Genomic DNA, 72,089 nt, shown 5'->3' with positions numbered 1-72,089 from the left:
GGTTGCTCGATATCAAGTGGTGATGCCAGGAAAGAACCTTCATCTCCTTGAATACCTCTATTGAAGCAAGGAATGAAATCCTATTGTTCCTTAATTGGTTGTGACAAGAAAACTTCTTATCACCTGGAGTGTCTTTTGGTGAAATTTTTGTTTTCACCTAAGGGTGGATTTTAATCTTGTTAAAATTCCCCAAACTAGTGTTTGGGTTGCGCTTGCTCCATAAAATTCTCTTGTCTAACGACATGGTTGAGCTAACTTTAAAAGGCTCCGAGCCTAGTGGCCGGATTGCGTTTGATCAAATCTTTAACTTAACAACAGAATTGATTTGATTGGGATATGATCCCTTTTCTATGAACAATGATGATTGTGCAAGAAAAATGTGTATCTCAAAAGCAATTTTGAAATGTCTCGAAATATAAAAAAAATGCCCCAGTAATAGTAATTTCCATGAGTGGTAAAAGATAGGATCTGATTCAGAATGTTAGATAGAAGATATATGGTTGATGTCTTAAGAAAGTAATGGAAATTGCCTCAATCAAATAAGATATGAGCAAAATTATATAAAGGGGATATATGTTCCACTAATAGGAAAATAAGGGTGCAAGGTAATGATATATGAATGAACTTTGATATGCAAGAATTTCTGTTGTCTTTAAAGAGAAGAAATTGAGAGAAAGTTGGTAGAAAAGAAATTTGTTATAAAAATATGATCGGTAGATGGTTATTCTCATGGTGAGATATCAAGATAATGTAGGAAAACAGAGAATCTTAGATTTGAAATGATTAAATCTCAAGTAGAGTATAAATATATGACGTTCGATTCGTGAAGATATAGATTCAACAAGGGTGAATGAATAAGTCAAAAATCAAATGTCTGATGATTGAAAATAGAATATAATCGGAGCGTTAGCAAAAATTTTGGAATAAACGATGACCCAATAAAATCATGGAAGAAGTAAAATGGGAAGAAAGACACTCCATATGCATTGAAGGTAAAAAAAATTTGGGCTAAATATAAGTGAGAAAACAATGAATGTATGACCCGAGTCAAGCACGTATTGATCACAAACTCAGCTTGAGGCGGAAAAAAGAACGGAAATTACCTCAAATGTATAAAAATTAATATGTAAGGGTGAAAGGTAATATCACGTGTCTGCACTTGGATATAAAAAAATTTTGACACGCAATTGAAACAAAGCTTGAATGAAAGAAATTTATTGTAGAAATATGATCAGTAACTAGTGATTCTCATAGCAAGATATCATGTTGATAATATAGGATGATAAAGTGACTTATGAGCAATTTATCAATACATGATGTTTGATTCATGCACGTCTGATGATTGAAAATAGAGTATACTTGAATACGGCAAAGATTTGCATTCAATTTGGAATAAATGATAGCCCAATAAAATCATGAAAGTAATAAAATAGGAAGAAAGATATACCAGGGGTGTTGACGCTAGAAAATTGTCAAGCAAAGTCACGTTCGAGAATATGATTCCGGACAAATAAATGATGGATTGACAAAGAGCAATCGATGTTCCAAATTATGGAAGTAGTAAAATACAAAGAAATATACCCTATGAGTATTGAGGATAGAGAATTATGAAGAAAAATAATGTATGACCTAAGTCAAGCAAAGTTGGTAATTAAGCCAATAACTGGCTATCATGTTTAATAATATGAGGTTGGACCAATGAATAGATGAGAGGTTGACATAGTATGATAAAATGTTGACCTTGAAGTAATTCTGAAAATGGATTTGCTGAATGAAAGTATTTGAAAAATCAATGTCATTTAGATAGTAGGGTTAAATCATGAGCTTATGGTGTGATCATGTTGAAGATTATATAGAGATGATCGAAGAAGACATTGATTTAAATGAAGAAGATGAAATGTAAAATTATCAAATTGATCAAATGTTGTATGGAAGACACACATGCAATCATCACACGATGATAAACATCTAGTCATTTCTAAGGCCACCTCTGTCATGCGTATATTAGAAAATGAGCATAGGACCCTAATTGAATTTGGTTTGATTGAGTGTAATTATTTCATATAAGATATGCCAATATACCTTAGCCAAGAGGCTTAGTACAAGCATAGACTCCTTCATTTGGCAACGGAGGGTAAGATTTATCAACTTCTTCTTGGACACTCGTCGATATACCACAAGTTACCACTCATGGTACTAACGAGGGGGCTGTCCCACCCAAGGTGTAGTCTAATTATAAGGCTTAGTCTCATGCTACCGCCTAAGACCAAGCCCGACAACATGATGACCGAGACAAATAGGTATTGGGGATTTTTAAAATATGAGCAACCATGTAAAGTCGGTTATCTCTAATGCAATGTTGCTTAACATGACGATTGAAATAAATAGAAGAGCAAACATTGTTTTCAAACAACTCTTAAATTGAAGAAGGTTGTATTTGATACTAGATCTAAGTGAACATGAATGATCCTCCTCAATTAGTCTTATGTGTAAGAAATCAAACACAATCACAAAGCAAAAGTGCCAATTGGGTCAAGAACAAAATAGGGACATGCTTTATCATTGGCAATATATGAGATGTTCAAGTTTGTGGAAATGTATCAATTACAATCATAGCCAAACGATGACTGGTCCCATCACGGTCGCCATCTATTCACATTCCCAAAATTTTTGGTATTTGGAGTGCTCCAGAAAAAATGAGATTTTTGTTTTGAAATAGGAAAGAAAGGGACTCGCCCGTCGGAACGAGGATTGACCGTTCCTGGAGCCTTTACCGGGGGTAATCAACCCAAGGGCTATGCTTATTATTGATGCATTTCATTTTGGCTTAAACATCTTTTCTATATGCAGTGTAGAAGAATATTGAAAGTTTGATGTTTCAAATTTTTGAAGAATTACTTCAGAATGTGAAACATTTTGAGGAAAACTAGAATTGAGAAATCTTTATGAATATCATTTGGAAAGCTTGGAGAATCATTTTGGGAATCACTTTGGTGTTCTCCTAAGACTTTAAGTAGGTTTGATGTTTTGTTCTAATTCAGTTACCACCCACTTATAGCTCCATCTCATCTCGCTTAAGTTCTTTTAGAGATGTGCTTGTGATCATAAGTGAAATTAAGTGGGTGAGAATCCATGAATACATTGATCCTATATGATTGAAAAGAAAAATCATTCATTTCTACCATAACATTTATCTAAGAGCATTCATACCATAACATACATCTAAGGTTTTTGTTTTGACAAATATCATATATCTGAAGGAAAAGTTTTTGAAAATAGATTGGGGTTGTAGACCATCAAGCATGAATCTAATATTGGGTCATTACTTGATTTTTGGTCTTAGTAAAGTCGGTAGATTTTAAAAATCATGAGAGAAAAATGCTAAAAAGGATGGAAGAGGTCAAATACTCTCATAAAAATAACGAGAGAAAGAGAAAGGGACTTCAAAGATCACTAGATAGAAGATTTTGAAATAGGAGAAGATATATATTCTCTATATTGATGTATACATATTTGTATAAGCTTTTGAAGATGAAGTCTTAAACTTAAATAAAAAGAGAAAGAACAAGAGGAATACATACACACACACATATAGGTTGGCCCAACCCAGTCCTCTCGTACTAGGGTTGGCTCCTCGCAGTTCTCCCTTTAGCACCAATGGTAGATAGGAACCGAACTGTCTCACGACGTTCTTGCACATGACGTGACGTGACATGACAGCGACCTCCCCTTCCCCCACCGGGATTTCACTTTCCTTATCTACGCGCACACTGAGTCAGCACTGGCGCCTACCCAGGTGCTACTTGTCAAGGCGACCCAATCGGCTAGACAGATCGGCTCGTGCTCCCCCGTCCCTCAATCGAATGGCTCTCCACACACACAGATATATATATATATATATATATATATATATATATATATATATATATATATATATATATATATATATATATATATATATATATATATATATATATATATGTTTATATATAATTGAACACATGTATATATGCATTCATATGTATATGAAAATTTATAAAATAAAATGTGGAAACATGAAAAGAGAGAAGGGAAAATCATCATGTGTAAATATATGCATATAACATGTATATATACATATCTTCATGAGATTAATAGTCAAGAAATGAAAAATAATAGACTTCAAGTTTGATGTAGGCCAAAGGAGAGCTTGGACTCATGCAAGAGCCTAAGCTAAGTCTCCATAGCTACATTAGAGAGAGTATTTGCTTTTGAAAATCTTTTGTAAAATATGATTTATATATAAATGTAGAATATTATCATTTTGTTTGTTACAAGAGAATATGCTACTTCGACCGTTGGGTATGGAAGAAGATCAAACCATACGACCGTAGGGTTCGTAATGGGATGGTCAAAAGGAAACTAACACAAAATGACTTGCAAATGCATATTAATATGTACATTTTCGTGAGGGTTTTACCCGGGTTGAACAAGTCTCAACCTCAAAAATTAGCACAAGAATAAAGAGTCCCAAACCACACTCTCATTCTCACCATGCATTCACGTATAGATAGAAAAAATCAAATAACTATGCATGGACAATATCTTAAAATAAAACAATATTCAAAGAAAGAAAGAGAGTTTAATTCAATAATAAAATAAAATATCATCTCATCTTATCATGATCCCGGTGCACTCGAGTATAACCTCGTGACTCTAAAATAGAGATTGAGAGCTATCTCATATGGCAATGAGAAGATGAAGATGAGAGAAAACAAAAGAAACCGAAACAAGGCTACATCCAAGAAAAGAAAGTGCATGATTTAATCATGAAATGAAAGATTGTTTTACCTTCTCATGCCCTTAGTGCCCTTAAGAATAACCTCTTGACTCTAAAATATAGATTTTATGGCTATCTTGTGGCTATGAGGAGATGAAGAAGGGAGAAAATGAAGGAAAGAAATGAAAAAGATGTTGATTACATACCTCTAATGAGAATAATTTTGGAGAAAAATGATCACAATTTGCTTGTAATGATCTTAGACTCAACTTGAATGAAGCTCCAAGATGATGAAGAGGAGACCTCCAAGACATCTTCATGCTCCTTTGAAGAGTTGTAGCTTGATGAAGCTTTCTCCCAAAGTTGGAGAAAAAGAAGAAGAATGAGAAGGAAGAAATGGAAAGAGATGCAAATCTTCAAATGAAGAGTCATTAGAAATTTCCCAAGGGTTAGACCATGCTCAAGAGGGAGGATTGTGGGGGTATTTATAGGGAGTTTGGCACCAAAATTTGAAATTCAAATTCAAGATTTGAATTCATGAGGGAAAAGTTTTAGAGCCAAAATTCAAAATTTGAATTTAAGATTTGAATTTAAGAGGGAAGAGTTTTGGAATTCTCGATTTGGATCTAAAGTTGGATTTTGGATCTAATTAGGATTTGATAATTGGATTTGAGTTTGAAATGCTAGATTTGGACCGAAACTTAGGTTTAGAAATTCATTTTGAATCGAATAGTTGCAAATTTGTTTTAAATCCACATAATCAATTAATGGCCTTTTTTTTTTGAAAAAATTGGGGTGATAACACTCTTCTAGCGACAATCTTGGAGCTGGTTGTGTTGTTGCCGAGTGCATCATGATGTGGTTTACTACCCCCCTGCAAGATGAATGCTCGGGAAAGAGCGTTAAGCTTGAATCTAAGATTATCAAAAGTAGTTTGAGCAAGAGGCTTGGTGAGAATGTCAGCCAGCTGATCAACACTAGGAGTGAATTCGAAGATTATTCTTTGCGGTGTGATTTCGAACAAAATGGACGTCGATCTCAATATGCTTGCTTCGATTATGAAATACATGATTGGTAGAGAGAGAGGCAGCATTGATGTTATCACACCAGAAACGAAGGACATGCAGCATAGTGATATTTAATTCCTGAAGTTAAAATGTGAGCCATAAAACCTTAGAGGAACAGGACACTAGAGCATGATATTCAGCTTTGGTGCTTGATCGAGCAACAGTAGGCTGTTCGCAAGCAGACCAAAAGATTTTTCCCAAAAGGAAGGAATTGATTATTCAGAGACCTATTCGCCGGTTGCAAAGTTTGCTTCAATCAGAATAATTTTGGCTATTGCGGCATTCTATGACTTAGATATTTGTCAGATGGATGTAAAGACTGCTTTTCTGAATGGTGAGTTGAAAGAAACTATATATATGACTCAACCATCAGGATATGTCATCAAGGAAAAAGAAGACAAAGTATACAAGTTGAATAAATCGTTGTATGGACTGAAACAGTCTCCTAGACAATGGTATTTTGTTTTTCACAAAGCAATTACAAAACTTGGGTTCGTTGCAAACCAACTGGATCACTGTGTGTATGTTTGAAAAAGTAGGAGCCTTTTCTGTATTCTATCATTATATGTTGATGACATATTACTAACTGGAAATGATAACGACATGATTGTCAAAACGAAGACTTGGCTGAACAAAAACTTCAAAATGAAGGACTTGGGTGAAGCTTCATACATATTAGGAATAAAGATCACTCGAGATAGAGACTCAAGAATTCTAAGTTTGAGCCAAGAACGATATATTGATTATATCTTAAAGAAGTTTCGAATGCAAGATTGCAAACCAATCGGAACCCCTATAGCTAAAGGAGCAAATCTAAGCAGGAACGATTGTCCTGGAGAAGAACAACAGAAATTACATGTTCCTTATGCACAGGCTGTTGGTAGTCTAATGTATCTAATGTTGTGTACCAGACCTGACGTAAGTTTTCCTATCGGTCTGGTAAGTCGTTATCAAAGTAATCCTGGATGGCCACATTGGCAAGCAGTCAAAAGGATTTTTCGGTATATTAAATGAACAAAGGGACTAAAATTGTCTTACCAAGCTGATGAGCTTACCTTAGTTGGCTATTCAGATGCGGATTTTGCAGGATGCAAAGATGATAGTAAGTCTACATCTGGTTATGTATTCCTCTTTGGAGGTGGAGCGATAGCCTGGTCCTGTAAGAAATAGGGATGTGTTGCTCAACATACACAAGAAGCAGAATATGTAGCATGTAATGTTGCTACCACATTTGCTGTCTAGATAAATCGGTTCTTGAAAGACTTGAAATTAGATCTTGATCATGAACCAGTTCAACTATATTGTGATAATCAAGCAGCAATATCACTTATGAAAAATGGAGCTCTGAGCTCGAAGAGTAAACATATAATGGTGAAATACCATTATGTTCATGAAATGATTGAGAAAAATGAAATCTCAGTTGAATACATGCCTACCAATGACATGGTAGCAGATCCCCTTACCAAGGGAATATCCGAAGACTTGATTACCAAGCATATAGCCCATATGAGGTTGAGATATATTTGAAAAGTTACGATGGACAAACCAATGATGGAAAACCTCGTAACTTAGAAACAGAAAACCCACATAAAGTGAAAGCAAACTGTCGGTCTCATGGCCAAGTGGGAGATGTTGGGTAGTGGCCTTGAGCCCGATCCCTTTCCCTCTATAACTGCAAAGGAGATCCTGCAGTTATGGAATTAAAACAGGAAATAAATCAAATATTAAAGTTTTCGTTTTAATTCTTACCATAAATCTTCATGCCATAACCGTAGCTGGGATTTGGGGAAATCCTGAGAGGCGGTCTATAAAGCCCAGCCTCTATTCATCTAACTATAATGTTGAGAAATCAACTGTGCGTCTCTCAGAAGCAAACCCCCAAAATCAATTTCTCTCTTGTTTCTTTCTTCCTCTCTTGCTCACAGGTCTTGCATTTGACACGCTGCTGGTGGTGGACCTACTTCACAGACGCCGTTCCACTGCTTAAGATTCAACAAGGTAGACCCTGCCACCTGTGAGGTCTTTGCCTTCCGTTACGGCCCGATCCCTCCGTTTCTCACCTACTTCAGAATAGGAGTCGACGGGAAGAAACAACTGGACGTCCCTATCTTCTCCCTCCGGCAGCCTTCTTTTGTACACGACTTGGCCATCACCGAGCGGTACGCTATCTTCTCCGACACACAGATTGTCATGAAACCACTGGCAATATTTACAGGATTGGGAGTGCCGTTGAAATATGATGTCGCAAAAGTCACACGCGTGGGGATAATCTCACGCTACGCCACCTACGAGTCGGAGATGAAGTGGGTTGAGGTGCCGGGATTCAACTTCGTTCACTCGGTGAACGCGTGGGACGAGAAGGGAGGGGAGGAGGTGGTGTTGGTGGCTGCGAACATCGTGCCGGTGGATTACCTGCTTGAGATGAGGAGGGATCTGCTGCATTGCTGCGTGGAGATGGTGCGGATCAATGTCAGGGAAGGGAAGTTGGTGGGGAGGAAGCCACTAACGGCGAGGAGCTTGGAGTTCGAGGTGATCAACCCCAAGTTCCTGGGCAGAAAGAACCGCTACACATTCATGGCGAAGGGAGACTCTAACGGCAAATTCTCAGGCATCGTCAAACTGGACTTCGTTCAGGCTGGTGGGAATGATTGTGCGGTAGCGGCTAGGTACATCAGATCTTCAATCTTTTCTTTTAAAAACACAATGAAAACTGAAAAGGTAATTATAAAAAATACATTGAAAAGTCGAGTTCATCCAATTTGATTTCTTTTTTTAGAATGTGAAATTGTCACCTTAAGTTGTTATTTTTTGGATGTGAATCAACTAAATAACAATATTAATAATAATACTACTAATTTAGATATTTCCTTCACAAGTCCTGTATTCAACTTTTGAAATAGATGTTCTACATAGGACACAAAATAGTCCGACAAAATAAATCTTTAAATAACCATGTTTAATCGATTCCATGGGCACCGGTGCCATCTTATAAAATATCATACCGACTGCAATTATTAATTTAATACTGTATATGGTCCCTACAACGAAATTGGTGGATCAAAAGATAGAATAATTTTGTTCGAAGCTTTTACGCGTTGACTAGATAGATCTGGCATTGTTAAAAGTAACAAATTTGGTGGTGTGCAGGAGTTTCGGAGAAAGATGCTTTGCAGGGGAGCCATTTTTTGTGGGGAAAGAGGAAGACGGCGACGAAGATGACAGCTATGTGTTAACTTATACACATGATGAAGGAAGCGGGGAGTCGAGGTTTGTGGTGATGGATGCCAAGTCCCCCACTCTCGACATTGTGGCATCCGTTAAGCTTCCACAGAGAGTGCCTTACGGCTTTCATGGCCTCTTTGTCAGTGAAAAGGATCTGAGAAAGCAGAAGAATTGGAAATGACGATATTAAAATTGGGCTTTCATGGCCTCTTTGTCAGTGAAAAGGATCTGAGAAAGCAGAAGAACTGGAAATGACGATAATAAAATTTGGAAGTGGTATTTTATACATACACTGATAAGTTAGTTCGTGTGGTTATGTATCTATTATATCACACAAAAGAACACAAAGAATAATTGCACAGGAATATTAATGTGCGTGGCTTGTAATACTAAAGGTTGGTCACTTGTTGTTGGCGTGTTTGATTGCCAAGATAATTTTTACTTATTTGCCTTATACAAATGAAACCCACTGAACTATCATCAACAAATAATCAAAATGCAAGTTTTCTTTTAAGTGATTAAGGGAAAGGCACACCAGCCTCATTCCAAAGTACAGTTTCGATAACAAATACATTTAAAATTTAAAATTGTCAGTGGTAATTTTGAGGTACTAACTCTATTTTCAATTCAATTGATGTTGGATGAGCAGAAAGAATATTTCATCCTACCGTCTAACAAAAAGGCTGAAGCTTATACATTTTCCCTGTCTCCCATCCATCATAGTATCAGGTCAGTGCTTTAGAGTGGCTCCTTTATGTTTCAACTTTCATATTAGTGTCTCTTCTTTGTAATATAGGACATTCTTATAGATCAAAACATAGATCAAAACAAAGATGGATTGTTCACCATCCCGACACCATCCACAATCCCCTCGGGAATAACTCATAGTATTGATAAATCAAGGAACAAGTAATTGTAAGAAGACTGATAAAGAAACAGAATCCTTAAAAGATATGGCATTTAACCATTGAAGCTATACATTGTACATTCGTGCAGGTAACTCTCTTACATTCTCTTTCCCCATGGCACTTGCCAAGGACAACCCATGACACTTGTCAAGGGCAATAGGTAGAGGGAAGGAAAAGCTGGTTATGTCTACGTCTCTGTATGCAATGACCAAAATACTCTCGTTAAAATAAAAAAAAAAGACTTTTTAAAATGATAAAAGGTTTAAAACGTCTATTACTTTTTTAAAAAATTCAAAAATTCCCTCATTCAGCTTCAATACATGTTGACTGCATAGAAGCATGCAAACAAATCGATCTCCAGGAAATGGACGTTCCGTCTTATTTTCTTTGAAGAGTTGGTGATCAATTTAAGATGTCAAACGTAGCGCATTTTTCACCATTTTTTTCAGTATTACCGAAGGAAAAATCTTGCAGGACAACAAAGGAAGCTTAGAAAAACCCAAAAAGAAAAATTGGTACACTTTAAAGAGAATAAACAGCACGTTTCTGGATCAATAAATTCCTGATGTCGGTGCCATCATTACTGCTGAACGGGCTTGAATTATTGTCACAGATGAGACGTCTTGTCAATGAAAGTCCTTTGATATATAAGATCTCATGACAAGGCCAAATGTTTACCAACGATTTTGTTTTGTTTTTTTTTTTCATTAGAGAACATTTTAATCCTAAAGGGAACATTATACAACAAAAGTTAAATTATTAAATTATCAGATCAAACATAGCAAATGCATGGTAGAACAATATCTCCGACAAAGTTTTGCACTTGCGTTGATTGTGCTTAAAATCCCGTAGGAGAGAGTGCCCCGAGGAACATAATATAGCTAGCATGTTGAAAATCCAGTTGTTATTATTAAATTCATGGGTTTTATTTATTTGAACTACAAATGGTTGATGCATGACATTGTAGTTAATAGGTGTATTGCTTTCTACCGAGATTTCAAAGCAGCCCATGACAATATGAGGGGGAAAAAGAAAGGGAAATTAGATCATTACAAGTAAAATAAAACTAACAAAGTATGTCAATTAAGATCCAAAGAATATCAATTTTCACAAATCCAATATTATTGTAATCATCAGGATTTGATGGAGAACTAAGTTATGTTCTTTTGATGAAAGCGTGGCTAATTTTCTGATATAAAATATTTGTGAAATTTTCGGTGATGTTCAAGTCTTTTAAAAACCAAGATGTAATCGATGGTAACTATAGGTATCTTGTTTGTTAAAAAATTAATCCCGTAAAACGTATCATTTATCGTAACTTTGCATAAAATAAACAAATGGCATAATTTATCAGCTACAACATAGGGGTCGTATTGGGATAGTCACGTGAAGGTTTTTTAGAAATAAAATACAAAATTTGTCATAAATATATGATAATGATCCTTACAAAAGTAGACGGTCCAAGTAATAGAAGACACCGCTGTTATTAGCATCGGTCTATATAGCAGATCCTAGCCAATGGATCATATTTTTAAAATATTATTTATTAAAAAATCGATTTAAATGAATTTTAATACTTAAAAACTATTTAAAAAATAACATGATACAAGCCGATGTGCTAGATACTATTTAGTCATGTCAATATATCCAATTTCGATTAGATTGACATCAGATTGGGTACAGATTCTGATTGTGTATGGATTCCGACTGAATTTAGTTTCAAATAAATATCTTAATATTGAAATCTCTTAGATTTTGAAAATCAGCAAGGTTTGGTTCAAAATTCATATTTCAGATTTAGATATGAATATAAAAATAGGATTCAGATTGTGAAATCAGATTTCATATTTGGATTCAGTATGACCTTTAATTTCTTTGTTTGTAATCCAATCCAAATTTGAATCAGAACTTTCAAATATTTGAAAACAAATGGATATGATTAAAAGTATATCTAATTTAAATCTGATCTGTTGACATCTATACGTATCATATGTGCCATATCAACAATCAAAACAGACCAAACCAATATACAACCATTAATTTACTGTACAATTGTTAGAAACAATTTAATGTAGACAATTTGTATACAATTCTTTGCTTGTGAATATGAAAGTGAGGAAAACGGATCCACCAAGTTCCGTATAAGACCGGTGTGTTTGTTATGTATGAAAGTCTGTATAAAAACAGATCGACCCGCTTGGAAATTTATTCAATATGCCTTTTTTCCAGAATTTCATGTCTTAATGCATAATCCTTTCTAATTTACTATTAAAGTTTTAAGAATTAGGTAAATATCACTTGAATTTATGACATTTGAACTCTAACACATTTTGTTGAAGATATATATATATATATATATATATATATATATATATATATATATATATATATATATATATATATATATTCGAAAAGAAAGAAGGATGAAGATGATGAACAAAGAAATTAATGTGGTTCGGAAGAAAAATTTCTACTCCACGACTCAGTCATCAATTTCATGATGATCTGGTTCCCTTAGCACAGTATTTGTACATTGCCTATGTCTGATTCAAATTTGAATCAGTTTCTATGGGCCTACAATCTGTTTACTTGAATTTCTCCTTTGGTTTTGAATAGGAGAAACTGACATTCTCCTGAAATCTTTCAGCATTGTGAAGAGGCATTTTTGTTGCTCGTCCGATTGGCTTTGTTTCCATATTTGTTGCTCTAAATTCTCTGGAATTCTGATTCTTGCAGGAGCCTTATCAAGATGCGTTTTGGTCTCTTGGCTCTCGTGGCTGATTTTATTTCCTGCCATATTAGTTATGTCTGATTTCCTAGAGTTATAATCCACGTCTGATTTCCTGGAGTTATGATTCGTTGAAGCTGCATCTGATTTTCTGGAGTGAGTGGGAGCATTATCATCCCCCCTCAATCGAAGGGAAGGTAGCATACATAAGCCAAGATGCTGAATGAGAAAGGTGAGTCATTGCTGAGACAATGGCTTGGTAAAAAGATCTGCAAGCTGACCTTCGGTTGTGACGAATTGAGTATTCATATTTTCGACTGCAACTTGTTCACGAACAAAATGATAACCGAGTTCCAAATGTTTTATACGTGAATGAAAGGCTGGCTTGATAGTGGTATGTAGTGCCAAAATGTTGTCACTCAATAGAATAGGAGCTTTGGAGAGGTAGATGCCGAGATCTTGTAAAATAAAGGTAAGCCATTTAATTTCAGCAGCAACTTCGGCAAGGGCCCGGTATTCAGCTTTATGGGACGAGTGAGCAACAGTTGTTTTTGGACCAAGAAATGTGTAGTACCCTGAAGTTGATCGGCGTGTATCAGGACAGCCCGCCCAGTCTGCATCAGAGTACGCTCAGAGAGTCAAATCTTGGGATTTATAGAATTGGATACCATATTGAGACGTGCCTCGAACATATCGTATAATGTGTTTCAAGATTTGAAAATGCTTCATCGTTGGGGCATGCATGAATTGACATGTAAAATTTACTGCATGTGATAGATCTGGCCGTGTAAGGGTCAAGTATTGAAGTGCCCCCGCAAGACTTTGATATGCGGTAGCATTGGAATAAGGAGGATCAATTTTGTTAGGAGATTTGGAACCGGCAGTAATAGGTGTGCTCACTATTTTACATTGCTGCATTTGTGCTCTAGAGATAATGTCTTGAGCATATTTAGACTGATGCGTAAACAGGCCATTGGAAGTCCCTGCAACTTGAATTCCCAAGAAATAATTCAGATCACCCTGATCATTCATAGCGAATTGTTGTCTAACACTGACGAGGAAGGACATTATAAATGAATGTGAATTTCCTATAAGAATGATATCATCAACACAAAGTAATCGAATAGTGACAGATTTTTCTTGTCTGCGAACAAAGAGAGACAAATCGATGACACTGGCAATGAAGTCCATAGAGAATAGGAATTGAGCAAATCTGTCATACCATGCCCGATGTGCTTGTTTCAATCCACAAAGAGCTTAATTTAATCTGCAAACATGATCTGGTTTGGACAGATCTTTAAATCCAGGAGGTTGCTCAATATAAATTAGCTCACGAAGATGCCTATTAAGAAACACATTTTTGACATCTAATTGTTTTAGAGGCCAATTAAATGCGAGGGCAAGACTAAGAACAATTCTTATAGTAGCAAATTTTACCACTAGTGAGAAAGTTTTCATGAAGTCTAGACCTTGAACTTGGTAATATCCTTGCGCTACAAGACACGCTTTGTGCCTTTCAAGCTGCCCATCTCCTCTGAGTTTAGTTTTGAAGACCTAGCAGCTCCCGATCACATGCGTGTTTGGTGTATGAGGCACAAGATCCCAAGTATGATTTTCCTGTAAAGCAACCATTTCTTCTTTCATAGCCTGATACCAGCCTGGGTGTTTGAGGGCAAGGGTGTAATGTGATGGTTCAATTGGAATGGATGAAGTGGTAAAGACATACTTGGGATTAGGTTTTATGATGCCGGATTTGGATCGAGTAGTCATAGAATGAGTTGAGGAGGAGGTAGTCGATGGGACTAATGATGAACTTGGTGCCTCGAGTTGGAGAGGTGATGTAGGGCTGTTATGGGTGTAGGTGGCAAAGGAGAAGGTTCTTCGGTATTATGCATTTGGGCTAGACGTTGAGATATAAGATCAGGTTCATTGGACGAATATGAAAAGAATACAAAGTCAGCATTAGATCCAAAAGGGCGAAGACAAGAATAATCAGGCCGTTTCTTGAAAAGCAACTCATATGGACTTTGCATGTGTAAAACTTGTGATGGAAGTCGGTTGATAAGACAAACTGCAGGGGAAAAAGGCTCGACCCAATATTGAGCTGGAAGATGGCTATGAAATAACATAGTAAGACCCAATTCTGTAACCGATCTATGTCTTCTTTCCACCATACCATTTTGCTCTAGAGTCTTAGGACAGGATTTTTTATGTTTGATGCTGTTCTCCTTTAAATAATATGTAAGAACCAAACTGTTAAACTCATCCCCTTCATCACTTTGAAAAACTCTGAGCTTTGCATCAAATTGTGTTCGAATCGTTTTGTGAAATTCAAGAAATTTGGCAAAAACTTCGGATTTCCATTTTAGAGGATAAATCCATGAATATTTAGAGAATTGATTGGCAAACAAAGCATAATATATTAGACTCTGGCAAGATGTAATAGGAGGCGGTCCCCATAAGTCACAATGCACTTACTAAATAAAGAATCACACTCATCATCAATAGGAAGAAATGGAAGTCTGCACGCCTTCTCTATCTAACAACTTGCACAAGAAAAAGATTTAGACAAATTTTCTGTCATCGTAATCAAGTTATTTGCTGTCATAAATTTTAACACTTTATGATGTGGATGACCAAGTCGTCCATGCCACACTTCAAAGGGAGCTGGTCGAAATCGTGTTGAAAAGAGCACATTCTTCGTTTTTGGCGTGAGAGCATACAGATCGCCTTCTCTAGACCCCGTTGCAATCACTTCCTTGGTCTCCTTGTCCTTAATAGCGAAGAAATTTGAAGAGAATTCAAACACATAAGGCATAGTAGAAGTGACTTGACTAATTGAAATAAGATTTTTCTTAATATCGGGCACAACAAGAACGTTGTCGAGAGGAATTGTGCGATTCCTCACATGGATATCGACAACTCCAATATGTGTAATATCAAGATGTTGGCCATTTCCTACCATGATGTTTTCTGTTTTTGTACATGGAATGCAACTTTTGAGTTTACCTGGATCATCGGTCACATGAGAACTTGCTCCGATGTCAGGAAACCAGTCTTGATTAGTAGGATCAGTGATTTTCATAGCATCAAATGCCCATGGCATATCACACGTTTGATAAGCATGAACAAACTTGTGATAACATTTAAAGGCACTATGATTATTTAGGCCACAAATCTGACATGGTACCTTGGATTTGTTCGTCTCTTCATTGGCCGATCCTTGCTGATTTTGAGTTTGAGTTGCTGGATTGAACCCACGTCCCTTGGAGCTGAACCGACTATTGTTGCTATTAATATTGCGCCAACTATTGTTGTATCATTTTCTATTGGTTTGATTGCTGGATTGTTGTGTGAAGAAGGCCATTTGGCTGTTCAACCTAGCCTCTCCCACATGAAAGTCTTTCATTGTTTCATGCCCTTGATGTGGTGACACTGCATCAAGATATGAGGGAACCGGCGGCTTGAGGATAGAAGTCATGAATGACTCATATCCTAGTCTGAGACCATTAACAAGCCAAAATACTTTGTCCTCATCCTCAAGAGGCTTTCCAATCGCTACAAGTTCATCACATATAGCCTTGAAACCAGTAACATATTCAGTCACAGGTTTATCTTGTTTGCGGTGGAGTTGTAGTTTTCTTGTCAAGGTTTTCCATACTTGTTCAGAGGTTTCAAGTCCCATGACAAGTCCAAGGACTTATTTAGTGAGAGACCCAGAGAGCCATCCTCTTAGAAGACAGTCTGATTTTTTCCAAGCAGAATAATCACTGTTTGGTCGTCCCACGGTTTCACCACATAAACCTCTGTTGCTTTTTAAGCAGAATAATCAAATTTGAATCAGACATAGTAATGTATAAATACTGTGCTAAGGGAACCAGATCATCATGAAATTGATGACTGAGTCGTGGAGTAGAAATTTTTCTTCCGAACCACGTTAATTTCTTTGTTCATCATCTTCATCCTTCTTTCTTTTTCATATATATATATAAGCACATTAGATGTGGATGGCTGAAAACCGATGGTGCTAGATATATATAAGCACATTATATTCTCTCTTTCTCTTCTCGTTTGTGTATGTGCTTTTGAGGCAGTAGAAAGGAATGTCGGTTGAGAGTCGGTCATTAAAAAAACAGTTTTGTATGGCCCAATGAACCAGAGGTGAATAATGAAATGGCAGTGTGAGGTCTTCTCATTGTGGATGTAGACTCCAACGCCGAAACACGTAAACCTCTGTTGCTTTTGTGGTTGCGTGAGTGAGTATCATTGTGTTTTCTACTAAGCATCTATTATTCATGACATGATATCAGAGTAAGGCTAGCTCTGGTGAAAGTTGTTTTGTGTTCTGCATTACCCATGGCTGAATCAGAGAATGTAGCGATGCCAGAGACTGGCAGCACTCCTACGCATGGAGCAAGGCATGAAGGTTCAGATCATAATCACAATTCTAATTAGAATCACATACTGTGGATCACTACTAAGCCTTTTACGGGTACGGATTATCTAAGCTGGTCCAAATCTGTGAAGTTATTTTTAAGTGGGAAGTCAAAATTTGGGTATAATACTGGAAAATACAAACAGCCCCACCCATCAGATCCTGCGTTTTAGAAATGGGAATCAGAAAATGACACTGTTATTGGCTGGTTGTTAAATTCCATGGTGTCTAAGATCTCCGTGGGTCATATGTATCAGAACACCACAAAAGAAATTTGGGATGCAGTGAAGTGTATGGAAATTAATACAACCTTGCTAGAGTATATGAACTAGAGCAAGAAATTTAGACTTTTAATCGTGAAGATAAGTCGTTCAACATGTATGTTGGGACGTTGCATGGGATGTTCGACAAACTGCAGCAATATCGCCAACCTAGTGATGATATCTCCCAAGTGTGCTTTGAAGAAGATAAAGTATTTAAGCTTCTTGCTAGTTTAGGGCCTGATTATGAACAATTTAGGAATCAAATTATACTGACATCACCATTGCCCTCCTTCAACACCATTTGTTCCTTGATTCAATGGGAGGAAACATGAAGAAAAGTGATGAATCATGTGTCAAAACCGGGCTATAGAGCATGTATAGCAAGTGCATGTGCTGATGGTGTATGATCATCATGTAAGAAAGCATGCAGAGATTCTAAGTGGCAAGCCGATGTGAATGAGAAGTTGAAAGCATTAGAAAAAAATAAATCTTGGACCATGATGCAGCTACTCCCTGAAAAGTGTGTAGTTGGATGTCGTTAGATATATAAAATGAAATTTAACAGTGATGGATCAGTCGAACGATACAAGGAAAGACTCATTGCAAAAGGGAATACATAGAATAAATGAATCGACTTCACTAAGACCTTTGCTCTGGTTGCCAAACTGAGTTCCTTATACGGATTTTACTATTTGTGGCTGCAAAAAAAAAATTTGGTGTGTACAACAACTAGATGTAAAAAATGTATTTCTTCATGGAGAATTAGAAGAGGAAGTCTATATGAATCCTCCTCCATGTTTCACTCATGGCACTGGAAAGGTGTGTAAGCTTAAAAAGTCAATATATAACTTAAAACAATCTAATCGCACATGATTTTCTAAGTTAAGTAGTGTCCTTATTGAAATGGGATTCAAATGCAGCACAACTGACTACACGATGCTCCTATGTTGTATTAATAGGGGCACTATGTCATTATTGGTCAACGCTGATGATATCATAGTGATAGGAGATGACATACAATTGATTCAAGTGGTAAAAAAGTACACTTCATGCAAAGTTTGAGATCAATGATCCAGGAAAGTTGAGGTATTTTTTGGGTATTGAGATAGCACACTCATATAAAGGTATGTTTTTATGTCAAAGAAAATATGGATTGAATCTCTTAAAAGACACAGGGATGTTGGGATCCAAAAGTGTAGACACTCCTACTAGTAAACAAAGACAAAACGATGAAGAGTTGATTGAAGAGGTTGATAGGTTTCACCGTACAAAACCACACACCAAGGATAAGAAAAGGGTAAAATAGTAGATGACAATGTTTTAATGTGGTTCAACTTTTAGTCTACATCCATGATAGGAAATATCTTTTTCTTGTTATTTTTCACAAGACAAGAGATTTCATTTATATTCAATTTGCATGTCTATCAATCACACATTTCTTGGGGTTTGATTGATTTACAAGATCATACGTTTCCCTTTTTTCTAAGATTGTTGCCATACTGAGATCATAGTTATCTTTGGCATGGGCGTGATCTCTGTTTGCTATAATTTTGAATCTATTATTGTTGGCATAAGCATGATCTCTTCCAGCTGCAATTTTGGTGGCCTGGGCGTTATCTCTTCCAGCGACAATCTTGGAGCTGGTTGTGCTATTGCCGAGTGCATCATGATGTGGTTTATTGTCCCCCCACAAGATGAATGCTCGGGAAAGAGCGTTAAGCTTGAATCTAAATTGTCAAAAGTAGTTTGAGAGAGAGGCTTGGTGAGAATGTCAGCCAGCTGATCAGCACTAGGAATATAGTGAACTTGAAGATGATTCTTTGCGATGTGATCTCGAACAAAATGGACGTCGATCTCAATATGCTTGCTTCTATTATGAAATACAAAATTGGCAGAGAGAGAGGCAGCATTGATGTTATCACACCACAAACGAAGGACATGCGACATAGTGATATTTAATTCCTGAAGTAAAAACGTTAGCCATAAAACCTTAGAGGAACATGATGCCAGAGCACGATATTCAGCTTCTTGATGTTATCACACCACAAACGAAGGACATGCGACATAGTGATATTTAATTCCTGAAGTAAAAACGTTAGCCATAAAACCTTAGAGGAACATGATGCCAGAGCACGATATTCAGCTTCGGTGCTTGATCGAGCAAAAGTAGGCTATTCGCAAGCAGACCAAGAGACAAGGGATGAACCCATGAACATGGCAAATCCTCCAGTAGACTTTCGATCGTCAATATTTCCAGCCCAGTCTGCATCTGTGTAAGCATCAATTTGAAAATTGTGGGCTGTTTTAAAAGGGAACTGCAAGATAGTGTTGCCTTAACATAATGTAAAATATGTTTGACTGCAGTCATGTATATAGTGGTAGGATGCTGCATGTACTGACAAACTTTGTTAACAACAAAAGAGAGATCGGGCCTTGTAAGTGTAAGACATTGTAGTGTGCCAACAAGTTGCCGATAAGGAGTGGGATCTGAGAAGGGCTCCCCATCATGTTTAGACAACTTAAAAGTGGTCGACATAGGAGTCGAGTGGGATTTTGCATCAACCATATTTGCTTTCTGGAGAAGATCAAGCATGTATTTTTCTTGAGAGAGAAATAGACCTTTGGATGAGAACGTTGCTTGTATGCCAAAAAAATAGTGCAGAAGGCCAAGGTCTATGATGTCAAATTCTTGATCTAGAGTGTAGATAATAGATTGAATCATAGTATCATTACTGTCGGTAATAATGATGTCATCAACATCGATTAAGATAAATAAGTTTGAATCATGCCACAACTGCGTAAAAAGAGAGAGATCCACTTTAGAGCCAACAAAATCCAATGAAACCAAGAAGGTCATGAGCCGATGGAACCAGGCATGAGGAGACTGTTTTAAACCATAGATGACCTTATGCAACTGATAAACATGATGAGGAAATCAGTCTTCACAAAAACCCAGGGCTGAGCCATATATACCTTCTCAATGAGAACGCCATGAAGGAAAGCATTGTGAACATCAAGTTGTCGAACAGTCCAACCATAGGTGATGGCAATCGTGAGAAGAACTCGTATAGATGTATGTTTGACTACTAGACTGAAGGTTTCAAAGTAGTTGATACCATGTTCTTGCGTATAGCCCTTGACGACTAAGCGAGCCTTATACCATTCAAGCGTGCCATCAGCTTTTCTTTTGATGTGAAAAACCCATTTCGATCCAATAATATTAACAGAGGGAGGCGGCGGGACAAGGGTCCATGTGTAATTGTTGTGCAGAGCTGCAAGTTCATTTTTAGGGCGTGAACCCATTGAACATGTTTCAAGGCTTGGGACACAGTATGAGGTTTGGTTTCAAGGTTTAGATGGGTGAGATGAATTTCAAGGAGAGGATATTTGGAGATGGTATAGATTTTGGGCTTTAGAGAACCAGTTTGTGACCGAGTGAGCATGGCATGGGATCAGAGTGGTTTGGGGAATGTTGGAGGTGCCGGAGGGTTCGATGGTGGTGTGGGTTCAAGTTGCGTATCCTGGGCAGGGGAGATGGTGGTAGAAGGGGAATGAATGGGAGAAGCTGGTTGAGTTGAGGGATCAGATGCTAGAGATGGTATAAGGTTTGGTGGATGGTATAAAGTTTGTATTGGGGCACGGTTTGGTTGGTGGGTTATGGTTTGGGATGGCATGGTTATGACTAAGGGGAGTGTATGTGTAGGATTATTTTGTGTGGGTTTGGCTGTTGACACCGAGGTTTTGAAGGGATGTACACTTTCATCAAATACCACATGTGTACTGATAAGTTTGCTTGTTTCTTGATCAAAGCAAATGTTCCCTTTGTACATGCCGCTGTAACCAAAAAAGACATGTTTGCTGCGAAGCTGCAATTTGTGAGAGTTGAAATCATGTAGACATGGATAGCAAGCACATCCAAAAACCTTGAACAATTTATAATTTGGAGAGTTTTTGAACAAAACTTGATATGTGACTTCATTTTGAGAACCCGAGTTGGCGTTCTATTGATAAAAAATCAATAGTTCTAAATGCAAAAGTCCCAATATTTGTAGGGCAAGTTGGCATGTGCGAGAAGTGTCAATCCGATGTTTATATGCCTGTGTTTGCTTTCTATGGTGCCATTTTGTTAGTGAGCATGTGGACAAGCAACTCGATGAACAATACCAATCTGTTTGAGGTAGGTGGAAACAATACGATATTCTCCTCCCCAATCGCTTTGAACAGCCTTGATTTTTTTATCAAATTGACCTTCTACCATAACTTGGAAGGTTTTAAAAACGGAGAGAACATGTGATCTATTTTTAATATATATCCAAAAGAAATGAAAGAATGCATTCATAAAGTTAACATAGTAACTATAACCATGCAAAGATGGGGTAGCTGATGGTCCCCAAACATTAGAGAAAATCAAATCAAGTGGAGCATGAATCTTATGTTGTGTTTGTGCAAATGGAAGAGCACGACTTTTTCTTGTTTGACATGCATCACATATCTTATTAAAAGAGTTGCTGTCAATAGGTAAATCAAATTTATGCAAAACATGCATTAAAATCAGGATGTCCCATTCCACTGTGTCAACCATCAATTGAGACTCATTCTCCTACAAGTGTTGTTTTCTGGATAGTTACATATTGTTGTAACTTTAGCTGATACAGGCCTCCTTTATTTGCTTCCTCCAGAAGTTTCTCCCCTGTTGTCTGATTCTTAACATATCAGCAATTTGCATCAAATTCAAAAACAACATCATTGTCATAGGCAAATTTATGCACAGATAGTAGATTCTTAGAAATAGTAGGAACACGCAACACATTATTTATAAAGAATTTTGAGTCTGAGCTATAGAGAGAAACATTACCAACATTCTTGATTTGAAGACCAGCAGTGTTTCCAACTCTCAACTAATCTTTCCCATGGTATTTTGATTGAACAGACAACTTGTTAAGATTAGCAGTCACGTGATGGGTAGCACCAGTGTCTAGATACCAAAATCCGTCATCGGTTTGAGGTATAGTCTCCATATGATAGGCTTCTGGGGACGATGATTCCTTTTGGAATTTACATAATTTACAGTTTAATGCACCATGTCTTGGTTTCCTGCAGGCTTGACATACAGTTCGGCATGAAGAAGCAAAATGTCCACGGTTTCCACAAGCATGACAATTGAGAGATTTATCCTGAGGATGGTTTCCTGGACGCCCTCTTTGCTGGTCAATCTTGCCACGATAGTTGTGATTCTTCAAGTGTTGTCGATGCACTATATAGGCTAAAGGGTCTTCAAAATTTCCAAACTTCAAGATTTCAGATTCTTGAATAAGAAGCAAAAAATATAACTCCTCCAGATTTAGAGGATCGACGCATTTTCAAAGTGCCATATTTTTCAGTGGGAAGGTCAGAGAGAATGTTCATAACAAGATCCTCTTCGTCGACTGGTTTGGAGGCCATAGCTAACTGGTGAGCTATGTCTTTGGCTTTGTGAAAATATGCTGTTATGAATTCAGTTCCCTTTTTCAGGTTTTGTAGGGCAGATTTTAATTGCTGCACCTTTGCTCTAGACTGAGCAGCGTAGATATGCATTATGGTGATCCACGCTTTGTACGACGAATCAAGACCTACGACTTGACTATGTACGACTTCACTTAACGATGAGATGATCCAACTTAGCAAAAGTTGATCACCCTGATGTCATTCCAGAAAGGCTAGATTTAAAATAGTTCTTTTGCCATCTTCACTAGGCTAGAACTGGTATGGACACTTGAACGACCCATCAATATATCCCATCATATTATAACTCTTAAGCATAGGAATGAACTGAGAATCCCAAAGTAAATAGTTGTCGGAAGACAATTTTATGGTGTCGGATCCAGATTTTGGTGAAGACTAGTTGGAGCAGGTATGATGGAGGAGGTTAGACATAAAAACGGCAAATTCATGGTGTTAGATCCAGATTTTGGTGATGCCGCAGCCATGCTGTAGGAGTTTTCGTCTTGTGTCAGTGGTTGAGACGCCATTTGTGAATAACCAGGCTCTGATACCATACAAAACCACACACCAAGGAGAATAAAAAGGTAAAATAGTAGACGACAATGTTTTAACATGGTTCGACTTTTAGTCTACATCCACAATAGGAAATATCTCTTTCTTGTTATTTTTCACAAGACAAGAGATTTCATTTATATTCAATTTGCATGCTTATCAGTTCCACATTTCTTGGAGTTTGATTGATTTACAAGATCATACATTTCCCCCTTTTTCTAAGATCGTTGCCATACTGAGATCACCGCTTTCTTTGGCATGGGTGTGATCTCTGTTAGCTATAATTTTGGATTTAATATTGTTGGCTTGAGTGTGATCTCCTCCAGCTGCAATTTTGGTGGCCTGGGCGTTATCTCTTCCAGCGACAGTCTTGAAGCTGGTTGTGTTGTTGCCGAATGCATCATGATGTGGTTTATTACAGCATCTAGTAGGAAAGCTTATCTACTTAACTATCACTCGTCTTCATATCTCCTATTTAGTCAGTGCTATCAGTCATTTCATGCATATGCCTAGAACATTGTATATGGAACCAATCTAAAGGATTCTACGATATGGGTAATCCAGTCAAACGTATCCTTATGAAAAGAAATGGCAAACTTGACATCATTGAATTCATTGAACCTGATTGGGTCGGCAATCCCAATGATAGAAGGTCAACTACAAGTTTTTTGTACATTCGTGGGAGGAAATCTTGTTACTTGGAAAAGTAGCAAAACAATCCGTGGTTGCTCGATCCAGTGAAGAGTCAAAGTATAGGGCCATGGCATCAAGTGCTTGTGAGTTGATTTGGATTAAGTTCCTTTTAACAGATATGGGTGTTGTCATAAACCAACCTATGGAACTTAAATGTGACAATAAGGCTGCTATACACATCAGTGCCAACCCACTTTTCATGAGAGGACCAAACATATAGATGTAGTTTGTCATTTTATTCGTGAAAGAATTTCAAAAAAAAAAAAGAAATTGCTACATCATATATCAGTAGTCAAGACTAGGGGCAGATGTGTTCACAAAACCTCTTCATCCAAACAGCACATCAGGATCGTTGACAAGTTGGGGCAGATCAGCATCCGTGCACCAACTCGAGGGGGAGCATGTCATCTTTCCCCCTTTAGCTGTTACCTTATCACCATTCTCTCTTTCCCTTCTCGTTTGTGTATGTAGTTTTGGTGACCCCTCTCGTTTGTGTATGTAGTTTTGGTATCTCTGTTGCTTTCGTGATTGCGTGAGTGACTATCATTGTTTTTTCTGCTGAGAATCTATTACTCGTGACATGGTATCAGAGCAAGGTTAGCTCTGGTGAACGCTGTTCTGCGTTCTGCACTACCCATGGCTGAATCAGAGAATGTAGCGATGCCAGAGACTGGCAGCACGGCTACGCATGGAGGAAGTCATGAAGGCACATTTGTTGTGTGCACTGAGCAGCGTACAGAAGGCATTCTCCTTGGAGTTTAGCTACTGATTTTGTGCGGCTGAATTGGACGATCTACCAGATATCAGTTTTCCCTCATCTCATGAACCTTTGGTGTTAGGCTTTCACCTATGCATGCATGTCCGGTTTTTCAGCATGATTATGTTCTTGGTTCATTTTAGAAGAGCAGTCATTTTAGTTCTAGAACCTTCTTCCATCTTTAATATCCTTTTTGTGTAGACAGGATTAAAGTGTCTCATTGTTCTCTATTATGTTGGCAAACAGGGTTGACTATCTTCTTTTAGGATCGATCGAGGGCTTCTTTATCTTCACGGAGATTCTAGTTTGAGAATAATCCACTCGGATTTGAAGGTTTTGGCATGTTCATAACAGACAATGTGCACCCGGTATGTATCCTTTATTTTGCTTTAACTGAACAGAAGACAAATATTACCTGCCGTTGCTGTAACAACGTCAGAATGTAGAGCACATGTACTAAGCTGTAATTCATTTCAATGTAATGGATGCAAGGAAAAAGAAAAAATAAAGTCAGATTCAACAAGGCAACTATTGCGCTGCTGATAGAGAAACAGTTAGTAGCATTACATTTCATCACTATCTTGACCATTCAATTCGTAAATTTTGTTTAACGTTTATCTACACTCGGTAACATGATTGAGCCTTTAGAGAAGTACCATTAATAATCCCAGGAAAGGTATTGGATAATTAATTATTCGATCGAAAATTCCTTTTTGACGGTGAATGAACTTTTCCAATTTGTTAGAAATTGAAATTTTTTTTAGCACTCGTATACAATGCAACCTCTTAATTTGCTGCGGACTACCCATCCAAAAATATTATAAAAATTATATATTACAGCATTAACTTTTATTTTGGGGTGTCCCTAAACATTTTTCTCACCTGTGGCCGACTTCATTCCAAATTTAATTTACATATCCTCAGATCCTTTGTATAAAACGGCACAGAATTGACTATCTGTCTTTATAGACCTATTAGGAATATAATGTTCACCGAAATCTAAACGAAGACACATTCTGACAACTCATTGCTCCAACCAGCTTAAGCTCTGCAGCTTGGTAGTTCCCTAAATAAATTTATGCATATAAAATTAAGTTATTATAACTACTACCTCCACTTTCAGACGATTAAATACCATTGTCTTTGCCAAAAATCTCCCCCTCCCTCACCAACATGTTTCATAATGTAAAATGGAAAGGAACAAATCTATAACTCATTACGTGCTTTTCCTAAGAGTATGTGTAGCAGGTTGGTAGAGCTAGTGGCCACCCGCACCCGTAAGACTGGGCATCAGGCCAGGTACCCGACAGGTACCTGACCAGATGGGGTTCGATATATTTTTAACGATATCCAGCCTCCCGACTTGTCAAAGGAGAAGCTCTTCCATGCAAGCAACTCTCATTCTCTCCTTATATATATATATATATATATATATATATATATTGGATGGAGACAGAAACCAAACCTCTTAAATTTTTAAGAAAAATGATTTTAGACAAGTTAAACATTCTACTATGTTTATAAATACTAATCCAATAGACAACATGTCTTGTTGAAGTTGTCTCTAAGAAAAATATTTATTTTTCCACCACCAAATATTTGATATCATAAGGACTGTTTATTTTCTGATCAATATAAAAACGTCTTGAAATTTAAAAAAGAAATGATCAGCTTAGCGTATGATTTTCATTAAACAATATTAAGATCATATCTACATAGTTGGATTATGCAAAAAAGCTGCTTTAACAATTGATTTTGGGTGTTCTTATTTTGGTCCCAGACATGGTCCATCCGGGATATATATATATATACAGCTGATGGTACTATTAACTAATTAATCCAATGAGAAATATTATGATGTGGTGACTCATTGTTCATCAATGAATGGGCCTAAAAGGATGGATTTACTTTGTGTATTGTTTGACATAGTTTGTTGCTTTGTTTGTGGAGATTTCATATTCTTTGTTACATCTGCAGCCACGGGCTGAATTGACATTTCAAAATATTTTGTGTTGACAGCCCTCAAGCACAAAGTCTTGGACATTATTTCTGTGCCATGTGCTAGTAATAAGACCTTTATTTGCTTTGTGTTCTTTGCAATTTGGACTTTTAATTTTAATTGTACTATTTTCACATATCGTTTTAGAATGCATGAGATATAGATGCATAATAAGTTATAGTGTTAAAGGTATTATTGTAAACTAACTCTAATTCTCTCCTTTCCTTTCTTTTATATAGTCTAAACAAACATTCTATCCAAACAAGCTTTTATAACCATCCCTTTCCTTTCTTTCATTTTCTTTTCCTTTCCCTCTCATTTTCCTTTCTTTTTCTTTCCATTCCATCCACTCATTTTCCTCTTTTTCCCTCCATTCAAATAATAAGTTAGAGATAGACACAAAAAAGAAGTCTTTGACAATACTCAAGATAAAGGTAAACTAGATATGTGACGTATTAACTTATCCACAAGTTATATATAAGGATCCCGTTATAATAATGCCATATACGCTTTTTCCTAAATTGAAAGCATGTCGTCGCTGGCAAAGAAATGGTAAGAAAAGAGATATTAGGGACATATGAAAGAAATATTTAACATTACTTAGAATAGAGATGAGTTAGAGATGCAATATGTTAACTTATTCAATGACCACATATTGTTCCTACATATATATGCTGCTTACGCTTTTTTCTTTAATTCAAAATCAAGGGGTCATCTGCAACGATGTGGCGCTTTCAATGGGCTTTCAATTGTCGGGCCCCAGGCATCACTCTGGTCTCATGACTGGGTGATTTTTATGAATCAAAGGTTCTTTAGCCAATAGTTATGGTGACTTTCACTTGAACTGAAACTTACTTGCCACAAAATTTATTCGATTACTTATTTTCGAGTGTTGATCTTCTTATAAATGCTGGTTCAGTAGAGCAGGTGATTTTTATTCCTACAGGATGGGTGCAAAAGTTAGGGTGGAGGCTAATAGACAGCTAATCTTCATTTAAAATTCTTCTGGCGTTAACCTTCTGCTTTTAAAACCTATTGTGTTTTAAATGAAACATTAATATGTAACATGTAAACTGAAGCATAAAGGAGTGTCACCTAAACCTCTAAAGCCATTCACAACTCTGAGTAGAGTCACTTCAAGCGGTAGATGTAGCTGCCCGGATAGTACCAGCGATTTTCATCGAAACAAAGCTCATTATGACAAAAAAGACAGCTCGATGGATAGACAGAGATGAAAGATTTTTTCTGCTACCATCTACTTTAAGGATCACAAAAAGAATGTGTGTATCAATATTCATTTTTCAGTTGCTTCAAATGACGGCTCAACGGATAGACAAAGATGAAAGATCTTTTCTGCTTCCATCTACCTCGAGGATCACAGAAAGAATGTGTATATCAACGTCCAATTTTCAGTTGCTTCAAATGATCTGGTTAGATCCCTCGTTCTTCTCTCATTCACGATACATTCTACCTAGGGCGGACGGGGGGGGGGGGGGGGGGGTGTGGGGCATCGTCCCAACCCAGCTAATTTTAAAAAAAAAAATTACATTAAAAAAAGTGAAATCTTTTAGTTGCATAATGTATTTTTTGGATTTTAGTTTGACCTACCGGATAAGTACGTTGGACCGTTTGGTCCGCTCCTGAAAAAAAATACTAATTCATTCTAACTGTTGCCGGCGGCCCGGCCAAGCCAGTAAAAGGTGATGCTGCTTGGCCAGCTTAGGCATAGTTGGAAGGCATGTGGGATCAATCGGTCGCCGAGTCAAGCAGAAAGCAATGCACGTGGAATGTGCAGCGCGGTGGTGCAGTGACAAGGCGTATAAATGCATCAAGATCAGCAGTCCTTTTGGAAGTGCAAGTCCGTCGTTGGGGAATCCAGTGGGTTCCCCACGCGTAGTGTTTGGATACACAAGGGGGTGCGCGTGGGTTAGGGGCAATTCTCCCAGTGGGCGCATATGTTGCGTTACACAACTGCATAGAGTCACACGGGGGTGAGCAAGTGAATGCTCATCGTCGATTAGGGCAGTGGTCGGCCGCCTTACTTAATGACATATAGTCGTCAACTGGCTTCGGCTGGGGACTTCCTCCCAAGGGAAGTCTACCCCCACCTAGATTTCGTTTGGATGTAGATAGGCACTTGGAGGAATGGCGAAGTTCTGACAGGGCCTCATGGCGACGGCTTGCCGATGGCCGACAATGGGATAAACCTGGGTGATGGTGTGCTGAGTGCTTAGCACTCCTCGTCTAGTCCATAGTCCCGAAGAAAAGATGAATGCTTCTGCTAGCTTAAGAGAGAGACAGCTGGCTGAAGGCTTTGGGGAACACCTTCGGCGCCGCGCGGGCTGCAGAAACTCGGCCCGTGACAAGTGGTATCAGAGCAGACGATTTCTCGAAGGGAACTTGAAAGATGAGAACGCTGCGATGATAACAAACAGGTGGTTCAAAGAAAAATGTTGGCTTGTTTGGTGCTCTAAGGGTTCAGGCATGTTCGTCGGACACTGGTTAAGGTGACCGCGTTGGTGTTGGCAAGATGGAGATCACACGTTCCGAAGATGGTGTTTGGGCGTCAGGAGCAGAAGGGCCAAGAGAGCCGCTCGTAGAGATAGATAGGGTGAGACCCGACGTTGAAAAGGATTGTCCAGGAGGGCAAGTGCCCTTAGTGTTGACATGTCTCGAGGAAGGAGCATGTGCACGGGTTGGCAACATAGCTTGGAAATTTGAGACTTAGTGGTTGTCGGAGATGTTCTGGACTTTACTAAGGAAAAAGTGCAAACAGTGATAGAAAAGTGGGATGATGCTAAGTAATGGACTAGAGGCAAAACACCCGATAAGGCAGCTAGCCACGACGTGACGGGTGCGTCAACCAGACGAACGAATGAAGGCTGAGTTGAAAAGAAATCAAGGGAATGGTAGATGAACTTCTATCGCTCGGGGCAGAGTCACTGAGGACAGTGACGATTTCGGCGGTGGGAGAATGTTGCCGGCCGACTGTGTCTGGCCCAGCCAAGCCAGTAAAAGCTGATGCTGCTTGGCCAGCTTAGGCATAATTGGAAGGCATGTGGGATCAATCGGTCGCCGAGTCAAGCAGAAAGCAATGCACGTGGAATGTGCAGCGCGGTGGTGCAGTGACAAGGCGTATAAATGCATCAAGATCAGCAGTCCCTTTGGAAGTGCAAGTCCGTCGTTGGGGAATCCAGTGGGTTCCCCACGTGTAGTGTTTGGATACACAAGGGGGTGCGCGTGGGTTAGGGGCAATTCCCCCAGTGGGTGCATACGCTGCATTCTACAACCGCGTAGAGTCACGCGGGGGTGAGCAAGTGAATGCTCATCATCGAGTAGGGCGATGGTCGGCCGCCTTACTTAATGACATATAGTCGTCAACTGGCTTCGGCTGGGGACTTCCTCCCAAGGGAAGTCTACCCCCACCCAGATTTCGTTTGGATGTACATAGGCACTTGGAGGAATGGCGAAGTTCTGACACGGCCTCATGGCCACGGCTTGCCGATGGCCGACAATGGGATAAACCTGGGTGATGGTGTGTCGAGTGCTAAGCACTCCTCGTCTAGTCCACAGTCCTGAAGAAAAGATGAATGCTTCCGCTAGCTTAAGAGAGAGACGGCTGGCTGAAGGCTTTGGGGAACGCCTTCGTCGCCGCGCGGGCTGGAGAAACTCAACCCGTGACACTAACACTCATTTCAAATAATTCGTATCTCCTAGCTCAACTAACACTGGTTGTCAACATCAGCTTATCCTTTTAAGAAATCAACAACCCTGATCCCTTCTTCCATGCCACTCCAAGCTTGGCCCATCTGCAACTCTACCCACCAACAATGGACGCCATCTCCTCTCCTTTTCCTGCTCCATTTCCCCAACTGAGCCTCAGTTCCGTTTCTCCTAAAACAACTCCATCCCGCATCACCTTTCCAACCATTACCAACGTCAGAATAGAAGAGAGATGCCAAACTCAACTCAAACCTCAGTCTCTACCTTGTGTTCATGGACAACAAGCTTATGGCATTGGGAGAGTCGGATCTCCCCTATGAGGTGTGGGTCACGCCGGATGGCGATGTCGAAACGATCGGCCAGTGGAACTTCGGCGGGAAGCTCATGATGGGCATGACTGCTCACCAAAAGATAGACCCTGTGACTGGCGAGGTCTTCTCCTTCCGATACGGTCCCATCCCCCCCGTTTCTCAATTACTTTCGAATCGGCAGGGATGGTTCGAAGCAACCACACGTCCCCTTCTTCTCCTTCTAGCAGCCTTCCTTCGTGCACGACTTCGCCATCACCCAGTGCTATGCCATCTTCCCCGACATGCAGATCGTCATGAAACCGCTGCACAAGCTCACCAGAGAGGGGCCGCCAGTGGGCTATGATGCCGGGAAGGTAGCATGTACCAGGGTGATCCCACGCTACACGACCGACGATTCAGAGATGAAGTGGATTGAGGTGCCGGGATTCAACTTCGTGCACACGGTGAATGCGTGGGACGAGAAGGGAGGGGAGGAGGTGGTGCTGGTGGCAGTGAACACCATACTGGTGGAGCACATGCTAGAGAGGATGGATCAGCTCCACTGCTGCGTAGAGATGGTGTGGATCAACCTCAAGGAAGGGAAGGTGGTGGGGAGGAAGCCACTGTCGACCAGAAATCTGGAGTGGGGGGTCATCAACCCCAAGTTTCTGGGAAGGAAGAATCGCATTGCGTTCATGGCGATTGGAGATCCGACTCCCAAGGTCAAAGGCTTTGTCAAACTGGACTTCGTTCAGGCGGGTGAGGATGACTGTGTGGTAGCTGCCAGGTAAACCAGATTTTCCTTTTCTTTTTCGAAAAATAAGAACTCAAGGCAAATTCATATGTATATATATATATATTATGGTTTGGAAAATAATCGAAGGAGTTATCGGTTGTCGGTTGGGTAAATATGTTCTTTTCTTCGGCTTTAGTTTTTTTTTTAGTAATTTAAATAGATAATTCTTTTAAAATTTAATTTTATTGGCTAATAGAATTAATGAGAAGTCTTTTACCTGGAGCGCAACATAATGGATCATGTAAGGTCTTTATCATGATGTGGTCTGATGTTGGTATCAAAGAAAAGAAGTAAAGGCTCAGAAGTTGTTTACTTCTGAGTTATATAGCGAGAACTTAGATCTTAAATTTATGATCCAAGATCAGAAGTACTTTTCTCTTATATTAATCAAATGTTTTTCTAATATAAATGTTACCAAAAGTGATTTCAAGTGTAAGATTGAAAAGCACATGTCGATGGTCCGGCAGAAGAAATTTATGACAATCAAGTTCTTATTATTTCTTATGTAACATCGTATAGCATACCAAGTTTTTATTATTTCTTATGTGCCATCTTATGGTATATCTCACTGCAATCCTAATATGCATCCACACTGTTTAATCTCTAAAACTCATCGATTACAATCAATTTAATTTATGCTCCTAAGAGCATAGCTCAAATGGAGAGGCACATTATGCTGCACGTCTCAGGTTTGACTCAAAGGGGATGTGTTGTTGTACTGTAAGAAAGTGGTTTTTACATGCAAATTTACACTAGATAAATATCTCGTCACATGGTAGTAGGGGCGGAGACAAGGTAGGGTTCGGATGGGCCCTGGCTACACCTCAAGAATTGTTTTTTAAAAAATTTACATGTAAATTTTAAAAAATTTCATTAGTTCTATATAAAATTTTTGAAAAATAATATTTCGACCTCAATTAAAATATAGAAACTTTAATATGACCTCCCTAATGAAAAATTTCTTGTTCCCCCCTACATCGTAGTGACATAACTTTAAACCCTCGAGTAAGGAAAAAGAGGGGGCTTTGGCTTTTGTCAATCAACTTAGTTTAGGGTCCTAAATGGGAATTGATGGATAAAAAATACAAAGAGAATTCCGTTGGAAGCTTTTTTTTACATATTGGACTCCAAATATCTTGGTTTCAGGCCATGAAAGCCGTAAGGAACTCTCTGTGGCAGCCTAACAGACGCCACAATGTCGAGAGTGGGGGAATTGGCGTCCATCACCACGAACCTCGCTTGCCCGCTTCCCTCGTCCTGCGTGTAAGTTAACACATAGTCATTGTCTTCATCGCCACCTTCCTTCTTCCCTACAAAAAATGGCTCCCCAGCAAAGTATCTTTCCCCAAAACTCCTGCTCACCTCAAAATTTTGTTATTTTAGCAGATGATGAAGAAGATGAGAAGAGGAGGTAGAAGAAGAAAGAATTACTGTGGAGTAATGTTCATGGCTTGTGATTAGTATTTAAATTGGTCATTTGTGTAGGCTCATGATCGTTTACGGATGAAAAAATTGTGTGGTTGTACAGCGGAGAATGATGTTGGTGCATGTACTGAGTATAGAAAAACAAAGTAGGAGCAGAGCAAACACAGAATATAACGTGGTTCTGCTTAAGAAAGCCTACGTCCACGGTGGTTAAATACGCCAAGAAATTCTTATTGATTTAGTACAGATGGCGTGAAGGATATATATAGCGTACTAAGGATCTACGCTATAAGGCAGTTTGCTACTGCCTTTGTTACAAAAGATTTCTTCCTTATCCTGATAAGATCTGGTTTCCTTGTTTTTAGAATTTTGCCTTATCGCTATGATGGTTGCAACAACATCGTTGCCATCTTCATCGCTAACCAAAGGATCAGGCCGTTGGCTGTTATGCGACTGATCTTTTCTACAATTTGTGGTGATCTCCTTTCCATAATTGCTAACACTCCCCTTCAAACTAGGCCGCAGAATAAGGCCGAGTTTGATCCGTAAACTGTTGAAGACTTGCTTGGCTAGACTTTTGGTAAAGACGTCTGCAATATGATTTTTGGAAGAGATAAATTTTGTTGCAAGTTGTTTTTGAGCGACACGTTCTCAAACATAGTGAAAATCATTTTGAATGTGCTTGCTTCTTCCATGAGCCACAGGGTTCGCTGCCATAAAGAAGGAACTTTTATTATCACAATATACCACAGGAGCTTTACCTATTTGAATCCCTGTCTTTCATTAGGAACTGAACCCATGTAAGCTCCGCTGCCATCGATGCCATAGCTCAGTACTCAGCCTCAGCACTGGATCGAGAAACAATATTTTGTTTCTTGGCACTCCAAGTAATGCAATTAACACCAAGGTATATACAGAAACCGGTGGTTGAACGTCTAGTATGGGAGCAACCTGCCCAATCAGAATCTGAAAAGGCATATATATCCAAGGTACTTTGCTTCAAAATTTGAAGCCCAAAATGTAGAGTTCCTTTCACATAACACAAAATACGTTTAATCATTTGAAAGTGAGAGTGTAACGGGGCATGCATAAACTGGCTGACGTAATTGACGGTAAACGAGATGTTCGGATGAGTAAGACAAAGATACTGAAGTGAACCAACAACTTGCCTGTAAAAGGTAACATCATCAAAAGACTTGTCTTCTGCTTGTAGTTTATGTATTTTTGTACTCACGGGAGTGTTACAGGGCTTAGAGTCTTCCATCTTAGCCTTTTCCAAAATATCCTTTGCATACTTTGTTTGACAAAGTATGAGGCCCTGATTTGTCCAGGCAACTCCAACGCCTAAAAAATAAGTTAGGCGACCAAGATATTTAGCAGGAAACTCACAGCAAAAAGTATCAACAAATTTTTACAAGGCTAACGCGCAGCTTCCCGTTAGAATCATATCATCAACATATATTAAAAGTATGAGAGTAACAGGTCCTTGATGCAAGGTGAACATGGAGGGATCGGCAAAACTGATAGAAAACCCATAATCAAGGAGAAAAGTACTTAACCTGGCATACCATGCTCGTGACGCTTGCTTCAAACCATATAAAGCTCACTGTAATTTGCAGACATGATCAGGCTTGGATTCATCTATGTATCCAGGGGGTTGCTGCATGTACACGTCTTCACGAATCATCCCATACAAGAAAGCATTTTTAATATCCAGCTGCCTGAGAGCCCATCCTTTAACAAGAGCAACGGTGATAACCATTCGAACCGTGGTTTGTCGCACAACTGGAGAAAATGTCTCATGAAAATCTATACCCTCCTTTTGAGAGAATCCCCGAGCAACAAGTCTGGCCTTCAGTTTGTCTAGGGTCCCGTCAGATTTTAACTTGGCTTTAAACAACCATTTGAATCCTACCAAGTTCATCGTGTGGTCATAAGGAACTAAAACCCAAGTTCTATTTTCAATGAGAGCCTTCTTCTCATCGTCCATAGCTTTCTTCCATCCAGCGTGACGCAAAGCTTGATTGACATTAGTGGGTTCTTTGGGAATGTTCTCATATAAGACATGAAGATTAGCATACCTTGGATTAGGCTTATATGTCCCCACCATAGATTTGGTGGTCCTGGTTCTCGCAGGACTAGCGATAGAATCCGTAGAAGTCTGAGATGAAACATTTGCTTCAGGGCTTGCAAGGTGGTCTGTCTCCAGTAGCACATTATTGACGTCCTGATGTTGATCCATATGGGTAGAGCTATCTGAACTTATATGATTGACTGCTGGTTGTTCTTGGGCAGTGTCAAGAGGCGTTCCAGCACAAGACTGTATGAGAATGTCTTGAGGGTGGCCAGCATTTCCTTCATGAATAGTAGGCTGATCATCAATGTCAAGAGGCGTTCCAGCACAAGACTGTATGAGAATGTCTTGAGGGTGGCTGACATTTCCTTCATGAATAGTAGGCTGATCATCAACTACGGTGGATGGAGGATGTTCAATGGATTTCTGACTGTGTGAACCATGCAGCTCAGTCCATTCATCAAAAGAAATTAAATCTGGAGTTAGTCCACGTCCATCATATAATTTTGCAGGATTCTTATAAGAAAAATATTGTTCATCAAAGCAGACATGACGAGAAACAAAAATCTTGCCTGTCCCCGGATACATGCAGCGGTATCCTTTATGATGTATACTATGGCCAAGAAAGATACAAGGAAGGGATCTGGGCTCAAGTTTGTCCTTTGCATAATCCCTTAAGTATGGAAAGCAACAACAACCAAAAATGCACACGAAATCATACTTAGGTTGCCGACCAAGAAATTTCAGGTATGGCGAATCCATATTCAAGGAGGATGAAGGCAGACGATTTATGAGAAAAACTGCACTGCTAAATGCCTCAAACCAGAATTGTTTAGGAACCCCAGAGTGAAAAAGCATAATCAAGCCTAACTCGGTAATATTTCGATGTTTTCTTTCAGCCATGCTGTTTTGCTGTTTCGTGTGAGCACAGGAAAATTGCTGTTTGATGCCAAGACTGCCCAAGAGTTGAGTAAATTTTGAACTAGTGTATTCTCCTCCCATGTCTGATTGAAAAATTTTTATTCTTGTATTGAACTGAGTTTCAACACACATACTAAAGTGATCAAAACAATCAAAAAATTCAGACTTGCATTTTAATGGATACAACCATGTAAATCGTGACCACTCATCAGTGAAAATAACATAATAGCGATACCCAAGATGCGACGCAATAGGTGCCAGTCCCCATAAGTCAGAATGAATTTTTCCAAAAACTTCCATAGCTCTATTTTCTCTTTCAAGAAACAGAAGTTTACATGCTTTGCCTAACTGACAACTATGACAGATGGTAGATTGAGGAACTGAAGAACTGACGTCAATTAAATTATTTTGATGAAGATACTTGATGACACCAAAATGCGGATGACCAAGCCTGGAGTGCCAAAAATCAGTAGAAACACCCCTAAATCTGGATGAAAAGAAAGCTTCATGAAAATGACTACAATCTTTAACGGTGCCATTAGAATCTCCAATGACATAAACTCCAACTTTCTTACTGCCTTACGCCACTGTCTTGCCCGTTCTCCTGTCCTTTAAGCAGCAAGATGGAGAGGAAAACTCAAAGGTATAAGGTAAATATGTGGTTATTTGACTTACGGACAACAAATTTTTCTTTAATTGAGGAATGTATAACACTTTAGAGAGAGGAATATGAGAACCACGAACGACCAAATTTCCTTGACCAGTATGAGTTATGGGCAAAGATTTACCATTTCCAATAATCACATGATCAGAACCATGATAAATAGACTTGTTAGAAATCTTACCCACATCGCCAGTCATGTGGCTGGAGGCTCCCGAGTCGGCTAACCATTCAGCGTTGTTTCCATCATCAAGGGATAGAGCAGTCATGGCTTGTTGAGTGCCTTCTGCTTGATAACCATGATTGAAACGTTCAAAACACTTAATAGCAGAATGGTATTTTTTTGTGCATATTTGACAAACAACAGCACTTTTGTTTTTCTGATCATCAGATTTGGGAAAGTGGGAATCGTTGATTTGAAACTGATTGTGATTGCGTCCTCTATTATTATTGTAGTTGCGACCGCGACCATGACTATGGTTAGGTTGACGTTGGTTCACCATAGCCATAAGAGGGGGAGTGGGACCTTTGATGCGAGTGTCAAAACTTTGAAGGAGTGGGACAACTTCTTCATAGGATGGAGCAGGAGGTCGAATCATGGCAGTGACAAAGGCTTCATATCCATCACCAAGTCCTTGGAGCAGCCAATAAACTCGTGCCTCATCATCAACAGGTTTCCCAATGGCAGCAAGGTCATCACAGACTGCTTTGGATTTGTTAATGTATTCATCAACAGAATCATCACCCTTTTTGAGAGATGTAAGCAAATGAGTTAGATGAAACTCTCTCTCTCTCGACTTGCGAGAGTAGGCATCCATAAGAGAGCTCCAAATGTCCCTTGATGTCTCTTGACCAACAACTCGACCAAGAGTGCTTTCGGTCAAGGTACTGATTATCCATCCCTTGACGAGGCGATCTGATTTCTTCCAAGCCGTGAACTGGGGATTAACAGTCCTTTTCTGGCCTAAAGGATCAACTGCATCAATGACGAATTCAGCAGGAGCAGCAATGTCTCCAGTGAGAAAGCCTTGAAGATCTTGGCTTTCAATAAGAGCGAGAATTTGTGTCTTCCATAAGAGAAAGTTCTCTGGTCGCAGCTTAAGAGAAACAAAGTTGGAGACGTTGATAGAATAAGGATAAGGATAAGAAATCTGTACCAGCGTGGATGAAGATGGAATAGATGCCATCGTTGGCTCTGATACCATATAGAAAAACAGAGTAGGAGCAGAGCAAACACAGAATATAATGTGGTTCAACTTAAGAAAGCCTACGTCCACGGTGGGAAAACACGCCAAGAAATTGTTATTGATTTAGTACAGGTGGCGTGAAGGATATATATAGCGTACTAAGGATCTACGCTATAAGGCAGTTTGTATATAGCGTACTAAGGATCTACGCTATAAGGATCTTCCTTATCCTAATAAGATCTGGTTTCCTTGTTTTCAGAATTTTGCCTTATCGCTGTGATGATTGCAACAACATCGTTGCCATCTTCATCGCTTACCAAAGGATCAGGCCATTGGCTGTTATGCGATTGATCTTCTCTACAATTTGTGGTGATCTCCTTTCCATAATTGCTAACACTGAGAAGTCCCTACAGCATTCTCCATTCGGTCGTCACTGTCGTCCTTGCAATAACTTGAATCACCAGGGCAATATATTTTTCATTGAAGATTTTTTTTTCTTTGAATGTATTTTTGTTGTTTCCAGAGATATTTTTTTAGTTTCTCATTTTGTCTTTATAAGGGACTCTTTTTTTCGTTTCCATTTTCTTGCTTCAGATGCAGCTTTCTTTTCAAATAAACACTTTCAGACACAAGAAAACAAGTCAGCAAAAAAATAGAAAGGGTAAAAAATCATCTTTTTTCTTACTTTCATTTTAGGCATTTTTCATAGCTTTTGTAACGTCGCACTGCTTGTTTATATTTTTAAATTTTTATTGGTGGCTTGTCTACTTATCTATCTTTTTCATATTGTCTTACTAGTTTCACTATTTTGTATCCTCAAATTCTCTTTTTCTTCTGAAACTCTCTTGCTCATTCCTTCTCTCTTATATATATATATATATATATATATATATGTATGTATAAAAGAAAACACAAGGGTGACTCTACTCACTTATGAGGGTCACATGTTCATGATAGACATTTTGAAGTGATGGGCGTTATTACACACATTTTTTACTTTCTAAGATCAGTAGAAGCTCTGACATGGAAAACTTGTCGCAAACAGTGTTGGTGACGGCTGGTTGCTGATTTAACTTCGATGGTTTTTACGGCAACAGTGGTAACGGCAATGGCTTTATATCCCGTGATGATATAAGCAATGATTTTGTTTTGCATTGTTGATAATAGTAACACTTTTGCAGTAACACTTTTGATTAGTCTATCGGGTTGGTGATCACTGTTGTTTCTTCACTCACCCTGTTTTGAATGGCACCTCTTCCAATCCTTATCCACAAACTACCTTGATTGACTGAGAGAAATCTAATTGAGCCTGACCCGTAAAGGAGGGAAGATATTTTGGTAATTTATTAAAAAGAAATATCTTTCATAGTCTTTTTTTTATTTTTTTTATTTCTAATTTTGTCTTTACAAATTTTTTTTTTTTGAATGTGAACTAAGGGTACTTTCGTTACTAACTATATTCGCGACAAAAAATCCAGCACCAATATGGCACAGATAACCAAATTCAGCCTTGACAAACGCTTCTCCTAACAAAAGATCCTGAGCAAATAAAGCTCCTGTGGTCCAGGCTGCAGGATCTTTATACAGGACCATGGGCTACCTATGCCACGGTCACATTCGTGGGTAATGATCATTGGCATACTTTTCAATTTTTTTGATGTCGTGTTATTCACAACACCATCCAATATCCTCACAGCTCCTCCAGCCATAGTTCTGCTTTTCCACGTTTTATCTTTGTCGTCACATCGAAACAGCGTCAAGAAGTCCTAATTTGTAGCAATCACCATCGTGAGCACATCCTTCGTCCATGGTGGTGGGCTGCTCTTCTGCGATCATCGACAGCCCAAGGAATCGTGTCCAAGATCGTCCTCACCAGTGGAGCCAAGGTATGACCGGCATGGCCCATGGCCCCACTTCAAAGCCTTTTTGAAAAAGATTTACATGTAAATTAAAAAAAAATCACTTGTTTAGTATAAAAAATTTGAAAAATGATATTTTAGCCCTAGTTAAAATTTAGAAACTTTAATTTGACCTGCCTCATGAAAAATTTCTAGCTCTTTCCCTATCCTCAAACTTGACACTGTAAGGAAAAAGGTCTCAAACAAGCCTTGAGTTTAAAATTTATGATTATACATTAATAAATATTTATTATCTTCCATATATATAATTCGTTGGATCTAAAAATTGCATCTATAAAGTAGATTAGAGAAAAATTTAGTGAAAATTGAAAAAATTGTAAAATTTGTTTTGTTTTTCTCTTCAGCACTTTATCTTGGTTGAATCCAACCGTCCTGAAAAAGTGCAAAAATTCAAATGCCTAGATCATGTCTGATGAGCCGGAAATTGAAAAATATTAAACATGATCTAGATCATTACATAAAGTTGGAAGTACAAAAATACAATGTTCATCGAAAGGAGGTGACAGTACATGGAGACCTGACCGACCATCAATAGGTGCACCGTACCCAGCCCAACTTGGGCCCAGCCCCGGGCCCGGTACTGTAGGCTGTAGGCTGTAGCCTGTGTTTACTTGTATCCTGCCAAGACATTAGCGCTTTGATTTTGATGCTATTTACGATGCCCTTCCCTGGCCCCCAAGCTAGGTTTTGTTAGATGGTTCGAGAACTAAATTGATAGTATACAATGTCGTTTTCAACATAAATTTTTAGCAGTCTACAATTAATATTTACGTGTATTAATAAAAATAAGTACTAAACTAGAAAATATGGAAGGATAATTAATCTAATTAAGTTCATTTTAATGGCCTCAATCTCCTCTTAAGAAAGAGGGTTTGAAAGATACATGGGGTTTATGAAACAAATTGTTTATTTTTTCCTACTATTCAGAAAAGGTTTTATAATAGCACTTATCCATCCCTTTCTCCCCCTTCCACCATTAATCCCATCCTTTTTTTTCCTTTCTACCTTTATTTACTTTAATATTCTTCTTTCCCCTTTATCCGAACATAATGTAAAGAGATTTTTGAATGAGAAATTCAATTTCAGGAAGATGGTTTGCTTCTTTGTAGATTTTAGAACTATTCTCATCCAAGGAAAGTTTACTGATAGTGACACACCACCTAATTCCAAAGGAAAAAAAAAACATCCTGAGGCATCAAAGCTAAAGATGCACTTAGTAGAACCTGTATTTGACAAATTGATAGGACATGATATCAAGTGTTTTATGAATCTACTCCACATATTGAGGTAGGTTCATGGGATAATAACAATATGTTACTTTTGACAAATTGGGCCCAAAAAATAAGTGTTTAAAATGTTATACCAAATGTTTTAATTTCTGAAAAAAATAAAACAAAAAGCTATTGTAGGAAATTAATAGTAAATATTTAGGGTGGAATAAATAGGACCGATCGACTCTCTCTCCTCAACACCATAATTAATCTCCCCCTTTGGCTCCCTTTCCGAGTCAAACTCTGTTTCAAATCCAAGAAAGATATCTCTCATTAACTAGGAGAAAGAATGAGCTGGGAAACTAAAGATTGCTCGAGAATTTGATTGGGAAAGTAAATTGATATACTTTTGTGTTTAAATGCTTCCAATAAGAAGCTATCGATTTAGAATCTGATATCATCATAAATGGAAACCAGCGGCCAGCCACCCTTCACTTCGTGTTTAACTATCCAAGGAAATTTAACCTATAGTAAGCTTTTTTACAACTAAAACTATTAAAGAGATACCCATTTGGGTTCAGGAGAGTTGCAGTGGGTAGTGTCCCGGTTTTGTCCATATATATATATATAACAACATGACCTCTCCCTTCCGCAGTGGTGATCTAACAGCTTCCAACATCTTCTTCTCTCTCCTTATCTTCCATGTGTCCCTCTCTTATCTCTCCAAGTTGCCATTTGCTTCCAAGCTCAGAAGATCACCTATGGCGGCCGACGACAGCGGCTTCCAACAAAGGAAGATACTTATTACAGCTGCTTGCCTCCGTAGAAGTTGGTACCATTCTTAACCCAAAAGGATGTCTGTGGGTTCCACTACCACATTCTCAAGGGGCAATGTACATATCTTTTATATGTTAAAATCGACCACTAGAGTGTGCCTTTTCTTTGTTTAGAAGTAGGGTAAGGTGGTTCAGGTTTTCTCCTTCAATAAAATTTGATAACAGTGAGTTAGTAAGTTATTGAATGACAATCGTGAAGTAGTTTGGAAAGGACAATGTGAATTTATTATTAGGGGTTTCCAAGCTTCTTCCTTTGCAACAACATGATATGCCATAGGCCACAGCCAAAACACTGGCAAATAGGCCTAAGAACCATGGCTGAAACTATTTTGAGCCACTTTGTTCTTCCCGTGTGCAACAACCAAAATTCCTGTCGTGTAAGCATATAATAATTGTAAGGGCATTAGACCTTAATGAAGAAGTTCTGAGCAAGATTTTGAATTTGAACAGCCCTCTTTGTTCTTATATGTGTGCATTGCAATTGAATTTTTTTAATTTAGGAGTGGATATTAACAAAATCACACCACACATAAGTATAAGATTTTGCCCCTGACAAGACATGGTAGACACAAACTCTATCTTGTTCACACCTTCTTCAATGCTTCTGGTAGGATATGGAAGTAGCTAATTGTAATTTAGACTTATCTAAAGTAATGATTATTTCTCATTTCTCATACCTTTCTTGAGATCCTGTTAGCACCCTTCTATCTAAATTAATTTCAAATTCCAAAGAAAAGAATATTATAGGCTGTCTGCCCAATTATGATCAGTTGCTGCACATTAATCTATAGCAACTTTTCTGGAAGGTTGCCAACAGGAACTCAAGAAAGGTATGAGGAATGAGGAGGAGTCATTTCTTTAGACAAGAAGCAAAATTAGCAATTTCCATATCCTAGAAGAAGAATTCGGAAAGGTGAAGACCTCAATGCCTGAAAAAAATTGACCATAATCCATCCACAGTCTGCCTGAAACTAACCTAAGCAAAAGAAACAATTCAGAGAAGTTAAAAATTGATTTTGCATCTACCATGTCACGTCATGGGTAAAATTTATAGTCTTTTTTTTCTATCCAAAAAGCACTTTGCTTTGACAAGTCCTTCATGTCTGGTGAACAGTACTTGCTTTCAACCATATTGTTAAAATCATTAGTAATGTATAATGGGCGAGCCAAACTCGAGCTTGACTCTAGATTGAGTTGACCTCGAGCTCTACTCGGTAAACCGAGTTTAAGCTTCAGTTTGGGTTGTTTAAACTCATGTCACTTGATTCACCTATATATATATATATATATATATATATGAGAAAACATAAACAAGGGTGTTAAAATTCATAAAAAATAATCAATATGCCCAAAAGGGTAACAAACAGGGAAGACATGAATTGAATCGAGTTTAAACAAGTCAGCTCATCTTCCTCAAACTCAGCTCGCTTATAACTCGAGTTTTAACTCAAGCTTAAGCTGTTCATTAAATGAGTCGAGCTCAAGTCAAGTTTGCACAAAGTAGTTTGAGTGGGTCCTGAGTCGACTCGACTTGTACATCCCTTAAAAACAAGGATTTAGATATTTAGATCACTAGGTCAGACTTATCAAAAGAAATCACTCATTCTCATTTCTCGTACTTTTCTTGAGATCCTATTAGCACCCTTCTATCTAACTAAATTTCGAGTTCATATAAAGAAGAATATTAGACATTCTACTTAAATTAAGATCGGTTGCTGCCCATTAATATATAGCAACTTTTCAGGAAGGAAAAAGGTGAGATTGCCAAATATTATGAGAGAAAGGGAAAGGATTAAAAAAATATGGTTCAAGACCAAGTGAATCAACCGACAGATCGACTCTTTGCTTTATTTCTTTCCAGAAAATTGAAAAAAGAAAGTCATTGATTTTAAACCTAACATCTTTGTAGCTGTCGAATGTTCTTTTACAGAATAATCGGCAAAAAACCTTCATATAATATAAAAAAGGAAAAAGCAATCTGATTCATCCGTATTCGAGTCCGTATTCGAGCCAAAGAAACAATGAAGAACAACAGTCGAATGGCACTGTACGACTTCTGCAGTACAACAGGACAGGATCAATGGCTCATGGAAATTTCTTCGATCCTAGCCATATACGTCAAAATCCATTCCACCAAGAAAGGGAAAAAAAGAAAAACAAAAAAATGGCAGTCCAACGTCACCTTCGAGCTCCCCATGACACGAAAAGAGACAGGCCATAACCCTAAATGAGATACCTCAGAAGGAAGAGAGAAGGAGACGGAGCGAAGGAAGAAAGTTCGTACCAGTGCGGCATGCCGAACATGAGGGCCCTCAGAAAGAAGAGTGAAAGGGACAGAGTGACTGAAGAAAGCTAGTACCAGTGCGGCATGCCGAACATGAGGGCTGTTGGCGCATGGAGAACCGAAATGGGCGTTGGCAAAACACTGCCGGTACGCACCTCCGAGTGGTTCGGAGGTGCATACCGGCAGTGTTTCTCCAACGCCCATTTCGGTTTCCCGTGCACCAACAGCCCTCATGTTCGGCACGCCGCACTGGTACGATCTTTCTTCCATCGCTCCGTCTCTTTCTCTCTTCTTTCTGAGGTATCTCGTTTAGGGTTATGGGTATCTCGTTTAGGGTTATGGCCTGTCTCTTTTTGTGCCATGGGGAACTCGTTTTTTGTTTTTCTTTTTTTCCCCTTTGTTGGTGGAATGGATTTTGAAGTATATGGCTAGGATCGAAGAAATTGGCATGAGCCATTGATCCTGTTCTGTTGTACTGCAGAAGTCGTACAGTGCCGTTTGACTGTTGTTCTTCTTGTTTGTTCTTCATTGTTTATTTGGCTCGAATACGGATGAATCAGATTGCTTTTTCCTTTTTTATATTATATGAAGGTTTTTTGTCGATTTATTCTGTACAAGAACATTCGACAGCCACAAAGATGTTAGAATCAATGACTTCCTTTTATGCTCAAGATCAAGTTGCGTGCATCACGTGGTGCATGCAACAAATATAAATGCACCCAAGGAAAAAAAAAATGGGTAGGGGTATTTTAAAAAATTTTATAAAAATGTAATTTTTAGACTTTTAACTTTTTCATAACTTTTTTTTGGTCATTGTAAAAGGGTTTTTTTTTTTACTTAGTCGAAGTATTTTGGTCATTATACATCTGGCCCATGCACAATTTTTTGTGCACCGGCTTGTATGCACAAATCAGTTTTGGTTGAGAAGGGGCACCAATAAAAGCAAAGAGGTGATATCTTGGTCGATTCACTTCATTCTGAACAATGCTTGTTGTTTTCACCTTTTCCTTTCTCCCACAATATTTGGCAAAGCCACATTTTTCTTAATTTCCTAAAACTTTGTATTAATGTGCAGCAACCGATCTTAACTTGTGTAGAATGCCTCATATTTTAAAAGAAATTGAAATTTAATTAGACATATAGAGAAAGTGCCAACAAGAACTCAAGAAAGGTAGGAGGAATGAGAAGAATTCATTTCTCTAGATAAGTCTGAATCAAAATTAGCTACTTCCAAGTCCCAGCAGAAGCATTCAAAAAGGTGAAGACCTCAACGCCTGAAAACCTTTCCCATAATAAATCCACAGTCCATCTGAAGCTATGTAAAAAAAAAAAGAAAAAAAAAAAAGAGAAGTTACAATACAGATTTTATATCTAGCATGCCTCCACATGGTAAAATTTGTAAAGATTTTTTTTATTCAAAAAACACTTTGCTTTGATAAGTCAGTCATGTTTGCTGAAAATACTAGTTTCCAACAATATTGTTAAAACAAATAGGAATGTACATTGACTGAGCGGATCTAAAGCTCCACTTGATAAACTGAGTCTGAGCTTGAGATTGGCTCCTTTAAACTCCTGTCACATGACTTATATAATTTTTTTCTTTAACTGAAAATGAAAACAACTAAAAAGGGTGTTAAATTCATAAAAAATTACCGACATGCTCATGAAGGTTAACAGGGAAGACAAGAGTGTGGTCAGATTTAACGAGTTGAGCTCATGTAGCTCAAACTCAGCTTGCTTATAACTTGACTTTTAACTCATCAAGCTTGAGCTCAACTTGTTTGTTAGATGAGTCGAGCTCAAGCTGAGCTTACACGGGTGAGTCCGAGTCAAACCTGGGTTGGCTTGACTCGTTATACTTCCCTAAAAATAAGCATCTAAATAGCTAGTAATTGCATGCAAACAATAATTATTTTATAGTTAGATCACCAGGTTCTATGCTAGATAGTGTAACAGCAGGTTCAAAATAGTTAGGCCTATATTAATCAACCGACCATCAACATTAATTTTTTCCCTCAATATCGTTGCAAGATCCAAATTTATGGCATTCGGTGAGCCACTCAGAGGCAATCAAATTGACAATGAGCTGTGTTATTCCTAATGAGCCCCAAAATGTGCCTTTTCAACACCTCAAATGAGGAAGAACCTTGAAAAACCTTAATATTAAATTCACATTGTCATTTCCTAGCTTTGTCAACAGTGTGAGTTGGGGAAGTAAAAAGCTTGTCTAACTCGCTACTGTTAAATCCAATTGAAGGTGGAAATCTGCGCCACCTTACTGAATTTCTAAACAAAGAAAAGTCACACTCTCATGGTCACTTTCGATGCAAAAAATTATTTATATAAGGTCCCCTTGAGAATATGGAAGTTGAACAAAACTCTCACTGTCATTCTTTTGGGTAAAGCACGGTACGTACCAAGTTCTACACATGCAAGTAGCTGCAATTCAAAGAGTGAGCAGATCTCTAGCCACTTGTTTCAACTAGATAGGCCTGGGATTGAGGAAAGGTGTTGAAGGATCAAATTCCAATTGAATTATTCACATTGTTTTTTATACTTAAGCTGATATTTTTTGTTTTCAACTTGTTAATTTGAACACTTTTATCGTGAGAAGAATAAAGAAATGTGTGATGAAGCCCGACATTTTTAGATGCTTTATTAACCATATATATATATATATATATGTGTGTGTGTGTGTGTGTGTGTGTGTGTGTATGGATACAGATGTTTGAGCATGTGTGCTGAAATCATGGTACGTTTGAATAAGTACCCTTAGCCAGAATCTTGATGTTTGAGTAAGACCATAAAGTCATGTTTGAATTGTCATTGGTTGCCTGACAACTGTTTTTAGTTAGAACGATTGCCTTGTGCTAGACACTGTTTTCAACTAATGACAAACTTCACAAACTACAAGAAAATGGGTATTTACTGACTTGTGGAAAAAATCGTGTCAGTAAACTTTCATCTTTACTGGTGTTTGGGTGTGTGTATCAGTGGAGGGGCACCAATACTAACGTGCAGTGGATCCTGGTGACCTGAAACTTCTTTCTTCGGTAGAGTTCATAAGAAGAAGCCCATAGCAGTGAAATTGCTTACCACTGTGGGTCTATTGTGGTGAAAACTTTCAATGACATGTAGCAAACGTTAGTGAAGGTAAATCATTACTGATGATACTTGTCAAACTTCAGTAAATGTGTGAATCTATAGAAAGTTCAATGATTTTTTTGCCGTATGTGATGAAGCATGTAGTTATGAGAGCATTCACCAGTGTAAGTCTACGATGTGAGAACCTTCAACAACATGAAGTAAAGGTCAATCATTACTGACTCGTACATTAAAACGTCAGTCATGTCATATAGAAAATTTCCCAACTCTTTTTTTTAGTGGTGCTTTTGTGGGCAATGTTAATACAGGTGACATCTTTTGTTACGATGTTTGTAAACGCTAGTAAAGTTTCAATTATTTGATCTCCTCCATTCATTTTAAATATAAAAAATCAAATCATTAGTGATGTCATACTCTGTGTCAAAAAAGGTTATTATTTCAAACATCCCCCTTCCTTCCTTTCCCACACATATTTAAAATTTTAGTAACGTGAAAAAATTTGTGCCAGTAAATCTTTGGCTACTTTAAAAACTAGATGAGCCCTCCTCCTTTTTCAGACTTTTTTTTCCATTGTTTACTCAATCCTACCGGCTCAAAGGTATGTTCGTCTCTCTCTCTCTCCCTCTCTGTACTTTATACGCATATTTTTGTTATACGCATCTTCATTTCATTTCACATCATATTGCAAAAAAGATGATGTCAGTTGCCCCTTCAACTATGGATGCTGAAATTTGTCATGAGTTCCTTTTTTATTTTCTTCTTTTTCTTGTTTCTCATTTTTCTTATTCTTATTAATTTTGTTTAGTCTTTTTTTTTTTTTGTTTCTTTTTGCTTAAGCTGCCTGCATCTCAAGAAAATCTACAGCCAAATGCTTCTCAATTGAACGAAGCTGGTTACATATGTCCTGCTGTGTATGTTTTTTTCGTGGGCCATTTTAATCATGACAAAAAATACCCATGATTAATATAAAAAAAATTTATAGGGGCAAAACGGAAAACTGTAAAAACAAGATTTTAGGATTCAATATAACAAAACTTGTCAATTAGTATTGCTTATCGTTATGACCAATACGCCTCTGTAAATTGCAAAAAAGTGTCTTTGTTTTTTTTGTCTCGCTCGTAGCGTTATCTCACACATCTATCACTATCTCATATCTCTATTGCTGTCTCATACACATTATTTCATGTTTTAGTTATTATATCATACTCATTATCTCATACTTCTATTATTATCTTATACCCATTGTCTTATACTTTTATCATTATCTCATACTCCTGTCGTATAAGGAGACATGAGATCATGATTATGAGATAACAACAAGAATATGATAATGACAAGGGAGATAATATGTATGAGATAATGACAGGGGTACAAAGTAATAATAGAGGTAGGAACAATGTCAGGGAAGGGAAGCTGGTGGGGAGGAAGCCACTGACGGCGAGGAGCTTGGAGTTTGGAATGATCAACCCCAAGTTCCTCGGCAGAAAGAACCGCTACGCATTCATGGCGAAGGGAGACTCGAAGGGCAAATTCTCAGGCATCATCAAACTGGACTTCGATCGGGCCGGTGGGAATGATTGTGTGGTGGCGGTCAGGTACATCAGATCTTCAACCTTTTCTTTTACAAACACAATGAAAACTGATAAGGTAATTATAAAAAAAATACATTGAAAAATCGAGTTCATCCAGCTTGATTTCTTTTTTTAGAATGTGAAATTGTCACCTTAAGATGTTATTTTTTGGATGTGAATAAAGTAAATATCAATTAAGCCTGGGCAATGGGAGGGCGACGGGAGGGCGGGGGGAAAGGGGGGCGGGACTCGGGAGGGCAGGGAAAGGGCATCGAGGAGGGGAAAGGAGGGCGGGCCGGGCCGGGCTGAGCGGCCCGACGAGCCAGCCGGGCCGGGCCCGGGCTATCAGGCTAGGCCCGGGCTGGGCTGAGCGGCCCGACGAGCCCAGCCCGATAGCCCGGGCCCAGCCTGATAGCCTGATGCTCCAGTTTTTGCCTTCACGTGACTAATAGCAGTAATGGAAGAAACAGAGTGGGAGGAAGAAAAAGAAGAGCACAAAGTTGGAAGCTGCCAGATTTAGGGGTTTGCTTCTAAGGGGCTCCTCAAGGCTAATCAACGAGTGATTTCCTAATAGAAAGTTGCTGAGCTTAAATAGGCCGGTCCCTTAGGTTTTCCCCTCAGCCCAGCAATGGTTTGGATGAGGGAGAGACTTTAGGGAAAAGGATGAGCATAATCTCGTAACTGCTTAGCAGTTACGGGATATCCAGATAGGGCTCAATGGCCACTATCCAACATCTCTCACTTGGCCATGAGACCATTTCCACTATATGTGGGTTTTCTTCATTGATCTAGTTACGTGGTTTTCCATAATTGGTTTATCCATCGTAACGTAAAACTTATTCAAGGTTTACAGTGAGGTTTTCCATTCAATGGTTTTTCCTTCGCAACCTTTCAAATATATCTTATCCCTATATGAGCAACATGTTTAGAAAAGAAGTTTTCAGATATCCCCTTAGTTAAGGGATCAGGTACCATATCATTAGCAGGCAAATAGTCCACCGAGATTTCATTTTTCTCTATCATTTCATGAACATAATGGCATTTGACCAGTATATGTTTACGCTTTGAGCTAACAGCTCCATTCTTCATTAGAGATAATGCTGTCTGATTATCACAGTATAGTTGAACTGGTTCATGATCAAGATTTAATTTCAAATATTTCAAGAACCGATTTATCCAAACAGCAAAGGTAGTTGCAACATTACATACTACATACTCTGCTTCCTGTGTGTGCTGAGCAATACATCCCTGTTTCTTACAGGACCAGGCTATCACTCCACCTCCAAAGAGGAAAACATACCCCGAAGTGGATTTACTGTCATCTTTGCAGCCTGCAAAATCTGCATCAGAATAGCCAACTAAAGTTAGTTCATCTGCTTGATAGAACAATTTCAGTCTTTCCGTTCCTTTAATGTACCGAAAAATCCTTTTGACTGCTTGCCAGTGAGGCCATCCATTATTACTTTGATAATGACTCACCAGACCGATACGGAAGCTTATGTCTGGTCTAGTACAAAGCATTAAATACATCAGACTGCCAACAACTTGTGCGTATGGAACATTTAAGTTTTGTTATCCTTCACTAGAACAATCACTCCTACTCAAATTTACTCCTTTAGCTATAGGAGTCTCAACTGGTTTGCAGTCTAACATATGAAATTTCATCAAGATATAATCAATATATCATTCTTGGCTTAAACTCAGGATTCTTGAGTTTCTATCTCGAGTGATCTTTATTCTTAATATATAGGATGTTTCACCCAAGTCTTTCATTTTGAAGTTCTTGTTCTGCCATATCTTCATTTTGAATATTATGTCGTTATCATTTCCTGTTAGTAATATGTTATCAACATATAATGATAGAATACAGAAAAGGCTCCCACTTTTCCAGACATACACAGTGGTCTAGTTGGTTTGCAACAAACCCAAGTTTTGTAATTGTTTTGTGAAAAGAAAAATACCATTGTCTCGGTGACTGCTTCAATCCGTACAACAATTTATTCAGCTTGTATACTTTGTCTACCTTTTCTTTGATGACATAAGCATGTGGTTGAGTCACATATATAGTTTCTTTCAACTCACCATTCAGGAAAACAGTCTTCACATCCATCAGACAAATATCCAAGTCATAGAATGCTGCGATAGCCAAAATTATTCTAATTGATGCAAACTTTGCAACCGGCGAATAGGTTTCTGAGTAGTGAATTTCTTCCTTTTGGGAAAAACCTTTTGCCACCAGTCCGGCTTTGAATTTTTCCACTAATCCATCAGCTTTATATTTCTTCCTCAGCACCCATTTGCATCCAATGGGTTTTCTATCATTAGGAAGATCTACTAATTCTCATACTTTATTCTTTTCTATGGATTCAATTTCTTCATCCATAGCATTCATCTAATTTGACGATTTATGGGAGCTTATGACTTCGTCATATGTCAGATTGTCAGACATTTCATCAATATCTGCTGAATAGCATAGCTCCTCTGCCAGATACATATATAATCATTCAAATATGAAGGAGGAGCTTTAGGTCTTTCATGACCTGATAACGTCTGAGATAACGAAGTACTCAGATCAGTTGGTTCATTACCTAACTGATCTTCAGTCGGTTCATTACCTGACTGTTCCTCAGACGATTCTAGCTTAGTTGGTTCATTAACTGACCTCCAGTCAATTCATTACCAGACTGTTCCTCTGAATAAATCAGTTCATCCAGTATATCATTTCGATATTCAACTGGATCAATATCTTTGTTATTGAGTTCTTTCAAGAACTCTACATTTCTGCTTTCTATAAGTCTCATAGTTGAATGATATAATCTGTTGCCCTTGAATCCTTTTGGATATCCAATAAATACACATTTTACTGATCTGATATCTAGTTTATCCATTTTTTGATCTAGAATTTTCACGTGTGCTACAGATCCCCATCTCCTCAGATGTCTCAGATTTGTTTTTACACCAGTCTATCTCTCATAATGAGTGGTTGGGACTACTTTGCAGGGCACTCGATTTATTATATACATAGCTGTTAACACAGCTTCACCCCAAGAAACTTTTGGTAATTGTGCACTTGCTAACATGGATCTCACCATGTTCAAGAGGGTTCTATTATACTTCTCAGCCACAACATTCTGTTGTGGTGTCCTAGGCATTGTCTTTTGCCTTTTAATTTCAAGGTCTTTACAGTATTCGAGGAATTCATTAGAAGTATATTCTCCTCCTCGATCAGTCCTTACAACTTTAATATACCTCCCAACTTGTCTCTCAACTTCAGATTTGTATTCCTTGAATTTCTTAAGTGCTTCTGACTTGTGTCTAATCAAGTATATATAACCAAATCTTGTGAAGTCGTCAATAAATGTTATGAAGTATAACTTGCCACTATGAGTTTGGACTCTGAAAGGTCCACAGATATCAGTATGAATTATCTCTAATTGTTCAGTGGTTTGAATTACTTCAGACAAAAATAGTTTCATTGTCATCTTTCCATATGCACACGACTCGCATTTCGTCAAATCATTTATATTTGTGTCAGGTATTATACCCTATTCTGCTAGAGTTTTCATTTTTTTGATGCTTATATAGCTTAATCTTTCATGCTATAAGTTTACATTGACACACATTGCACAATCGTAATAAGTAGAACTGGAAGCTTTATTCATATCATTAAGTTTGAACATACCATGTTCATTTACAAATTTTTCATGGAACATGGACCTTCTATGTTTTCCCACTGTTACTTTCCTTGGAATATATCGAACTTCAAAACCTTTCCCAGTCAGTGCGGGAACAGGCACAAGATTCCTTCTCAACGAAGGGACATACAAAACCTCATTGAGTACGAGACTAGTACCCCTAACATTTAGTCGATATGCCCCAACTCCCATGACATCACAATATGAGTTGTTTCTCATGTAGACATTGTTTGTTCCAAGACTCAGTTCTTTCATGTGAATCATGCCTTCCGTTGTCTTTGCAATGTGACGAGTACCTCCTGATTCAACCCACCAACCAGTGTAATCCCCATCTGCAAACAAACATTCTGACATGACACAAATGACTTCTCTATCAGTCTCCTTGCGGCTTCCTCCTGTTGTTGTGGTCCTGGCCATTGTTATCTTTCTTATTTGGGAATTTTGTCCTACAGTTCTTCCTGATATGCCCAGGCTTTCCGCATCTGTAGAATTTCACTACAATTCCTTGAGATTTCTTAGTACCTGCAAAATTACCCTTAAACTTGCCATCGTTCCGATTTTTAAATTGTTTGGGTCTTACAGGCACATGACTACTAGCAGGTTTTTCCTGCACTGTCATTAGTTCTGCATTCTTTCTCTTGGCCAGACGTTGTTGTTGTAAAGCTAACTGTATAGTAATCTTTTCTAAAGTAAGATTATCAAATTGAAGACTCAAGGCAGTAACTGTCATATCCCAAGAAGGAGGTAGGCTGTTCAGGATTGTGCTAATCTGCATGTTGTCAGATATAACATTCCCCACTATGGCTAAATCTTTAGCCATGATCAACATCTTATTAACATGGTCTATTACATTGTCTGACTCTTTCATCTTATAGGAATTATACTGTTCTAACAGTAATTGTACGTGCATTGCAGTAGTGGTGTTGTATTTGGAAGATATAATATCAAACATTTCCTTAGCCGTTGGACAATCCTCAAATACCATAATTTGATCATCTTCCATGAAAGTTAACATGATGGTTTTAGCCATCAGGTTATCAGTGGTAAATGACTCATATTCCTTTCTTTCCTCATCTGTAGGTTTATCTCTTAAAGTGGAAGAAGGCTGGTTGATCACATAAATGAGTCTTTCCAAAGTCAAGGCCAACATTATCCTACGTTTCCATGCATGGAAGTTTGTCCCATTCAGTTTTTCAGTCTTACGTAATTCAGAGGCTCCCATTCTTGATGTTATTTCTAAATTGATTTTTATGGCAAGTAAAGAACAATAATAAAAGGGAAAAACATATCACAATAAATATCACATCAAGAGGTCTCAAACAACATTCTAAAATAATATTTAGAAGAAGAAGACTTTTGATTAAAATTTACAACATGCATCTCTTTTCAGAGTCTATTTTGTGAACATAATTTTGCATAAAAGCACAGTCTTCTGCTCAAATTTCAAAACAAATTTTGTGATCCCACCTTTAGCAAATTATAATAACTCTGAGGGTACCCAAAAGCATTTTCTTATAAAGTTTCTGGTTTCTGTTGAAAATAACTTTCACGAGCATCTTTTTGAAAAACTTTTCAGCAAAAATATTGCGGCTTTTTCAAAAATAACGCATAAAAGGTGGACTGTTTTCACAATTTTCAAACCTCGACTATAAAACCCTTTTCGCTTGATTTTTCCTCATTTTTCCGCTTGATACTCTCTCTCTTCTCTCGAGCTGCTGTCCCCTCTTCGCAAAAAGGCCTTCCGCAGCGCCTCTCCCGCCGTCACTGCTCACTTTCCGGCCATCTTCCGCCAATACTGTGAGGAGTGACCTCATACCACTCAGAGAGCGGCCGGAGCTCCTCCTTACAAGTAGCGAGCAGAATGAAAACCCTCTTCTTTTCGTTTGGGTTTTGGGTCAACATCCAAGAAAATAGGGAGACTCTGGTTGCACGAGTGACGGCAGTCTCTACCTAGGCTTCTCCTTCTACCACCGACGATATTCTGAGAGAAGTGAGAAAACAAAGCCAGGCAACAGGGACGAAGTAGGTTGATTTCTGATTTAGGTTCGCCAGAAAAAGAAGATGGTTTTTCAGCTGCGACAGACAGTCCAGTGTAGAAAAAAAAACTGGTCAAGGTATATTCTCTGCCCTAATTTGGCACATATGATTATCTATCCAATCCCGTTTTAAAAGCATCAATCAGGGTTGAAACACGATTCAGAGAGATCGACAACGCGGACTGACACCTGTCACTAGAGGGTTCTAGTCTACGGCGCCATAGACCAGAAACCCTCTATCCTCTAGAACCACAGCCATAGTAAATATGGACGCATAAAAAAAAATTCATGACAAAACAAATTTTTTGGTAGAGTATAATAGAAAGCCTTCACCTTCTAGAATTACAGTGCACATAGATTGTTTCAGGGAACTACAGACGACATGCTTCTTACATTCAGATTAGCTATCAATTTAGCATGCATCTGATATCATTCCTCATGTACAACAAGTTATTTAGTCTAGCATCCTTCATGTATACAACATAGCTTTGAATATAGCATGCTCTAGGCATACACTGTCTGTGCACTATATTGCAAGAAGACAACTTACCTTTTTCAAACGTTGATCTCCTGTGCTCTGATACCACTGTTGGAGTGAAGGCAGTGGAACGACGTCTCAAGCTCCTCAACTGATTCACCACCGGATGCTCGAGATTTAGCCTTCACGTGACTAATAGCAGTAATGGAAGAAACAGAGTGGGAGGAAGAAGAAGAAGAGGAAGAAGAGCACAAAGTTAGAAGCTGTCAGATTTAGGGGTTTGCTTCGAAGGGGCTCCTCAAGGGTAATCAACGAGTGATTTCCTAATAGAAAGTTACTGAGCTTAAATAGGACAGCCCCTTAGGTTTTCCCCTCAGCTCAGCAGCGGTTTGGATGAGGGAGAGACTTTAGGGAAAAGGATGAGCATAATCTCGTAACTGCTTAGCAGTTATGGGATATCCCCGGATAGGGCTCAATGGCCACTATCCAACAGTGTGCAGGAGTTTTGGGGAAAGATGCTTCGCTGGGGAGCCATTTTTTGTGGGGAAGGAGGAAGACGGCGACGAAGATAATGGCTATGTGTTAACTTATACACATGATGAAGGAAGCGAGGAGTCGAGGCTTGTGGTGATGGATGCCAGGTCCCCCACTCTCGACATTATGGCATATGTTAAGCTTCCACAGAGAGTGCCTTACGGCTTTCTTGGCCTCTTTGTCAGTAAAAAGGATCTGCGAAAGCAGAAGAATTGGAAATGACGATATTAAAATTTGGAGTGGTATTATCTACAAACACTCGTAAGTTAGTTTTGTGTGGTTATGTATCTATTATATCACCCAAAAGAAGAAGAAGAAGAATTGCACTGGAATATTAATGTGCATGGCTTGTAATACTAAAGGTTGGTCACTTGTTTGATTGCCAAGATAATTTTTACTTATTTGCCTTATACAAATTCAACCCACTGAATTATCATCAACAAATAATCAAAGATGCAATTTTTCTTCAAGTGATTAAGGGAAAGTCACATCAGTCTCATTCCAAGTACAGTTTCGATGAAAACTACATTTAAAATTTAAAATCGTCATCGTAAAATTTTGAAGTATGACTTTATTAAAAACCCAATTGATGTTGGATGAGTAGAAAAAATATTTTATCCCACCATCTAACAGGAAGGCTGAAGCTTATACCTTTTTCCTTTTCCCTCATCCTTATAGTATCAAGGGTGGCTCTTTTATCTTTCAACTTGCATATTGATAATTCTTTTTATAATATAGAAAGTTGACGCTTTTAGAGTTCAAAATAAAGACTGGCTGATTACCATCCCGAACCCCATCCACAATCCCCACTAGAATAACTCATAGTAATGATAAATCAAGGAAGAATTAATTGTAAGAAAACTTACAGTGACTTATCGATAAAAGATATGACATTTAACATCAAGAAAGGTTAGCTAGCCGAATGACACTAAGCTGATTATATGCCAAAGCCTATACACCTTGCAAAGACTCATATATATTACATGTTCCCCGGTCCGTGGGGACCCATGTCATGGACTGAAGCTATCCATTGTACATTCGTGCACGTAACTCTCTTTCCCCTAGACATTCTATTTTCCCCTTGACACTTGTCAAGGGCAATAGGAAGAGAGAAGGCAAAGCTGGCTATGACTACATCTCTATATACAAGATGTAAAATGACCAAAATACTCTCCTTAAAATTAAAAAAAAAAAAAACTTTAAAAGGACGAAAAGAGATTGTGAAAAAGTTCAAAAAAATGTCTAAAACGCCTATTACTTTTTAAAAAATATTCAAAGCTTCCTTAATAAAACTCTAGTACATACGTTTCGGCTGCACAAGTATGCACACAACTCGATCTCGAATAAAAGAAGAGTTTGAAGAGTTGGTGATGAATTTAAGATGGCGAAAGTAGCACATTTTTCACCATTTTTTTCATTTTCCTTTCATTGATTTGAAGAGTATTACGAACGAAAAATCTTGCAGAACAACAAGGGAAGCTTAGAAAAACCAAAAGAAAAAAAATTGGTACATTTTAAAAGAGAATAAACAACACGTTTCTGGATCAGTAAATTCCTGATGTCGCTGCATCATTACTGCTGAACGGGCTTGAATTATTGTGACAGATGAGACGTGTTGTCAACGAAAGGCCTTAGGTTATACAAGACTCATGACAAGGCCAACTGTTTGCCAACGTCTTTGCTTTTTTCATTTTCATTGGAGAACATTTTGATCGTAAAGGGAATCTTATACAACAAAAGTTAAAATTATTATATTATCAGATCAAACATAGCAAAATGCATGGTAGAACAATATATTCAACAAAGCTTTGCATTTGCGTTGATTGTTTTAAAAACCCCTCAGGAAAAGAATGCCCGAGGAACATAACATAGTTAGCACGTTGAAAAATCCAGTTGTTAATTTTATTTTCATGGGCGTCATTTATTTGAACTCCAAATGATGGATGCACGACATTTAGTTGATGGGATGGGTGTGTTGCTTTCTACCAAAATGTCGAAGCAATTCATGACAATGTGAGAGAAAAAGAAAGAGAAATTACATCACGACAACTAAAACAAAACCATCAAGGTATGACAATTGAGATCTAAAGTATATTAATTTTCACAAATCCAGTATTATTGTAAATGTGTTCATCAGGATTTAGTGGAGAATTAATTTATGTTCTTTTGATGAAAAGCGTGGCTAATTTTCTGATACAAAATATTTGTGAAATTTCCAGTGATGTTCAATTCATTTAAAAACCAAGATATAATTGATGGTAACTATACGTATCTTGTTGGTTAAAAAAATAATCCCGTAAAACATATCATTTATGGTAACTTTGCATAAAGTAAATAAATGGAACAATTTATCAGCTATAACATAGGGGTCATATTGGGATAGTCACGTGAAGGTTTTTTACAAAGAAAATATTAAATTTGTCATGAACATCAGCTATCGTCATATTTAGTTGTTATATTACAGTAGACAAAATGTTACGTATTATAGATATTCCGAGTATATATGATAATGACTCTTACAAAAGTAGATAGTCCAAGTAAGAGTAGATCCTAACCAATAGATCATATTCTTTTAATATTATTTACTAAAAAATCGATTTAAATTAATTTTAACACTTAAAAACAACTTAAAAAATTACGCGAGACAAGCCGATATGCTAGATACATATCTAGTCATGTCAATACATCCAATTTGGATTAGATTGACATCAGATTGGGTACAGATTCTGACTGTGGACGGGTTCCCATTGAATTTAATTTCAAATAAATATCTTAATATGGAAATCTCTTACATTTTTGAAAATCGGCAAGGTTTGTTTCAAAATCCATATTCAGATTTGGATATGAATGTAAAAATAGGATTTGGGTTTTCAAATCAGGTTTCATATTCGGATTCAATATCACTTTTAATTTTTTTGTTTGTAATCCAATCCAAATTTGAATAAGAACACACAAATATTCGGAAAAAACGGATACGGTTAAAAGTATATCTAATTGAAATCTGATATGTTGACATGTCTTCATGTCAAATGTGCCATATCAACAACCAAAACAATATACAAACATTAATTTATGGTACTATAGTTAGAAACAATTTAATGTAGACGATTTGTATACAATTGTTTGCTTGCGAACATGAAAGAGAGAAAAACTGATCCACCAAGTTGGTATAAGACGTGTGTGTTTGTTGTGTATAAAAAGTCTGTATAAAAACAGATCGACCCATTTGGCAATTTATTCAATATACCTTTTTTGCAGAATTTCTTGTCTTAATGCATAATCCTTTATAATCTACTATTAAAGTTTTAAGAATTAGTTAAATATCACTTGAATTATGACATTTGAACTCAACACATTTTGTTGAAGGCATATATATATATAGATAAGCACATTAGATGTAGATGGCTGAAAACCGATGGTGCTAGATCCTTTTTGAATTGGGAAGGGAAAACCCTCCCTTGGCCGTTCTCTTGACAAAAAATATTGGGAGAGATCCATGGCCCTCCCTTTCCGTTAACCTTAATGGTAAAGGTGAAGGGCCATCAGCTCTTTGGAGTGGTGTCAGATTGCATGCGTCCTCTTCTTGTCTGGTGCGAACCTCCCTCGACGACTCATCGCTTGTCTCGACAGGCTACTTGGCCATAACTTTGTATCATATACCCACAAGTCCCAGACCAAGAGCGCCGGAAACCTTTGATGAAGTACAAAGAAGCTCTTTGTAGGGGAGGAAAGAAAATACAGTTGGGAAAACAAAATCTGCAAAGGGCTTTGCGAGGTCCTACAAAAAACTCATCTATACCGGTGAATTGTTTCACTGGTTATAGAAATAGGCCGCACCATTTGCTAGCGAAATAATGAACTATTGAGATGATTAGTTCACCGGTTTAGTGATTTGTCAACGGTATAGTCTTTCCAGCCAATAGGGTTTTGGTAAAAAGAATATACGGTGGTCGTTCGTTATCGGTATAGGTGTTGGCACCCAAATTTTCGTTCAAATGAAATCCACCCTCATTTATTGCGTGAAAGCAATCACCGCTATAATTCTTCCTCTTCTTCTTCTTCTTCTTCTTCTTCTTCTTGAGTGTACTGTAGTCACTTTGTTGAATGGGAGGAAAGGAATGAAGAAACCACGCCCCAAGTTTTGGTGTGAAATTTGGGGATGAGGCATAATGCAATTCCTCATCTATGCAAGCGACTGACAGATGTCTAATAGAGTGGCAAGTTACACTGTTTAAACCAAATTCTGGGTCAATTCAAGGATACAATTGTTTACAGTTTGACTTTTCTGTGGATCAATCAAGCATGTGGTTGAGCATTTCCACCTCCGTGAAGAGGAAGATTGACATACTTAACATACTCGGAAGAGAAAGACTTTTCAAAAAGAGGAACACGACATTATCTCAATAAAATTACAAAAATATTTTTTGACCATACTTCAAAATTATTGCAATATTTTCTCAATAAAAAGTCTTCTTATTTTTTTGCAATATTTCCAAAATACCAGTGATAGTTGTGACAGCTGGTTCATATGATAGTTACAAATATTGTTATGGGTTTTAAATGACAAGGTTTTTCTCTGATACAATATGGTAAAGATATTTTTTCTCTTTAAAATCTTGGGAAAATCACAACATTTTTTAAAAATAAAATCCCAAAACTAAAATGCAAAATATATGATAATAAAAACGTAGTAATAAAAAATGTAAAAGAGGCCAAAAAAACGTGTTCCTTTCATGTTCTTTTTGGAGTTCTTTTCCTTTTTGTTGTCTTTTTCAAAAAGAGGTCTTCTTTCAGTTTTATACGGCTGATCTATTATTATTGAAGTATAAAACTTTTTTTTTTTTAAACACTTTTCCTATGACTATGGTTCTTATCAATATTTACCTCAATAATGAAATCACTATATAGTCCAAAGAAATGTTTAGGCACCAAGTATGGTAACTTAATGTGACAATGAGTACATACCATACCAACATTACCTCTGTATCAACCATTATGTAGCCAAGACAAATGTTTAGTTAGCCTAGTTGCAAGCATAGCAACAAAGACTGCTTAGATGTCAATAACAGGGACATCTAAGCACCTTTTTCTTAAGTTAAATTTTCCTTAGTCATGCAGAATTTAATGGCATGTTTTTCTTCAACTCTAAGGGGGTGTTTGACTACTTCAAATTTGAAATTGATGGATCTGATGTCAAACTTCACTGATGTAGCAAATACCAAGTGGAATTTGAAAATCTATTATACGATTGGGTGCAGTTAAAGGGGGCACAAAGTGGGAGATTCAAGCAGTACGCATGGTTAAGTAACTTAAAGATGTAAAAAAGGTTTAGATTTCAAGAATCTAAATACATCGAAAGCATCTACAATTTGGTTGTGACAGGGGCAGGTTGAGTTGTTTTTTGAATTTCCCATTTTCTCAATGGGTGAAAAACAAAATTTTATTACACTTTTATGCTTGGGGGGAGGGGGGGTGGTGTATTGAGTTGAATCTGACAGATCATTGTGTGATTCAGTCGAGTTTGAATGGGGAGAGCAATACCATTCATGTGGAGACCAAGAGAAACCCCCCAAACACTCGGTCTTGTGACTGGTAGTCGAGTGGGTAACCTGTTCCAAAGGACAACAAGGTTCTTCCAATCATTGGTAACCAATTTTTAATTGTTTTCATATATCTTTCTTATACTATAAGAATATTGATTTTTTGTTGATGGCTATGGCCATCAGCAAACACCTCTGAAAACTGTGAGGAATTGAATTAGCGATGGCTTTGAAGCCGTTTCGTGTGGGTACTGTACTGTGAGATCCACACTGCGTAGCAGAAACCATGGATCTACGTTTTAAGATCCCTGTAGATCTGTGGAATCCTTGGATCTGAGATGAAAGGCTTGAAACATACTTTTGACCAAACCCATCCAGCTAGTTCCTGTCATCCAAATTGAAACTAATATTTATGTGAAGACAAAATAAGATTTCTCCTTTTCTCTCTCTTCCATAGAAGGAGATAAGATGAGATAATGTGATGGCAACGTGTGGCAGAGATTGTACTAGGGGTTGCCATGGGTTGTCGTGGGCAGTGCATCAAACTAATTCATGTGCACAGCTTCCAGCACAAGTACGTCAAATCCCTTTCTTTTAGTAGCAAAGTTATGAGAGGCACACATAGGGAGAGATATTTTGATAAAAACGGCCACATTTATTTCCAATTAAAAGAAGCATGACTACTTAGTAAAGAGGCACTTAGCTCATTATACCAAACTATTTTTAAATAAATTATTATTCATGACATTGCAACAGTATTAAGATTTAGCTGCAACACCTAATTCTTTATAATCTCGATTGCTTCTCTCTCTCTCTCTCTTCATATATATATATTGTGGCAGAGAGTTCAGCACGCTTCTTCGTTCGTGCATATAACGAGCATATGCTAGGTGCGGACCCTACTATTAATATGCATATTCATTATCTTGTTTAAACCTTGTATATGCATGTGTTGACAACAAATATGTATGAAATACCAAATAAGTATGACATAATGATTATGGAATAATGAGTTAATGGATGGGCAAATGTACGAGATAAGGTTAAACATAAGTATGAGATAATGTTTATGAGATAATAAAATATTTATGAGATAATGAATAATGAGATAATGGATAGATGTATGAAATATCACAAACATAAGCATGAGATAATGTTTATAAGAAAATAAAATATTTACAAAATAACGAGATAATGCTATGAAGGGGCAAAAAAAATGAAAACTGCTTTTCAATGCTTAAAGGGTATATTGGTAATAACGATATGTATATACAAACTGACAAATTTTACTTTTATCAAATTACCAAATCTTCTTTTCCCAGTTTCTTTTTTTTTTTTCCTCCAAAAGGTTTCCTTTTGTATTAATCATGAGCATCGTTTGTCTTTATTAAAATGACACGTGAAATTACATCCAAAGGAGCCATCTTCAGTCTAGCGATGATGAGGGTAGCGTTTGAGGAAGACTCTTACAGTAGGAGATTTGGTTGATCGATTGAACTGTTTCCAATCAAGCAGCGACAATTTATTTATTTTTATTTATTTATTTATTTTGCTTTCTTTCCTCCTGCTAGGGCATCCCCTTCCATCTCACCTTCATTTGAGTGAAGGTGAGAGATTTGTCTGATTGATCAGTAGGGCACTGCCAGGACAAATCTCTTTCTGTACACAGTCATATGTTACAGGAGAAATGTCTGATTTGAAAATTATGTTGCTAACGTTTCGAAATATATGTTTGCTATGAAAATACCCTATGTGCACCCCATAGAATCAGCCTTGTTTCAAAATTTATTTCGATTATATGAACAAACATTCATATCTGCTGAATATTATCGCAGGTTTGTCCTGATTACGTGCGTTGAGGTTTCAACTTCTACTACTCAGCAGAACCCAAAAACTTCGTATTATTGTCTCCCTCTTGAAGCCATCTTGCTTTAGCTTTGTTTTTCCACAATACTTTTTTCCATGAGAAGTGCATTGTTTAAGCCTTCTCTTAACTTCTGGTCTTCTTCCAGTGCTAGAAGATGAACTTCCTCCATTGCTCGCTGAATCTCTTCTAATGCCCTGTATAAACAATGAATTTTATCTTCAATTCACCCACATTTAATCTTATTCCACTGCTGCAGTCTTTTTTTAGGCCCCCTTAGTTTGTTAAGTAGGCGGACGGATACAGAAGGCCGGTCTCACCGGGGTGTTAACGAACACAAGACAACATGGACATCGTTTGTTTGGATTTCTAAGTGACTCAAAAGAAACTGCAGAAGTGGGTAAAGCAAAAAAAAGGTTGGCGAAAGAGTGCATACTGTTTGACTTTAGATTTTTTCAGGAATCATAAAAGATGGTCAATTCCTTGGTGAGTGCCACTGGTGGTGGAGAGGTTCAGTGCTTAAAGAGTGTCAACGGGTCGCAAGCATACCTAAACCGAATTGGGTTCTCAATATGCAAGGGATTTTGGTGTTGAAAGTAGCCTGATATCATGCTCAAAAACTGTTTGGTAAATTGTCTGGGAGAATTCTTTTAACTATGTTATGTTTTTTTTCTTTAGACATAGAAAGTGAAAGCTGTGACTTCATAGCAGAAGCAACCATAGGTGAAAGTTGGATATTGGATTAAAGTTTTGGTTTTATGTGCATTTTGTACAATCACAACATTGGATAGTTTTTGTTCATAAAATTTCAATTTGTGAAAGCTTTCACTTTTAATTCGACTATATATCATATATAATGCTGCAACTATGAAGCCCTTGGCGTAGAGCCACAATATACATAAATATTTTTGGCAACTGTTACTTTTGTTGCTAATGAAATATGAAGCCGTACTCAAATATTTTTGGCAACGGCTACTCTTCCTGCAAAAAATATAGGCAGCCGAGCTCAAAAGCTTTTTGGCAACAGCTTAGCCCTTGTCCAATAGTTTTTGGGCACAAGACCTACGACAAGGGTGACCCTTAGAAATTGCTAGAGTATAGGTCATCAACAGCAAACTAACTTATTGGCCACGTCAAAGACCCTAGCCAAAAATACTTATTGTTGTAGTGATAGCATGTGAAAAAAAAACACGTAAATAAAATGAGAAAAGAAGAAAATAAGTGGGAGTATGGAAAAAGAGAAGGTTGGAAAAACTAGTCCCAAAAAACTAAAACTAATTGTGTGTATATATATAGTGAATGGTGACTGTAGCTTCTTTGATCATTTGGAAATTAAGGCCACCTTTATCACTCTCTCTCTCTTTGGCAAGACAAGATTCAAAATGGGATTTTCAAATCTTGGTGTTTTTTATGGGAAGAAAACACTTACTGTGCTTCCCATCCCAGTGGGGGCAGAATTTTTTGGTTGGAGGGGCACTAATCAAAAACTTCCATGCTAGGAGGCTTATAAATAAATATAAATAATCAAATATTTTAAGATAATAATGTAAAAATAATGATACTTTCAGGACTCATATGAACAATTACCCACACCAGACCACATGTGGTTTTGTGGTGTCTTATTCAACATTAGGAAACCTTAGTTTTTAGAGTTTCTGTGCTCTCAAGGGTAGATAGCTGATACGTTATATTTGAAAGATCAATTATGCCATCTTTGGTTGGAGGGAAAGGGAATGGAAGGAAAGGGAGGGGTAGGAAAGGAGAAGGAAAATGGGAAGAAAGGAAAATGAAGCAAGGAGATAATTATAAAGATTGTTTGGATAGAAAGAAGAGAACAGTCCTTCCTTTCATTTTCTTTTCATTTTATTCCCTTCCTTTTCTTTCCCACCTTTACAACCAAACAAACTTTCTAGTTTTTTTTTTCATTTCTCTCTTTTTTAATTAGCCAACTAAATAAAAGATGGATTTCTCTTTGCCACCCGTTCCTTCATTTTTCCTCCAACTAAATAAAGTGTTACACCCTGTTTGGATGAAGGGAAAGAAAGGAAAATGAAGACCTTCCCTGTGTTTAGATGACTAATTAATAGGGAGGGAAAGGAAATGAAAAGAAAGTTAAGAAATGCATTTGGGTTCAAAAGAAAAGAAAGGAAAGAAATTTCTAATGTAAATCCAATCCCTCTAAAATTGAAGAGATTAGGAGAGACAGGAAAGAACATCATTTGTTACTAACAAAATTTCCCTTTTCCCTTGCGATTGTGATTTGCTCTCCAACGTCCAAAAGGTTCACTGGTGATAATGGCAAACGATAATAGGTTGTTGATTAGCTTGCACTGCTTTTGTGCAGGTTCATGAGGACGGTAGAACAATCTTGGGTACTGGAAGACGGAAATACACCTTTTTAATGCATTTACTGTTTCCTCTCTATGGTAGTTTCATGTTTTGCATGTGGTAGTCTGGTTTCTATTGCTTTTCTACTGCCTTTATACACTATGCATGTAAAGTTTGCATTTTCTCCTTTTTTTCACTGGTTTGACAATGGTTTATTCTTTGATTTCTGATGGTGCTCATCATGCAACTTGGGTTTGAGAGTTGGAATTGTCTGGTTTGTTGATGGGTGTTATTGGTTTTAACAGTGACATTAGGATGTTACGTGTCGATCACTTGGTTGTTATGCTTAACAGTAGGTCTTCACTTTATTAAATGCCTGGCCTTGTTGTCTTGGTAGTATGCCAGCGTAATAGAAATCTCTGGTTGATGTATCATAAGTGCCCAGGATCATTGTTCATCAATGAATGGGCCTAAAAGGATGGATTTACTTTGTGTATTGTTTGACATAGTTTGTTGCTTTGTTTGTGGAGATTTCAGATTCTTTGTTACTTCTGCAGTCATGGGCTGAATTCACCTTTCAAAATATTTTGTGTTGACAGCCCTCAAGCACAATGTCTTGGACATTATTTTTGTGCCATGTGCTAGTAATAATAAAACATGTAGGTCATAGGACCTTTATTTGCTTTGTGTTCTTTGCAATTTGGACTTTTAATTTTAATTGTACTATTTTCACATATCGTTTTAGAATGCATGAGACGTAGATGCATAATAAGTTCTATAGTGTTAAAGGTATTATTGTAAACTAACTCTAATTCTCTCCTTTCCTTTCTTTGATATAGTCTAAACAAACATTCTATCCAAACAAGCTTTTATAACCATCCCTTTCCTTTCTTTCATTTTCTTTTCCTTTCCCTCTCATTTTCCTTTCTTTTTCTTTCCATTCCATCAACTCATTTTTCTCTTTTTCCCTCCATTCAAACAATAAGTTAGACACAGACACAAGAAAGAAGTCTTTGACAATACTCAAGATAAAGGTAAACAAGAGATGTGATGTATTAACTTATCCACAAGTTATATATAAGGATCCCGTTATCATAATGCCATATACGCTTTTTCCTAAATTGAAAGCATGCTGTCGCCTGCAAAGAAATGGAAAGAAAAGAGATATTAGGGACATATGAAAGAAATATTTAACATTACTTAGAATAGAGGTGAGTTAGAGATAAGATATGTTAACTTATTCAATGACCACATATTGTTCCTAAATATATTTGCCTTATACACTTTCTTCGCTAATTCAAAAGCAAGGGGTCATCTGCAACGATGTGGCGCTTTCAGTGGGCATTCAATTGTTGGGCCCCAGGCATCACTCTGGTCTCATGACTGGGTGATTTTTATGAATCAAAGGTTCTTTAGCCAATAGTTATGGTGACTGTCACTTGAACTGAAACTTACTTGCCACAAAATTTACTCGATTACTTACTTTCGAGTGTTCATCTTATTATAAATGCTGGTTCAGTAGAGCGGGTGATTTAAATTCATATAGGATCAGTGCAAAAGTGAGGGTGGAGGCTAATAGACAGCTAATCTTCATTTAAAATTCTTCTGGCGTTAACCTTCTGCATTTAAAACCAACTGCGTTTTAAATGAAACATTAATATGTAACATGTAAATTTAAGCATAAAGGAGTGTTACCTAAACCTCTAAAGTCATTCCTAACCCTGAGTAGAGTCACTTCTGCCCGGATAGCACCAGTGATTTTCATCGAAACAAAGCTCATTATGACGAAAAAGACTGCTCGACGGACAGACAGATATGAAAGATTTTTTCTGCTGCCATCTACTTTAAGGATCACAAAAAGAATGTGTGTATCAAAGTCCATTTTTCAGTTGCTTCAAATGACGGCTCAACGGATAGACAGAGATGAAAGATCTTTTCTGCTTACATCTACCTCGAGGATCACAGAAAAAATGTGTATATCCACGTCCAATTTTCAGTTGCTTCCAATGATATGGTTATATCCCTCATTCTTCTCTCATTCACGATACATTCAACCTGGGGCAGGGGGGGGGGGCTAGGCCGTCACCCCACCCCAGCTAATTTAAAAAAAAAATACATTAAAAAATTTGAAATCTTTTAGTTGCGTAATATATTTTTTGGATTTTAGTTTGACCTACGGGATAAGTTAGTTGGACCATTTGGTCCGCTCCAGAAAAAAATATTAATTCATTCAAACACTCATTTCAATTAATTCCTATCTCTTAATAATTCGTATCTCCTAGCTCACCTAACACTGGTTGTCAACATCAGCTCATCCCTTTAAAAAATCAACAACCCTGATCCCTTCTTCCATGCCACTCCAAGCTTGGCCCCCCTGCAACTCTACCAACAATGAACGCCATCTCCTCTCCCTTTCTTGCTCCATTTCCCCAACTGAGCCTCAGTTCCATTTCTCCTAAAACCACTCCATCCCGCATCACCTTTCCGACCATTACCAACGTCAGAATAGAAGAGAGACCCTAAACTCAACTCAAACCTCAGTCTCCAGCAGCTACTGCCACTACCACTACCACAACAACAGTAGCAGCTCCGCCTCGCCTCCCCCTTCTTCAAAAGAGCCAATTAATTGAAGAAGAGCATAAGCACCTTCTCTGCCATTGGAGCATGCTCGTCCTATTAGACTACCTTCTCTGCCATTGAAGCGTCCTCGTCCTGTAACGATCTGCAACATTTCGGATGATCTGATAAACAACTTCATTGACAGACCGCTGTGGTCGTCTATTAACCCCAAGGATGTCTTGGCCAACAACTGCGCCGGATGGCGACATCGAAACGATCGGCCAATGGAACTTCGGCAGGAAGCTCACGATGGGCATAACTGTGCACCCCAGGATAGACCCTGTGACCGGTGAGGTCTTCTCTTTCCGATACGGTCCCATCCCCCTGTTTCTCAATTTCTTTCGAATCGGCAACGATGGTTCGAAGCAACCAGACGTCCCCATCTTCTCCTTACAGCAGCCTTCCTTCGTGCACGACATCGCCATCACCCAGCGCTATGCCATCTTCCCCGACATGCAGATTGTCATGAAACCGCTGGACATGCTCACCGGAGAGGGGCCGCTATTGGGCTATGATGCCGGGAAGGTAGCACGTATCGGGGTGATCCCACGCTAGCGACCGACGATTCAGAGATGAAGTGGATTGAGGTGCCGGGATTCAACTTCGTGCACACGGTGAATGCGTGGGACGAGAAGGGTGGGGAGTGTTGGATGTTTTGTGCTTCGCAGCGGAAGTCTCCCTTATAGATGCAGCAAGATCTCCAACAGACGTCCCTTGTGAAGAACAGCAAAACAAAAGCAAAAGGAAGAGGAAGAAGGAGAAGTCAGCTTTTTGGGGTTTACTTCTAAGGGGCTTCTCAGGAGTACACCATTCAAGAGAGCTTGCTGGGAATTTATACTCCAGCCCCTTAGGTTTTCCCCAAACCTCAGTTGCGGTTAGGGTGAGAGATTTTAGGAAGTAACTTTATCTCTATAGAGACTATTGGGTTGATCTCGTAACTGCCTTGCAGTTACGAGATATTCGGATAGGGCTCAATGGCCACTATCCAACATCTCCCACTTGGCCATGAGACCGCCAGTTTTCTTCCATTATATGTGGGTTTTCTTTATTTAATTTGTTACGTGGTTTTCCTTAATTGGCTTATCCAACGTAACCTAAATATTTTTCAAGGTTTACAGCGAGGTTTTCCATTCAATGGTTTTTCCTTCGCAACCTTTCAAATATATCTTAGCCCCATATGGACTACATGTTTGGAAAACATGTCTTCAGTTTTTCTCTTGGTTAAGGGATCAGCCACCATATCATTAGTAGGCAAATAATCAACCGAGATTTCATTTTTCTCAATCATTTCATGAACATAATGGTATTTCACCATTATATGTTTACTCTTTGAGCTAACAGCTCTATTTTTCATAAGTGATATTGCTGCCTGATTATCACAGTACAGTTGAACTGGTTCATGATCAAGACCTAATTTCAAGTCCTTCTAGAACCGATTTATCCAGACAACAAAAGTTATTGCAATGTTACACGCTACATACTCTGCTTCCTATGTGTGCTGAGCAACATATCCTTGTTTCTTACAGGACCAGGCTATCGCTCCACCTCTAAAGAGGAAAACATACCCCGAGGTGGATTTACTTTCATCTTTGCAACCAGTAAAATCTGCATCGGAATAGCCAACTAAAGTTAGCTCATCTGCTTGATAGGACAATTTCAGTCCTTTCGCTCCTTTAATGTATCGAAAAATCCTTTTGACTGCTTGCTAGTGAGCTCATCCAGGATTACTTTGATAACGACTAACTAGACCGATAGGAAAACTTATGTCAGGTCTGGTACACAACATTAGATACATTAGACTGCCAACAGCTTGTGCATAGGGAATATTTAATTTTGGTTGTCCTTCACCCGGACAATCGCTCCTGCTCAAGTTTGCTCCTTTAGCTATAAGAGTCCCAATCGGTTTGCAGTCTAACATCCGAAATTTCTTCAAGATATAATCAATATATCGTTGTTGGCTTAGACTCAGGATTCTTGAGTTTCTATCTTGAGTGATGTTAATTCCGAATAAGTGGGATGCTTCACCCAAGTCCTCCATTTCGAAGTTTTTGTTCAGCCAAGTCTTCGTTTTGACAATCATGTCGTTATCATTTCTTGTTAGCAATATGTCATCAACGTATAATGATAGAATACAGAAAAGGCTCCCACTTTTCCAAACATACACACAATGGTCTAGTTGGTTTGCAACGAACCCAAGTTTTGTAATTGCTTTGTGAATAGCAAAATATCACTGTCTAGGAGACTGTTTCAGTCCATACAATAATTTATTCAACTTGTACACTTTGTCTTCTTTTTCCTTGATCACATATCCCTGCGGTTGAGTCATATATATAGTTTCTTTCAACTCACTATTCAGAAAAGCAGTCTTCACATCCATCTGACAAATATCCAAGTCATAGAATGCCGCGATAGCCAAAATTATTCTGATTGATGCGAACTTTACAACCGGAGAATAGGTCTTTGTGTAATCAATTCCTTCCTTTTGGAAAAAACCTTTCGCCACTAGTCTGGCTTTAAATTTTTCAACCGATCTGTCAGCTTTATACTTCTTCCTTAGTACCCATTTACATCCAATGAGTTTTTTGTCATTAGGAAGATCTACTAATTCCCAGACTTTATTCTTTTCTATGGATTCAATTTCTTCATCCATAGCATTCACCCAATCCGACGATTCATGCGAGCTAACCGCTTCATCATATGTCAGATTGTCAGACATTTCGTCAATATCTGCTAAATAGCATAGCTCCTCTACCAAATATACATAATAATCATTTAAATATGAAGGAGGAGCTCTAGGTCTTTTATGACCTGATAACGTCTGAGATGACGAGGTATTCATATCAGTTGGTTCATTGCCTAACTGATCTTCAGTCGGTTCATTACCTGACTGTTCCTCAGACGATTCCTGCTCAGTTGGTTCATTGCCAAACTGACATCTAGTTGGTTCATTGCCAAACTGATCTCCAGTCGGTTCATTGCCAGACTGATCTCCAGTCAGTTCATTACAAGACTGATCATCTGAATAAATCAAATCATCCAGTGTATCATTTTGATATTCCACTTGATCAATATCTTTATTGTTGAGTTCTTCTATGAACTCTACATCTCTGCTTTCTATAAGTCCCATAGATGAATGATACAATCTGTAGCCCTTTGGGTCCTTTAGTGTATCCAATGAATATACATTTCACTGATATGTTATCTAGTTTATCCAGTTTTGGATCTAGAATTTTTACGTGTGCTACAGATCCCCATCTCCTTAAATATCTTAGATATGGTTTTTCACCTATCCATCTTTCATAAGGAGTAGTTGGGACTGCTTTGCAGGGCACTTGGTTTATTGTATACATAGCTGTTAATGCAGCTTCTCCCCAAAAAACTTTTGGCAATTGTGCTTCTGCCAACATGGATCTCACCATGTTCAAGAGGGTTCTGTTACACCTCTCAGCCACACCATTTTGTTGTTGTGTTCTAGGCATTGTCTTTTGCCTATTAATTCCAAGGTCTTTGCAGTATTCGAGGAATTCACTAGAAGTGCATTCTCCTCCTCGATCAGACCTTACAATTTTGATATTCCTTCCAAGTTGTCTCTCGACTTCAGATTTGTATTCGTTGAATTTCTCAAGTGCTTCTGATTTATATCTGATTAAGTATATGTAACCAAATCTTGAGAAGTCGTCAATAAATGTTATGAAATATAACTTGCCACTGTGAGTTTGGATCCTGAAAGGTCCATAGATATCAGTATGAATTATCTCTAATAATTTAGTGGCCCGAATTACTTCAGACGGAAATGGTTTCCTTGTCATTTTTCCGTATACACATGACTCGCATTTCGCAAAATCATTTATATTTATGTGAGGTATTAAACCTTGTTGTGCTAGAGTTTGCATCTTTTTTATTCTTATATGGCTTAATCTTTCATGCCATAAGTTTACATTCACATTCATTGCACAATCGAAATAAGCAGAACTTAAAGCTTCATTCATGTCATTCAGTTTGAACATACCATGTTCTTTTACAAATTTTTCACCAAACATGAACCTTCCATGTTTTCTGACTGTTACTTTTCCTGGAATAAAACGTACTTCAAAACCTTTCCCAGTCAGTGCGGGAACAGACACTAGA

At 38.0% G+C, this 72,089-nt stretch overlaps 1 protein-coding gene and 2 pseudogenes across 1 annotated transcript in view; all 3 read left to right on the top strand.

Annotated features, from left to right (window-relative positions):
• Window positions 1-9,229, top strand: part of LOC116265235 (9-cis-epoxycarotenoid dioxygenase NCED1, chloroplastic-like) — a 19,445-nt gene extending 10,216 nt beyond the window's left edge. Inside the window, exons 2-4 of the mRNA XM_031645794.1 lie at window positions 7,602-7,681; window positions 7,795-8,492; window positions 8,974-9,229. Of these exons, the coding sequence (XP_031501654.1) occupies window positions 7,602-7,681; window positions 7,795-8,492; window positions 8,974-9,229 (1,034 nt within the window). The remainder of the gene's footprint in view (window positions 1-7,601; window positions 7,682-7,794; window positions 8,493-8,973) is intronic.
• Window positions 9,230-30,860: 21,631 nt separating this feature from the next.
• On the top strand, window positions 30,861-55,832 carry LOC116265233 (9-cis-epoxycarotenoid dioxygenase NCED1, chloroplastic-like; annotated as a pseudogene).
• Window positions 55,833-67,699: 11,867 nt separating this feature from the next.
• LOC116265389 (9-cis-epoxycarotenoid dioxygenase NCED1, chloroplastic-like) overlaps window positions 67,700-72,089 on the top strand; it is an 8,097-nt pseudogene continuing 3,707 nt past the window's right edge.

Source organism: Nymphaea colorata, chromosome 12, assembly GCF_008831285.2.
Source record: "Nymphaea colorata isolate Beijing-Zhang1983 chromosome 12, ASM883128v2, whole genome shotgun sequence".
Taxonomy (NCBI): domain Eukaryota; kingdom Viridiplantae; phylum Streptophyta; class Magnoliopsida; order Nymphaeales; family Nymphaeaceae; genus Nymphaea; species Nymphaea colorata.
This window is presented reverse-complemented; position numbering and strand designations above follow the sequence as displayed.